At 44.9% G+C, this 72089-nt stretch overlaps 1 protein-coding gene across 1 annotated transcript; it reads right to left on the bottom strand.

The window, feature by feature from the left end:
* Positions 1–17376: 17376 nt before the first annotated feature.
* On the bottom strand, positions 17377–63656 carry LOC119186276 (uncharacterized). The gene is made up of 3 exons (XM_075881916.1): positions 63048–63656; positions 39205–39275; positions 17377–17627 (listed from the first exon to the last, which is right to left on the bottom strand). The coding sequence occupies exons 1-2, from the start codon at positions 63618–63620 to the stop codon at positions 39246–39248; spliced, it is 603 nt and encodes a 200-aa protein (XP_075738031.1). The 5' UTR covers positions 63621–63656; the 3' UTR covers positions 17377–17627; positions 39205–39245.
* Positions 63657–72089: the final 8433 nt, after the last annotated feature.

The following is a 72089-nucleotide window of genomic DNA, read 5'->3' as shown; positions in this document are numbered from 1 at the left end:
TCCATCATACAAACAAACACATAATTGTACGCACGCAAGTGCGCCAGGCGATGTCGACAGCGAGGTATATGAAAACAAGAAGTGGCTGGTCCATGTCTGGCTCGTTGACCGAAGCTCTCCGGTAGCATCGTTAAAGCATACGCCATTTCACCGTGGCCCGTCAATGGGCCGGTTCGCTGTTATTGCCCCCGCTTCACTGATGATGTTCGAGCCGATACACCTTGGTGCTCTAGGTGAAGAAGAACCGGCCTTGAACGGAGTACATCAGCTGGGCATCGATGGTAGGCGCAGAAGCCAAACGTTACTGGCATACACTTTGTTGCGAGTAGGATTACAGTGCAGTGCGGCCACTGTATTTGACGCAGAATTCATGGCAGGAAGTCTCGACTGGTGCTACGGGGACGGGTTGGACAAACTTATGGGCCGTTATGGAAACTCATACTTTCTTAAAACTTACTGTTTGAAGGTTAGGCAAAATTTATTCGGCACTTTTTTACGTTTTTTTGTTTCGTATAATGTGGTAAGACTGTACTGCCTTTAAAATTTTGAACTGTGGAGCTGCCCACGAGACTGACTGCAGGAAAACGAACACAAGAACTCCTTGTATAGCCTCAATCACCCGCTTGCGGGAGTCCTTTATCTATTTTGTAGCCCTTGTTTCTTGTTCCCCTTGACATTTCGAATCGCCAGGCTCCGACTTAACTTGTCATTTAAATTGAGCTTTTTTTTGCATCAGCCATTTCCACGATAACGCAAGATGCTGCTTCAATGCTTTAGGATATCGATAACCAAGCCGTTCTTTACCAAATCTACAACGTACACAATACCTCATTCAAAAGGGAAATTCATAACAATATAAACACCTGCTAGTATCGTTCTGCTGCAGTGGACAATATTAGTGCCTGAAAATCCGCAGTGTAAACAGTGAAGTCAGAACATCCAAGAAACACTGGATAGCAGACAAGAAAAAAAGCGACTTGCGACGAAAAAGTTCATAATGTTAGCACCACACTTCAACCACAAGTAAACATTGCCCGGTTGACTTCGCTCGTTCTGTATATCCGGCTGCGAGTATGAGAGGCATGACGGGCTTGAAATATAATAAAAACATGAAGGGCTTAAAATATCAGTGATTGCATTGTGTGCGTTATGGGAAGTGACAAACTTTCATAAGTATTCGAAGTTTACTTCGCAGTAACTTTATTTCGAAAGAGTGTATTATGCATAGGTGTGTTATACTTAAAACAAATGACAGAAAATCGGTTAGATCTAACCCAAATGTTGGAATCCGAGAAGTCATCACTTTCGTGCAGCGGTTAATGAGAGCGATTTGTGCTGTGACATTTGGCACAGCACTTCTTATCATTATGATAAAATATATAGCCGTCAGCCAGAGAATTAAAGCGCACAAACTTGAAATACGTGACCCGTAGTCTTCACTCACATTTTACTGAGGTACTATAGAGTTTTGCAATGGGGTTCGTGGCTTTTCAATTGCTTGGGTCCGTGTACCATTTTACTCATTACAGTTCAATGGCACCATATAACAGTTTAGAGGCTTCCTAGCCACTGCAGAATTACCGGCAATGAACGAGGTGATAACGCTGCCCATTCAGTCTGTATACGGAGAACCGCGACTGGTCGACACCTCTTTGCAGAACAGGCGCTGCTCGGAGCTCCGCATGCTCGCTTGCCAATTCGCTGCGTCAAATTAGAATGACCTACATTTCATGCATTCAGAAATAAACATTTTTGATCGCACGTTAAGCCATATAACTCCATCAAGACTTCCCCGAGGTGACGTTATACCGTTCTGCGTACATTAAGGCTGGGTGTCGCGTTTACCCATGGATATGCGTTCCGTATAGGGGTGGCTGACATCACCGCTTACGAACACTGCGGGTACGATAAAACGATTCGACATGTTCTGTGAGACTGTCCTTAATATACAACATAGAGACAATCTCTTTGTCAGGCATTAAGACTATTATATACGCCATCGTCCAGACCTATAACGTTACAGATGGCCTTATAAGCGCTATTAGGCTTTCTGCGACTTACTGACCTATCAAAACTAGTTAAGGTAGAACGCTGACATGTGTGTGTGTGTGGCTGCGACTGATTGTTCTTTTCCACGCATTACTTTTTACTCTTTTTTTATTTATCCCCTATTCTCAGACTCCAGGGCAGGGTAGCACACCAGGTACTACCCTTTAGATTAACTTCCTTGCCTTTCTATCTTCTTTATTTCTCTCTGTATCTCTGTTACTTTATTCCGTACACAACTAAGAAAGTTTTATTTTTCTGTTCTCAAGACGAATCAACCGCGTTGGCAAAGGAGTTACGGTGCTCAGCTGCTTTCACGAAGGTCACGAGTTCGATGAAGGCGAAATGGTAGAGCCGCCCTTGCACTGTGCGATGTGTGTATACGTTAAGAAACACGAGATGGCCGAAATTCACGCTCCTCTCAGTTATGATATGCTTCATAATCATATTGCGCTTTTAGGACTTCAAACCCCTTAAACAATCATGACTCCCACCATGCAGTTACAGGCCCCGCCGCAGTGGTCTAGTGGCTAAGGTACTCGGCTGCTGACCCGCACGTCGCGGGTTCAAATCCCGGCTGTGGCGGCTGCATTTCCGATGGAGGCGGAAATGTTGTAGGCCCGTGTGCTCAGATTTGGGTGCACGTTAAAGAACCCCAGGTGGTCGAAATTTCCGGAGCCCTCCACTACGGCGTCTCTCATAATCGTATGGTGGCTTTTGGACGTTAAACCCCACATATCTATCTATCTACCATGCAGTTACAGACGTATGCATTGCTGCCTTTCGTCTACGCAGTATAACTCCCTCAGTCCGAGTCGCATGCGGTTACACTCATTACTGTAGTGTCACCTTTTCTTCTGATTTCTGCTAAAGACATTAAGAGTGCCAAACATTTGAAGAAACTTCAGTGTGCTTTGCTGTATCAGCTCAGCCTTTACAACTTCCAAGTGTTCTTTTTAAAAGTCTGCATATCCAACTTCTATTGACAGAAACATTTCCTTCACTGTCAGAGGCATCGGTAGCAATATCAGTATGAAGAATAAAAAGGTCACGTGCGTAGATTGTCGCGTTTATGCTGCCGTAAACCATCCTGCAACACAACACGAAACCGAAGTACAGAGTACAAGGAGGCAGCCATTTTCTAGGCATCGCAAAAGCAAACGTGACCGCTATACGCGAGTGCCGGATGTGAACCCTCGGCCCGCATTCTAATGGCACCGGCATGAAATAATTCTCTCTCGGGTCGTTACTTTGCTTGGCAGTGAACGGCACAGCGATCTGTCGCGTAGACGAAAGTTGTTTGCTCCCGTTCACTTTTAAGGTGTGGAGGAGACAAGCGTGAACAAAAAACAAGCACTCTCTCTCTCTTCTCAATTTGTTTTTTTTTTGTCCTAGCTAGCTTTACGACATCGCCTATTTTGAATGCACCACAAATCGCGTCCTTGCTTTCCAGTTTCGAACTTTCGCAGGCAAACACAAATACAGAGCAAGTTGAGCTAGCGTGATCCCTGGGGGAATGGAAGTTTATCACTTTATTTCCTTTTTTTTCTATTATACGCGCCGCATATGCGGCGCAATTTTTCGTCAGTGCTGTTGTTAGTGCTTTCTGCTTCGGTTAGTTCGTTTACCACGCTTTCCCTTTCACCCTCATTGTCGTCGAGGTATATGCGTTGTCTTCGTATCAGTGAAGGCATCGGAATAAACTTTGACTGGGACGAGTTCCAAGCTGTCTCAGGAGTTGTAAGACTGCTTATAAGTTATCACAGTGGTTTGCCCGACAAATTCAACTGTTGCGTGCGTGCCATTCTTCCGTACAGAGCACCTATATTTTCTTTGTTTGTGTTTTCTGTCATAAGTTCACATTTTGCGGTTTCAAGCTCACTCAGATTTTGTTGGTAAACCACCACATTGGCTTGAATGGCTGAATGACTAAAAGATGGAAGAATAGGCGACGAAGAAGTAGCCTATATTGATTTGAGTACAATGACAATATTCTATAGAGACTTGTTCTAACTATAAAGACAATAAGTACGCACGCGCGTGTTCGCAAGCGCACAAACACAGACAAACACGCGTGCACTCACTCCCTCGACAATCAGCGCTGCAAAGCGATGAAAGCAATATTCTTGCGTAGCTGCTTGGTTCAAAAAGGCATACTTGTGTGCAAAATCAGCCACTCAACTCGAACACTTGCATCTTATGGTGTAGTATTGGACAACTCAGAATTTCAAAAAATCGCCTTTGATTGATCTGATGTTGGTTGTCCCTGAGCTAAATCATTCCAAGCAGCCAACATTTTTTCCATAAAAATGAAAATACATAGTGGATTAATGAAAGAAATTTCACTAATAGACTTGCAAGCTATTTGCTTATAGGAACAAAGCCTGTGGGAATTATTGCATAAACTTTAGTAATATCAAGTAAACTGCCTCACAACAAACATCCCAACTGACGAGTTGTAATCGCTGAGTTTTTAAAATAGGCGCATCCCCGTACCTTTAAATGAGGTGTTTTGGGTCAGATATCAAAAAAAAAAAAACGCCAGCTTGCGCGGAACACGCAATACAGTCACAGGGAAAGCTAGAGAAGCGACCTTTCAGAGCTTTTTGTAAACTCTTTCAGACTAACTGCAACAAACACACTTGCTTGGTACCCACTGCGCCATAAATAATCATAATTTTTGTGCAGTAGACCGGCATTCCAGATGGTACCCTCCGTCATTCTTCGGAGAAGCAGCGTATTCGCTACACACTTGCTAAGAATTTTGTGCAATTTTTTTATGCATTGGATGATGAAGATGAAGAATTAGCCTGAAGGCGGTATGCGCCATAGTTAATAGGCGATCATAAACAAGCTTTTGTAATAGCTTGGAGCATTGGACGATTCACTCCTTACTCAAATCGCATTGTGTGACGCCACGTGGTTCCTTTGCTGTTCTGAAACGTTTTAGTACTCATATTAACGCGATTATTTTCCACACATCAAGCCTGCCTATAAGGCAAGTTTGCTGATTTTGATTGATTTGTGGGGTTTAACGTCCCAAAACCACCATATGATTATGAGAGACGCCGTAGTGGAGGGCTCCGGAAATTTCGACCACCTGGGGTTCTTTAACGTGCACCCAAATCTGAGCACACGGGCCTACAACATTTCCGCCTCCATCGGAAATGCAGCCGCCCCAGCCGGGATTCGAACCCGCAACCTGCGGGTCAGCAGCCGAGAAGGCAAGTTTGCACGCAAGCTCAAAGCATCTGCGTGGCTCAATGCAAGAATACTAGTCTAGCGTGCAGCCAACCCGAGTTTGAATCCTATTGTGTCATAGGTGTTTATTTTTTTTACTTGCGACACTGGTTACGGACACCAGCGGCGGCGGACAACCACCCACTTGACCCGTGTTTTGATCTCATAAAAGCTTTCACTGTAAAATGGGTCATGTTAACTATTGAACTTTTATGAGCCAGAACCGCCATATGAATATCAGGCAAGCCGCAATGAAGGGTCTTAGAAATGTCGACCACATGTGGTTCTCTAGCGTGCTTCTGAATAGAAGTACACGAAGCTGTAGCCTTTCGCTCAAAGACAATCACCCTGCAATCCAGACTACGTATGGGAATATTGCAATACAACAGAAGGCAGCAAAAAGGGGGGTGGAATGGATGCATTTGTACATAAGAGAATGGGTTGGAAAAGAGTCAAGCAGTAGTGCAAGGAACATTTATGGTTAAAAGGGAAAGGGGCCAGGTAAATGACACTCCTTGGTTTGGTGTACTCGTGGACAGGAGCAAAGGTCAGAGAGGAAAGTGAACAAATGGTGTAGTGCATAAAAAATGACATTGACGAACTAGGAGAAGAGCGCGAAATAATTACATTAGGAGATATGATCGCGTACATAGAAAATATGGATCGATATACTGACCCAACAGGCAGAATGCTAATTCATATGTGTTAAAGGCATGATTTAATCCTTTTAAACAGCACCGAGAAGTGTGAAGGGCAGATAACATGGGAGGTGGGAAGGCTGCAGTCAATGATAGAATCGGCTATTTCATTTAGAAACAAACCTTTATGTCCAGGCACCCAAACTAATCGTACTTTTCTCAAATGCGCAGGTACTAGTGCACTGGCCAGCCAACTCCCGTGATCGAAAGGACGGTAACACCCACTACCGGCTTTTTTTTGGAGGCATCTGTGATGCCAGCGCTGACACCATGGCACAGCGCATCAGCACCATGACAATGTCTTGTTCTTCGCTTGAATCAAACTTGGCGCTGTTGGGAACGCTGTGCGAGAACGGCCGAAAACAATAAATGCGACGCGACCGGTTTGCTCCGCTCACTCAGCTGGCGGTGATCAGCTGATCGGCACCGGCCTCTAGAGTTCTCGCTAATAAAGAGATCCGGACGTGACTCTCCGCTTTTGTGACTTCCGGTCGCTCGCGTGCAGCCCCTGCCGGTGTGAACGCTTTTTGGTCGCCAGTCGCAAATGGGTGGGAACCACACCGTGGTGGGAACATTGGTACTCTAAACAGAGGGGTGAAGGTGGGAACATTGGTACTCTAAACAGAGGGGTGAACTGGAAGATGGTGTCAAAAGAAAATGGGATAACGTTTTGACCTGCAGAAGGGGAGCGTTCAGTTTTATCAGTGAACAGATTAGAAGAAAGATTAGAAGTAGATTAGAAGATTAGAAGTAATTAGACATACATGAAACAGAGCTTTATAATTACAGTTCAAGGGGTGAGACTAGAAGGGGTTGAAGCAATGAGATCTATAAAAACAACGATCACAGAAAAATTTCAACACCAAAAAAGCGCTGCGTGCACCGTACCAGATAGGGATGTGCCAATTAGCTCAGTGGCTTCATTGGGACAAAGAGAGTGGGAAAGGTCAGAAAAAAATGTTCCTAATAGCACATCGACAGGCCCTGATGGCATCCCTATCATATTAATAAAGAAACTGGGACCAAAATCTAAGCAAACATTAAGAAAGGCAGCGAGCAAAGCAATAATAAATGGTGAAGCTCCCAATAGGTGGAAACTAAGCAGAATGGGCATGATCTATGAAAAAAAGGGGGACAATGTTGATATGAACAACTACCGTCCTATAACTGTGACATCAGTAGTTTACAGGCTTGTGATGCAGATAGTAAAGACTACAGACATGGATGTAGAATGAGGGAGTGCTGCGATAACTACAAAATGCTTGGAGGACGAACTATTTTCATTGATGCAGTGTATTGAAATAGCGGAAAAAGAACAGAGGCCCCTGTGGCTGGCATTTCCAGATATCAAGGGAGCTTACGATAGCGTGATTAGAGAAGACTTTTGGGGAACACTTGACACACTAGATGTGGAATAACTAATATTCTAAAGAATATCTATAAAAGTAACAAGGTAGTTATCAAATGGGAAGATCAGGTATCTGAACCTATAGAGATACGACGCGGGCTTCGACAGGGATGTCCCTTGTCACCTTTGTTATTTATGCTGTATCTACAGGGACCAGAAAGCAAATTAGAGGGCAGTCGACTCGGATACAGCTTCTCTTTTGCCAAGCAAGGAAAACACATTGAACAGTCATTACCAGCAATGATGTATGACGATGATATAGTATTAATAGCCGACAACAAGGAAGATCTGCAGGGATTGATAGACATCTGTGGCAATGAGGGAGATAGCTTAAATTTGAAGTTTAGCAGATAAAAATTGGCAATCACAATGTTTCATGATAACAAAGGCAGTGAGCATAAGATACAGGAAGTCACGCTAGAAATATTGGATAAATACAAACATTATGGCGTATGGATAAATAACTGCGCTGAGTGTCTAAGGGAGCACGAAAGATACGTAATGACTAAGGGCATTAGCAATGCAGCTGTAATAAAAAATAGTGCAATGTGGAACTACAATAGGTATGACGTTCTGAGAGGAATATGGAAGGTGTCATGGTCGCGGGTTTTACGTTCGGCATGAGGTCTTGTGCATGAAATGAGAGATTCGAACAAAATTAGAAATCAAACAACGTCGCATAGGTAAACTTCCTTTGGGAGCACACGAGAATACCCAAAATCAGGGGGTACAGGGTGACATGTAATGGACATCGTTTGAGTGCAGGGAAGCTAGCAGCAAGAGAGAATTTGAGGAGCGTTTGAGAAAAATTGGAGAGGAGCGTTGGGCTATTAAAATTTTCAGTTACTTGTACAAGAAGAATGTCGATAATACATTGAAGAAACTAACTCGAAAATTGTCACGCAAGTATTTAGCCAACAGCAGAATACCAAGCCGAAAGGAAACATCGGTTAAGAAGGAGGTGAAGGAAACAGAGAGGGACATGTGGAAGATGGCATGCTTGCGAAACCATAACTTGAGACCTACCAAACTTTTAAGGAGATAATTGCAAGGGAAAAGATCTACGATTATTCTTGGAGTAGTTCTCTTCTCTTCGAGGCTAGAACGGAAGTATTGTGGACCAAGACGTACCGAGCGAAATACGAAGGCACAGACACGGTATGTAGTGCGTGTGGAAAGAAGGAGGAAACGGCTGGACATTTTATAATGTTCTGTAAAGGACTCCACCCTATTGTCGAAGATAATGGCACCGAATTTTTCAAAGCATTGGGCTTTAAGGACAGTGAAAGAAAATAGACTTTAAACGGGTAGAAATAACCAGGAAGAGGCTAACTGATGGGTGGTTACGATCGAGCCGCGAGTGAAATTCAATCCTTAAACACTGAGTGATAGTACTTACTTTATGGCTAGGTGGCGTGAGCCCCTGCCCGATCTAAAGGGCACAGCTGGTTCTATCTATCTATCTAATCTATCTATCTATCTATCTATCTATCTATCTATCTATCTATCTATCTATCTATCTATCTATCTATCTATCTATCTATTCAATAATTCTAACAGTGCTCGTTAGATGACGCGCGGCCGTTGAAGGCACCAGCTTTCCGACAATTTCAAGAATGCTCACTGGATGGCGCGACACCTCTCAAGGCAGTGCACACAAATGTTGGCACGTACGCTTCGTTTCTCTTCGGCGGAAGCTCACTCACTGAGCACTGTTTGGTAATGCTCGGCCCCATGAATACCTCAGAAGCCAAGTCATGCAGCAGAGTTGCGGGCTCGCTGCCATGATTCCGCAGTGACAGCCCGGGATATATAACAATGTTGTCACGTCTATATATGGTGATAGCAGATGTGTACGGAGTATTTGTGGTTACCCGGTCGTCTCCGAGCAAGCTTTTCCCAGTGAAAACAATGACATATTAAGGACGTTCACAGGACACCCCTGTCTGGATATAGGATATTTACGGCATTTTCGAAACAACACCAGCGAACTTCAGGCCGATTTGCAGGCCGATTTGGCCGCACTTTCCAGAGCCCAGGGTTATCGCTTGCAAGTCCCAAACAAGTCCCGAAGGACACACTGCGTACATGACAGGGAGAATAATGGATGCGTTTCATTCAGGGTGTTTTCTGAAAGTAGTCTTCTATACTCTTTTTTTACTCTTTGAAGCTGCAATTTCAGAAGTTGTTAGCAGTAATAAGTTTTCCTGTGCTTTCAGCTGCTAATTTAATCAGCTTTGAACATGTACTGAAATTACTGAAATTAGGCTAAAGCACACGTTTTTTACTGAAATTCATTTTTTAAAAGAGCACATCAATGTAGCACCTGAAAGCATAAAAATAACTCATGCATGATTTGAAGTTTTGAAATTGCAACTCTATGAATAAACGAGATTGGACAAATGGCAATATATAATGCTAAACGCTCGCTTGCTCTAGAAAAACACCGAGCCAAGTGTATTTCATACACTTTTTCTTTAATAACAGAGCTCAAAACACGTACAATGTGCTCTGTGACTAGATGCTGCCTACATACATGGGCATTTCTATGTTTACGTGTAAATAGGAATTCAATATTGAAAAAAAATATTTGTATCAATAATTAAGGCAGATACTACAAATGAGAGAAAAAGAAGCTGTGATATAACAAAACAGTACATGACACACCAATAGGGAGTGACATATTCAGCATGGTCGTGTCCATCCATGCCTTCAACTGATACCTTGACGTATTTGTTTTGCTTTGGAGACTACCTGTTAAATTATGAAGTCTTCTTTTATCAAATTCAAAGGAAGAAAATGCCTCTGTACAATGCTATTTTTCAGCTACATGCATGCCATTAACAGGAAAGGTGTCAGAGAAAGCAAAAATTATTTTAATTAGCTTAGGAAAACAAAACGCATGCTGTTACGCCTGGGATTCCACACCGAACGTCAATGCGTCTGCAAAGGCAATTGTGTCAAGGCGAGTGGTCGAGCCCGTCTGACGGGATAAACTCAACGACGTCATCAAGCGGCAGTGCCGGTCTGTCACGCAACGCACAGCGAGCTCCCTCAGTCCACGAGCTCGTTGAAGCAATCGGCGCCTTCCAGTCTGGCGAGTCTTATGCAGTGCGTGGTGGCGTCACTTGTCCTTGGGTGCAACCACGCGCAGCGGGTCCGGACTTGATGAGCATGACGCGGCCAAGAGGCGGGCCCCATTGGAGGATTCTGACATCACGGCGAGCGGCGCTTCTGGTTGGACGTTTGGTGACTCAAAGGATCCACCTGGTGCCTATAAAAAAAGCCCTGCGGCGCGTCGCCAGCAGTAGACATATGTGTCAGAGAAGCCTGTCGTCGCTTCGAGCACCTTTCGCAGTCAGCGCACCCGGTGTCCTTGTAAGCGGCGAGTTTCGTGGTGCCCTTCGTAACCTCGTCGGCGGTGCGCCTCGTAACAGCAGTTGACTCTTGCGGCAGAGAGAAGCCGACAGATGCGTGCGAGAGACGACATCTCGGCTCTTCGAGTCCTGTCGGCCCCAGTGCCTAATTTGTAACGCCTTTATTTCTATGCTGTACATAAATCTTGCCTTAACTCACCGTCATCTCGTCCGCTCGTCTATCAGCTCTGCGCAGAAGCAGTCGCGAGCTGAGTAACACACGCTACCAAACGGCTGGTGACCTTCTCGGCGAAGTTCGGAGCAGTGGCGCCTTTGGGACTGTGTTGGCGTCTCGCCTTCGCAACAATGCTTATTGTCATTGTGACACATTCAGAAAGTGAAGTTCTCTGCACAACAACATATTCCCTCATGGCGCATTGGCTCATATAGCTCTGACACTGAGCATGAGATGGCAAGATTAATTAAGGCTCATAGAGCAACAATTTTATGCAGGAATAACTATAATAATAATAATAATAATAATAATATAATAATAATAATATGCTATGATATATTTATGAGGTGTGCCATAGTGGAAGGCTCAGGCAATTTTTACCATTTGGTGGTGTCTGACGCGCACACCCATCGCACAAGGACCTTTAACATTTTACCTCTATCCGCATGGGAGTGCAGCTGTGAGGATCACACCCAAGACCTTAAGGTTAGCAGCTTAGTGCTGTAACCACTACACCATCGCAGCGAACAGGCATAGTGCCACTGTGCCCACGTGCTTTTGTTGTAAAACATACCATACTACTCCGGCACTCCGAGTGTTTGAAAGTGAAACTCCAGAATATAATGTGCATGAATATGTTCTTTGACGAAATGTGAACAGCAGTAAGTAGTCTGGCTCTGGACAGGGGGGGGGGGGGGGGTCTGGCAGCAGTAGTTTCTGCACAAAATTTTAGAAGCCTAATAAGAATGGCAAGAAATCGCGATATTTGCGCCATTAACCAAAAAATACGCACACACACAAGGATGACCCTCCTTTTTTAGTGGTAGTACACGATATTGGCCATATGAGCACGTTTTGCACACTGAAAGCTTGTCCCCAAAGAAACGCATTGCCAATATTATAAGTTTTTAAAGCAACAGATCTGGTTTTGTACAATTGTAACAGCAAACCAATGGAAACATGCCAAACAATTAACAATGGCATAGACAATTGCAAAGGTGAGATATAGAAAAGTTTGCACTACATATCTTTCTGTGCATGCAAAGCTCAAGTACACCATAGCAACTATATATACTTCTTTACACATGATCCAGTAGAAGCAATACCACGAGGTAGAAACCTTACTTTTCCAACTTTTCAGCCAGAAGCTGGCTTTTATCAGGGAAAAAACAAATTTTCCCTAACGATAAAGCGTTTTCTCTGGGGACAAATAAGCTTTCTCCCTGAGAAAGACCGATACCGGTATGAAAGTTCAAAAAAAAAACATTTTCGTTCTGCGCATCCTCTAGGTGCAGCAGTGCTCTTTGACATGCGCTCTCGTGGTCCGCAAAATTTATACCGCCTCTGTACATGCATGTACAGTAGTGGTCTAAATTTTGCGGACCACGGGAGCGCGTGTCAAAGAGCACCGCTGCGCCTTCTGACAACTGCCTGCGAAGCTCAAAAGCGCGGCGGAATTTGCACGCGAACCCTTTTTGACCTACCAGCCTGCTCGTTCGCTCTCTTCAATAGCTTGCGCACCGGAACGCTAGAAGAAGCGCAAGGTGTCACTCCGGCTGTCAGCGCACGAACCCTGTCACAAAGGTCGCGATTTTCAAAAAACTGACACCGTACGCACGTTTTCGAGAGAGCGGAACGTCCGGGACTGAGGTGCATGCAGCGCGCACCGAGCACTGCCCATACAAATTACGTGTTTTCGTCACGATATGATCGCTCAGTGTTTCCACGGTGGCCGTAGGAGTGACACCTTGCGCTTCTTTTGCGTTCCGGGGCGTGCGCGACTTACAATGAGATCCCAACATTCAGGTGCTGAGCAAATGTATATGCTGTCCAAATATGCCAGAAACAATGTAAGTGACACGTCAAAGCCACTGAGTTGAAAACTACTCTTGTTTGTATGCTTCATTACAGCGCACATAAGCCTCTACAATCAGATCTCAACATACTGGTACTGAGCAGGTGAATATGCTGTCCAAATACGCCAGAAACAATTTAATAGGTTATTGAGAGATTTGCTTGAAGAAATAAAGTAATGCAGAAAATATCATACCAAGCTGAATTCGGTAGCTTAATGTCTGCTAACGTGCAACTTCTTTTTGGCACCTAGCCAAGTGTAGTTTGAAGCCCACCTTATTCAAAAGCATGTATATTTTCATTTTCTTGGCCATGTCCGGCAAGCTAAAGCACAATATGTTTTTCCAGTGTGTTTTCTACAACACTTGCATAGAGAGCTGACATGCTACTACATAAATCGATTCAGCCAAAAAATTACAAAAATGCATTTCAGAGCTAAACATTTTGAATGACATAGATTTGCACGTCTGTTAGTTACTGTGGGATTGGGTCCTGAAATCCTCAGCAGTCTGAGACATGTGCAACTTTATTCACTATTTGACAGAAACAGTCCGCTCCCCCAACTCCTCAAAAGCTGGCAAGAAGTGATAATAAGCTTTCTTTTTTTTTACCTGAAAGTCTTCGGCTCCCCTTCATTAGCGGCAGTCACGAAAAGCATTAAAGTAAACGCTTGTCAACATCACTGTCACAGTACCAGCAAAATTTTCTGAATTAAAAGAAATGTTGAATTACTGAAAGTACCAGGAACACAATAAAGAACTCTAATACAGCATTGTGTTTTCATTTACTCGATGAACACGTAAATCTAGTGCTTACTTTGCATAGGAGCAGTGTAAATGCTGCCACTTCCGTCATTCGCAACATTCCTCACGTGAGTGCGGTTGTCTTCAGCCAAAACGTGGTCTAACCACTACCACCATCAATAGCATGACACCTTTTTTTACCGCGAAAATGGCTGGACACTGATTGTTCATCGAGATAAAATCCTTACAACATCACATAACAACTACTACCCGACAGCAATCTAAGAGGTGCCTGTGGAGAGTGACAATATCGCGAGGCTGGCTGCGACACCTTCTCCAATCTGGGACTGAAACAAACGGACCCGCTAAACACCGGCAGGTATCCCGTTTTGGATCATTGTAAACACTGTACCACAAGTTCGAAGACTATATGAACTTACCTCTGTATCCGCTCTCAGACCTTTCAGGGTTCTCGACGTCCATAGTGTCACTGTACAAAAGCTGAACCGCGGAGCTCTTGCCATGAAATGGGTGGAATCATGGGCGTCACTAGTGCCATTACTCGCGCGCACACAGGTGCTTAGAATAGAAGACGAAACACCAAAACTACGGCAAATTATTGAGCTCAAATTGAATAAATGGGAAGTTCATATGTTATGTTTAGCAACAAACATTGCATGATTTTATTGCAAAAATCAATTATCATTTTTTGCATTGTTTCAGGTTTGCAAAGACTTATGAAATGGCGCCGTGTTCGAAAGAACAAAGTTGATCAGAATTTTCCATTCACTAACGCACACAGCTCTTTACTGTCTCGAAGACGTGAAATTTCAATTGAATACGTAGTCTGTATGCTGAAAGTATACTTCGTCGTTATTGTTTATCTGTTACGATATGTACATTATTATTTGTTTTACTTTCCTCGATGATTATTTATGAGTGAAGTGAAATGTAGCTACTTTCATTCTGTGTGCGATGGGCGCGAAGTCGCACTCAGCATTTCGAAAGAAGGTTGAGAACACAAAATGTGTACGGAACTACGTTTTCGACGGACGTCCGAGGCAGAATATCCTTAGTATATTCTTTGTAGGATATATTTACCTCAAATTGTAATAGATCGATGTCTATTTGCTACCCTTCAGAGGCCCATTTATTTCCGTGGGTATGACAGCATTCAATTTGTGGATATGATGGTGATTTTTAATGCCTTCTTGAACGGCTGTATTTTATTTGTCTTATTAAGGGTAGACACTACATGAAAATATCGCTGTGGCAAACTATACTTTAAAAAAATCACTGCTTGTAACGGTGAGTGTGGAGCAGTTTTTCATTTTTTTTCAAAAACAAAAGCAGGAGTATTCGGCAAAAGAAAAAAAATAAATGTGTTCCAACTCACCGTCACGGCTAAGAGTAACGCCGACTAACACTCTCAGTGTTTGCTTGAGGATATAGAGCCGGTAAGTATACAAGGAGTGACGGCTGTTGTGGCGCAGTTGATAAGAGCATCGGGTGCGTCATCCGAATGTGCCAAGAATTTTTTTTACAGGGATGGGGCAACCACCGCAAATGAGTTCTTTCAGATGAAATGGAGGCTAGGAACACATGAGTTGTGTTTTAACTATGCATGCACTTGGGGGAGGTTAGCAAATAGGGGCATGCGGAAATTTTGGGGGTAGGGCTCTATCTTTTCCCGCATATTCGCTACGGGTGCTGCCCTTAGTACTTAGTGATTTCTTCAAGGGTGGCTGAGACATACAGCCTGTTTTCCGTGGCCTCGACTTGGCGAGTATCTGCACGGTATGAACGTTAGTCATCAGAGTGGAGAAATGACAGTACGTTTCGACGTGATTGCATTCTTATCAAATGGCCACGGAATTGTACAAGCTTCTTTAGATCAATGTAAAGCAAACATTCAGTTACATGAAAAGCGAGGCACTTTACTTTCGCGTTATACCGATTCCTTTGATGAGGGAATCAACTTTTTACAGCGAAAGCTGCGTATGGCTAGGGGGAAGTGAACAGTCATCCGGCATCAATATCAAGAGCGGTCTCCGTTGGTTGTGTTATCAGTTACGTCGTTCACAACGCCCCATTGGCTGCGTTGTGGGTGACGCCATCCATCCCGTCGCAGTTGTGGCGCCAATCACGGGCGAATCAGTTTCTTCTGAAACCTTTCACATGGGTATACCACGGACAACTATAGAAGAACACCGACAGTGGAAATGTGAGAGAGCTAGCCATCGCCGGGACGATGATGAAGTCCGGACACGAAAACACTCCCGAGAGGCCAACTCTCGGCAGCATCTGAGTACCGACGATCCATCAGCTTTCAAAGGTGCGCTAAATCACGAACGGGTATGCAAGCGCCGGTGGTGGGTGCTGCTACTGGTGGTGGTGGTGGTGGTGGTAGCGAAAAACATTCATTGATTCTATTTACAAGTAAAAGAGATAGGAATGGCCTTAAGGCCCGACCCTGCAAAAACTCTAGGAGCAGTCTCTAGTCCGGGACCTCTGTGGCTTCCGCGGCGGCACGCCTCCTGGCCACGAGGACTCTTTGACCCTCTAAGGCCAAGCGCGGCAGCCTCCCTGCTTTCTCGGGTACGGGAAGTGTTGGTACGGGGCGAAGGAGAAGTGACCACTGGGTTAGATGGGCATGCCAACACCATGAGGAAAGTATCCGCAGGCGGATGATCATGGTGTGGGCATTCCTCGAAGAAAGCCTGATTGAAATGCATAAGTATTGCCGAGGCACAATACTGCGTTAATGTAAAAGGTGGCATGCGGCTCCTGAGAACCACGCAGTTCAGTCAGCTCGCGATTTCAAACGCTTGCAACAACGCGTAGTGGTGACGGCTGCCGGCAGGAAGACGCGCCTTGAGTGTTTCGTGAGGCGTGGCGCTGCGACTGAAGAGGGGTGATGATGATGAAGGATAAAGATGAAGGCGCTAAAAGTTCCATCTCCTGACGTCTTAGCAGGCGTACCTCCAAGAGTGACCCCGTAGCCAGCAGAGGGAGGGTGGATTCAAAGTGACTCGAAAACTTGCAATTTTATATTTATACATATGCATGCGCACACAGAAACCTATGAAAAATTAACGGTCGGTTGTACCCGCCCTCCACCCTGGCCTTTCCCGGTAATCAGTTCTGAGTTTTCCCCATTGTAAAGAGCCCTCATAACCAACCACTGTATATTTCAGCGAATCTGGCTGTTCTATTGTGCCATCTGAGCAGTGCTCTATTGAAATGATTTTTATGATCGGCTAAATATTAGTCATTATGTTAGAAGAAACATGGTTATTTTCTTGTAATGTTTCAAAGAGGTGAATGAGGCTCTTCCAGCTGTGTAGCTACCCAGATTTACCCAGACTACAACACAAAACGCAGCCCGTCTTGTTTTCATGACGAGCTCCTCTTGTTCTTGCATCTCTGACTTGCTTCTCGGCGAAAATCACTGTGTGCTCCGGATTGCACGAAGAACCGACGCCAGTATACATAGTATTACTCGCGACCAGTTTAGTCTCCGGACCAGCTGTAGGCACTCCAAGGCACGCCTGTGACTCGGCCATAAGTGGAGTAACATCACAAAATGCAAATTTTGTGTATTGAAGGGTGTGGAGCCTTTCGCTTTAAGTGCTGGCTGTTTTGGCACCTTGCAGGGGTTTTCCAATTCACATAAAAGATACCTACTGGATAATGCACATGATTACAATGCCCATACCATGCAGGCAAAACGCCCTTTATACCAGACAGAAGGAATAATGCCTTGTAAGCAAAACATGTTACGCACGAGCCAACATACATGCAGCTGAAATCGCTGCACATGCGGTTTATTCTCTACAATCTTGCGTCCAGTAGATTGTGCAAGCGAGAGCTCATTCATCTTCATTTCCGAAAGCTCGTTCACGCTTTGTTGTCGGTGAGGAAGCTGGAATCTGAGATTTGGTACTTCGGCGATGTGCCACAAAGCGTGCCGTAGAGGAACTTGCAGTGCTGTGGTACGCCATGGCGGAGGCCTGATTCTCACACAGACATCAGACATTTTGAAGCCTGTAATGTATAGTGGGATACTTTAGAAAGATGACTCATCTTCCCTAAAGTTTAGCCCATATAAAAAGCCAGCACTATAGGTCCCACAAGGAAGGAAAGCACAGGCTGCTAGGGGAATATCGTAAATTTTGTCGAAACAGTTCAGAATAAAGTACTTCAGAAAATTAGGTTTGACATGAATAGGTAGAAATTTTACCCGTTTGAAAATAGACCGCAAATGCGCTAATAAAACCCTACAGTACGATGATGAAATAATGTTATCGTGCAATTAACGCACTTTTCTAACATGGGGCAGTGAATAAGTTGCATCCACACACCTGATCAGTTTGCATGCCTCGAAACTAAGTCCACAGATCTACGAAAACTATTCGCATGCCTTACCTCTCACTCAGAAATGGTATTTGGTTTGATCGACAGCACTGCGACTTGCGACATTCTCCAAGAACCAGTTGTCCGACATACATTCGCGCACCTGACTTATGAAGTAAAAAAAAAAACCAAGGACACGCACACTGTGCCCACATAAACCAGAGTGTTATTTTTCAAACAGAAGAAAACTGACACGGCAAAAAAAGCTACCTCGGCGAACACTGCCACACCGAGAATTTCGTATTGTGACAACTGGATAGGCACTACTAGGCAGACTACGCACCAGATGGCGCATAATGAGAACAGCGCCACTGTCACTATATGAAAAGTGGCACTACATATAGTCTCCATTTTGCAAACTAGGTCACGCCTAAATCATTAAATTGTTGCCATAAGGCATCAAATTATAGCTGCGGCAACGCTAAAGTCGTTGACGTACCCTAATTACTCGATCTGCGACAAGTAATGTTGTCGCAGTCGCACTTACTTATCACATGAATTGCTTAAGTGCCTCTGCAATTCTTTCCATCCAGAGCTGATCAAGGATATCGTGAAAATCACTAGTCCAGCCTTATGTGGGGAGGGTGCTGGAAACCCTCTAGGTTTTCAATTTTCCTTGTCTTTATATACACGAATACCTATCATGACCTCCGCGTTGCAGGAGCCAATGATGGAAGCAACGCACTTGAAAACTGACTCCTGAACGTACATAAAGTAGGATTGAACAAGCCACTCCCTCTAAGAAAAAATATTTTCGGCTACACTACTGCCGCAATTGTATTTGGGTACGATGCAATTACCGCGAGAATAACTATATAAGCTAGAGATAAAATGTGCAAGCACAATAAGTGTATGTTATCGATACCTGCCCTATGCATATTAAGGAACTTCAATATATTAGGCCAATCAGTAATGTCAAGTTTACGGCTAGAAAAAGCAGCGCGAAACCTTCAAACAGAACCCTTAGTGAACTATACTTCATTAGTTAAAATATATTTTAGTTGTATTGCTGAAATTGCTGCAAGCTAGCAGACTACTTTGAAGGATTTTTAGCGGCTCATAGTTTAGTTTTGTTCTAAAGATATTAACGTCGATAAAAGGGAGACTATAGCAACAGATTCAATTCAATTTGTTCGTTTATCTCTTCTATTTACTTTTCTTTGTCTTTAGCCCTACATGGAGGTATGAACGTCAAGCAAGTACACTCATGCATCTTTCTTCAGAACATCTCTTCCACATTAGACCCACTGATCTTCAATGTCTTTTCTTAACATGTGACAGCATTTTGCTGGCGTTCGAATAGCATATCATTTCGTCGTTTAGCAACAGCCTACAATGCCATGGAAGTTACATGGTATTAACGCTGGCGCGAAGAGCAATTAGGCAACTTTTCAATTATTTTCTTAACATGAGAGTAAATTTTGATGGCGTTGAAACAGCATAAAATTTTGTCATCGAGCAACATCCTCAGAAGCAACGGAGGTTCCATAAGGTCAACGTAGGTGAGAAGTGCAATTAGGCTATTCTTTGTTGCCATGTTTATGAACTATGCAATGCACGCTTAGATTCCCGGTAAAAGTTTACCAATACTTTACAAAAAGTTTTTTTTGGCTTGTTTTCTGTGTAACCTAATATATGTTTTACGTTTTTCATACGATAAAAATGTAGGCAGATGAATTAAAAACTACTATGATTCGTTTTATTAATTTTTAGGCAATATTAAACGCTAAACACAGCTCAAGCTACGTAGTACACTTGGTACACGTATTATGCAAATAGTGTGCGACACCTATACTACCCTCCTGCCTTTAGAGCGGCTAGAGTCTCCACCATGCAAACTCAAGTAGGTCGCGTCCACATCACCAGGGTATTACCATAAGGCAACACCCTGATGATGACGTCATCTTATCATCCTCATAACATCATGCCCATTGCAATGGTAAATTGCGTTAACACACACGTAATTTTACGGAGTAAATGTTTACCAAAAGAGTGAATTTAAGTTAGTTGTTATTCATAGCACGTAAATCACAATGCCATTGCGCCAATGAACGAACAAGGAAACAGTGTAAAAAAAACATACTGTCCATCAATAATTTGCCTTAGCACCCGCCCCCTCCGAGAGCTTTTTGCACCTATGATGGTTTCGCAAAACCTGCCGAATCGGAGAAATTTCGGCCTTTCTGCTACTCCGTCGGTTTTGCACTACGAATGTGATAGACCTACCTTTTACCAGGTGAATGCCATAAGGTAACGTCTTCAGGTGATGTCCTGCTGACGTGACAGTTTTTTTGGTGATCTGTCGCCTCTTCATAACAGTATATGGTGACTACGTCACCTGATGATGCCTTCTTGCATGACTTATGTTCACGCACGAAGTAGTCGACAGCGCATTTATCGCGTTTGATGAGGCTTATCAGGCTCTAGCCCTAATAACGTAAGCGGCGTACAAGGTGATACACAGCAAAGTTCCATTCATTCTGCATGTTCAGAGACCACTACTGAATCACGAAAGACAAGACGGAGGTGATCAGCGTATTCCCTTGTTGGGCACTTCATGATCTTGCAGTGGTCACAGTCCACGTACAGCAGATTGTACTTGACGGTGTTCTTGGCTGAACACAAAGCAGAACACAAGCATCAAGGCGAAAGCCAAGTCTCGTCTTTTTTGCTTACGATGAAAACGGTTTTCGACACCGTAACGTAGCAATTGAATGCCTTTAATGACTTTTATCCTTAGCGCTTCCAATTCGGTAAAGTTCAGCATAAAATAATACTGCTCTGCAGTGGGTAGGTTCCAGTTTCTATAGATCATCTATAGATATATCATCTATCTATCTATCTATCTATCTATCTATCTATCTATTTATCTATCTATCTTAGATAGATAGATAGATAGATAGATAGATAGATAGATAGATAGATAGATAGATACCGAAAGTGCTTGTAGTACGCAAAACATTGCATCGTATTTAAAAACAACTTTTCTTCAGTTCTTGACATCATTTTGCCTCATGTGCAGATATCGTCATGCCACCAATTTCAATTGATCTTTGTGGTATCGCAAAACTTATAAGTGGCTTGCCCATTCACACTTTTCCTGGACCCGACAATATGGGTTCCAAATTTCTGAAAAGCACCGTTACTTACACTTCATTGATACTAACAAAGATCTTTCAACAATCCTTAGATACATCAACCATTCGTACACAATAGAAAAGTGGGAGGATATATAGTGCCAATTTTTAAGTCGGGTAATAAACACTCTCCGAAAAATTATTACCCTATTTTTCTAACAGTCACATCTTGTAAGCCATTGGAGCATGTAATTTTCACCAACCGCATTATTGTTCTCGAATCCAACTCTTTTTTTTTTACACCGGTGCAATAAGGCTTTCTCAAACATTTTTCCTAGGAGTCACAACTCGTATCATTCACTCACAAAATGCATCACATTTCGGACCGTTCATTATGCCCCGATGGTATATTTTTAGACTTTAGTAGACTTTCGACAAAGTATGTCACCAACAACTACTAATCCAAATGAGCCTACGAAACCTTAACAATAATTTGCTATAGAAGATAAAATGTTTTTTATGCAACAGATTTCAATACCTTACTGCTAACAATCAGAAATTGTTATCTGCTCAGGCGTACCGGAAGAGTTGGTCCTTGGTGCACTTCTGTTTTTTTTATATTATTGGCCTCACGTCTTCTATTTCTTCTAGCATTAATCTTTTTGGCAGATTATCGTCTGACGTTTCATGAAATGACCATTAATAATGGCAGTTCATTCCTTCAAACTCATCTTAACACCGTAGCAGCTCGGTGAAGCTCATCTCGAATGAATTTAAACATTGGCAACTATAGGGTAGTGCGCGTAATGAGATCACCCAACACCCCGCTAACATACTTTTTAAACAACGCCCCGATCGATCCGGTCTGCTCGTATAAATACTTGGGTGTTCTTATCACGACGAACCTATCTTGGGCACCTCACATCGAATACATTACTAATAATGCCAATCGCCCGTTAGGCTACACACGACGTAACTTTTCAAAAGCGCCATCAGCACTAAAACTGTTTTTATATAAGACTTTGTAAGATCTAAAAGGGAATATTCCTCTTCAGTGTAGAATCTTTACTAGGATAATGCAATTGTAAAACTAGATCATGTACAGAATACCTCCGTTCATGTCATACTTTCTAACTATAATCGCATTGTATGTGTAAAATCAATGAATTCCAGCCTATGCCTTTTTTCACTTGAATCCCATCGCAAATTATCCCTTTTGGCCACATTTCACACATTAGTCTATCATCCCCCTGTTCATGACCAACTAATCCTAAATCCTCAGTGCATATCCCATCTGATCGGCCACCGTCATAAGGTTGGCGTCGCATTATGCAACTCCCGGTGTTTTTATATATCATTCATACATCTTACATCAGCGGATTGGAGCCACCTACCGGAGCACATAATAACTATAGCTAATAACCACCTGTTTCGACAAGCATCACCTAATTTTGTATATTTAGAAAACATACAATGTAATGGGTTATGTATTCAGATTTGGGTGCACGTTAAAGAACCCCAGGTGGTCGAAATTTCTGGAGCCCTCCACTACGTTGTCTATCATAATCATGTGGTGGTTTTGGGACGTTAAACTCCACATATCAATCAATCTATCAATTACGTTATGTATTATCATGTATTTGATTCATATTGTATTGAGGTCGTTGTTCCTACGTAGGTAACTTATTTTCATGCTGTACTTTATTTCTTGTTTACTTATAACACTTCCCTCTATAATTCTATATGGCTTTGAGGGTAACTAAAATAAAATGAAATAAAATATTCTCAAAGGGCAGTTTGTTCTTTTATATTAGCGCAAGTTTTAACTGCTCATACGCAAGGCTAATATGATGAACGGAAGAATTTACCTTTGGTCAACTGCACATGTATTGTGATAAGATTATTGAGTGAAACTTTCGAGAATGTCGTGTATTGTCGATGTACCCTCTAATTGCCAGAATTATTTCAGTGTGGGGTCCGCTTTCCGCTTCAAGCACATTGTAAAGTGCACTCGTCATTGTCCCCAAACATGAGGAATCTTATATAGTGTGCGAATGCAGGCTTTTGAAGACTTGGTAAGCAAAAACGTAGCTAGACCAAGTGCCTTTTCGTACTTACGTGCGTAAGTACAGAACTACAGTTCTTCAATTTTGTGGTGAACTTTAGTTCCGCTTATTTGGTCATGGTCTCACTTAAGAGGAGCATTATTATGCAGTATATAATTTCTGCCACTTCGGTAAACTTCACTTAAAACGGAATAGCGTGCGCGATTTACTCGGGGCGAAATTGACAGAAAACTCCCGTCTGTTTAAATTTAAGCCCTTTTTAAGCAACTAATATGTCCAAAATTACTCCAGATGGCATGCATTATATATAGTTTTATAACTTCATGCAAAATAAAGAAATGTCATGCAAAATTTCACACGCTCCCGCGAAATGTTGAAATAATTTCACGCAAAGTGTTGATCACTAGATTTACTGACTCCCTTACATTTCATGGCGAACAGAAAAGAAAAAATGTGCATGCGTATTCGGGCGGAGGACCACCAGGGGGCGCTGACTAGTGCGGACTCGCTTATGCTGGCTTCTGGTTTTTCGATGCTTTCGGTTGGTTTCTTTCCTTGAAACTTTGTACGGTATGTGTTAATCGATGCAGCTCGTTGTGAAGGCCTTGCCGACACCGAACTTTCCACGGTGGGTAACTTTTTACACGTTGTACGAGTGTGTGTGAAGTTTCGACCAGGCCAAGGCGCAGTTAACCTATCGCGGTAAGCCTAACCTCGGCGAGGCAGCGCGGGTAGGCCTAGGCCTAGCCCTGCGTTTGCAGGCGCTTTAGCCCGAGATGAAGATCGTGGAGGTAAAGGAAATCTCTCAAGAGGAAGCAAGCAGCCCCGGCTGGATGACGGCTTATGGCCGAAAGAACAGAAACGGGGTGAGAGCGTCGACTACTACGCACGAATGCAACCCAACGAGCGACGGACGAAAGTACGGTGTCCGCACCGCCCCCCACAACACGCCTCGCCTCGCTTGCTGGATTCCGTGCCGACCGGCTGTGCCCTCGGGATCTCCGACGACAGTGCAGCTCTGACCGACTGGGTTGGTTCTACGGCACCCCCTGAAGCCGGTCCCTGACGACGACGACAGCGTAGCTCTGGCCGACTTGATTAGCTCTACCCCATCTCCTGTCGCCGACAAGAGCTCTCGCCAGTGGTGCACTGTCCTCGGACTCCTGCGGCCGTCTCCATCTTTCTTATCTTCTCCTTCAATCGTTTGCTGTCCCTGCGCCTCGCTCTCTCCTTCCTCTCTCTCTATCTCTTTAACTTTTAATCCTATCATTTTAATCACTTCTCTACCCCCATTTCTAGTGAGTTACTGTTGAGGTGTCCCCCCCCCTGAGAGACAGTTATGGGGCTCACTTGTCTCTTCTCGTCACTTAAAATCACTTCGCCCCGCACCAGCGCATTGTCGCCACCTCAAGGCTCCCTCAGCTACCGAGGAACACGTACCGCATCATTCGGCCTGAATGTGACCGAGGTGAGTCAAATATGATTCCAGCAAGTCCTGGCTACGGTGGCAGCGCTGCCTCCAGCCGACATTGAAGAGGAGGGCGAACGCACGTACCGCATTTCCGTGTACCCGGCTCCACCCGATGACACATGCAAAGGCGTCATAACGGGTGTCGATGAGGATATCAGAGAGGTTCAGCTCCGAGCAAGAATCGTTGATTGATATGTGGGGTTTAACGGCCCAAAACCACTCTACGATTATGACAGACGCCGTAGTGGAGGGCTCCGGAAATTTAGACCACCTGGGGTTCTTTAACGTGCACCCAAATCTGAGCACACGGGCCTACAACATTTCCGCCTCCATCGAAAATGCAGCCGCCGCAGCCGGGATTCGAACCCGCGCTCTGCGGGTCAGCAGCCGAGTACTTTAGCCACTAGACCACCGCGGCGGGGCGAGCAAGAATCGTCAACCACCGCAACACAGGAGCTATCGAGGCTAAAATAATCAAAACAGCACGACTGCGGTAGTACTGTTCAAGGGTATGAAGGTGCCCAGTTATGCCTCTTGTGGCACGAGCGTGTTTTGCTGCATGCTATACCGGAGGTATACGGAGGTTTGCTATGGCTGTGGAGGTTTAGAACATCGTGGTGATGTTAGCCCTAACCTAGACAGCAAGTGGTGCCGTACGTGTCGACAGAAATCGCCAACGGAGGAACATCAGTGAAGTCTAAAATATTCCCTATGCGGAGGTCCACATCCCTTTGCAGACAGAGCACGCAGAGAGAGATTTTAAATCTCTTACATCGTCCGACAGAGACGACGTGAACGCCATCAGCACTCCGAGAAAACGAAGGCGGCCCGAGGAATGCAGTCCCGAGACTCCAGTGTCCCTTCTAGCGTCTTTGGCCCCTATAGTAGACACCGCTCTGGCACACCAGCTGGGCCGCAGCGGAACACCATGAGGAGCCGCTCGCGTTCCAGCGGGCATTCGGTGTCTCGTACGAGATTCCAAGAGGAGCTCACATGGGCTCATTGGGTATCGGGCCAAGAAGAAGACGTCTAAACCGAAAAAGGTAATGCGGTCGGCATCGACAGAGCATGAAGAAAAAAGTGAAATTGAGCAACTACGTCAGAATTTTGCTAGTCTCAAAAATGAACTACGCAAGCAGAAAGCCGCGCAGGCAATTTCCAGCAGGGTCGAGGGTACTAATGCGGTAGATAACGTCGTGCATAAAAGCATGCAGGAAACCAAAGTCGACGTTAGCAAGCCCAAACGTAGGGCCCCCCTCCAATGTAGGATGAGAGTGACTCGTGTTATGCCAGGGAGTCCACACCGAAAGTCATTGCCTCTGCAAAGGCAATCTGTGTCAAAACCAGCGATCCCACCTGACGCCATGCTGCCGCGGTGGTCTAGTGGCTAAGGTACTCAGCAGTTGATCCGCAGGTGACGGGATCAAATCCCGGATGCGGCGGCCGCAATTCCGACGGAGGCGGAAATTTTGTAGGCCCGTGTTGTCAGATATGTGTGCACGTTAAAAAAAACCAGGTGGTCAAAATTATGCTAGCCCTTCACTACGGCGTCTCTCATATGCATATGGTGGATTTCGAACGTTAAACTCCACATGTCGATCAATCGCCTGACGCCATAATCTCAATGACGTCACTGACATCGTTGAGATGATGGCGTAAGACAGACCAGCGGCGCCGGGCTATACAATATAGCCCGGTGCCACCTGTCTCTCTTATGCAACGCACAGCGAGCTCCCTCAAACCGTGGGTCCGACAGTAGCCCGATGATGAGATCGCACCATCCAGTCAGGCGAGTCTTATGCAATGCGTGGCAACATCAGTCGCCCTTGTGTGCAACCGAGCGCAGCGGCTCTAGATTTGGGGATCATGACGCAACCCAGCGGTGAGTCCACATTGGAGGATTCTTACGCGACCCGGCGGCAGTTCTGATTGGACGCTGATGACGTGAAGGATCACCTGGGGCTTATAAAGAACCACGCAGCTCTTCGCCAAGGAGCCGACGTATGCGTCAGAGAGAAGACATCTCGGCTCTTCGAGTCCCAATAGGCTGTCAACCCCAGTGCCGAATATGTAACACCTCTATTTCTACGCTGTACATAAACCTTGCCTTAATTACCTGTCGTCTCACTATTAACATTGGTTTCATAGCCAAGTCAGAGCGCTTTGAAACCAAAGTTAACACGGAGGGTCTAAACAGTGCACTTAGAAATTGCTCTCGTGTCTTGCTAGTCGACGTATAGTGGGTACGGAAAGTATATACTTAACAGGGGCAAACAACAAGAGGCTAGTGTGAGCGATGAAGAACCCTAAAGTGAAGGAACTCATCGAAATTTGTTGGAATTTTGGCCTTAAACCAGGCCGTGCGAAACGAAAGCAAGCGATCCTTGAGATCATGAAGAATGCAAGAGTAAGGGCTGAGGAAGTTGATGAGGCCTGGGCGGATAACAAAGCATGCCGCGAGAGGCTGAAAGGCGAGAAGTTCGCAAACGCGAAGAAGCTGAAATGCGAGAATGCCGTGAGGAGGCCGAAAAACAGGAGCGCCTCGAGTTGAAACAAATAGAATTGGCAACTCTACAGTGTTCACAGGCGCCTAGCGTGGGTTCTGCGACAATTCAGGTCAGCAGTCATAGAATTGGGACCAGCTGCCACCGTTCATAGTCGGCGAGGACATGGCAAAGTATCTCGTCAAGTATGAACACGTCTGTGACAAAATACCTTGGAGCGGTCTCTTGGGGCGCAGAACCTGTTAGCTCTTCTTTCCGGCGAAGTGTCCGACGTGATAACGTGCTTGCTGAGGGAAGCGTTTGAGAGCCATGGCGAAGTTAAGGAAGTACACTTGAGACGTTACCAGTTGTCACCCGAGGCTTTCTGGCAAAAGTTCCAGTACGCAAGAAAGGGCAATGAGTCACACGTTGACTTCACGTTTCGTTTTAAAACGTATTTTATTGAATGCTGAAGCTCGAAAGTGTTTATGACGATCGCGATAAAGTGGTAGAACGGATTGCATTTGAGCAATTCTACCACTGCATCGAGGATGATGTCAAACATTGGCTGCAGGACAAACTTGGCGAAGTGCAGCTTAACAAGGCAGCAGAGTTTGCTGAGGAGTATCATACTCGCTGAAAGTTACATAGCAGGTTAGTGTGCGTTAAAAAGGATGAAAGAAAAAAGAGCTTTTCAAAGAAACCTGATCAACAAAACCCACTCGACACCGTAATTTCAGGAAGGACCCGTCTTTTACGAAGGACACTGTAGGGGAAGGGCAAACGGAAGCGGACAAAGCGAGTGAGGTTCCTAAACAACGCACTGATACCACGCGGGCTTTTGAATCACGGCAGCCGCTACTTTGCTACAACTGCAAAAAAGAAGGGCACATTGCTCTAAACAGTACATAAAAGTTCCCTTTCGCAGCACTCTGACAATCGGAAGAGAACATGCGGTTGTTAGAGCCGTATCTCCAGGAAATTAGTGTGAATGGGAAAACGTGTCGAGCACTTCGCGACTTAGCGGCAACCATGGACGTTGCCCATTCTTCTTTGGTGTCTCCGGATGACTCCGGATACAGGAGATTGCGCGTGGACCAGGCAAGTCGCCCAGGAGCAGAGTGCTTGCTTACCAATCGCTACTGTTGTCATTGAAGGCCCATTCGGTAAGCTTCGCACCGAAGCGGCTGTGTCTGCCGCGCTTCCCGATCATTTTCCTTCACTTTTTTCTAATAACTCAGATCGGCTTCTCAAGGAGCAGGGTAAATTGTTCTTCTCCAACTTAGCGTACATGGCCCTAAGACGATCGCAAGCGGGGAGCTTTCGCAAGAACTTGATCTCGTTCAGTGTAATATAACGCCACCTGCTAAAGACGCTGATCTGCGTCACCTTGGCGGCGAGGCGATGGTGCCTCGGACAGGAAATTCTCCGGATGAGTCACTCGAGCCGCCCTTCACGAAAGCCGCCTCTGTCGGTGGAGGAGACGACATGATGTCATGATGTCATTGAATGAGAGCGAGAGGGGTGCAACACTCTCGCCTGTAGCGGAAGGTCGGATCGAGCTGTCAAAGAATGATCGAGAAACGCTCATTCGAGAGCAGCGTGAGGACCTCTCGATAAAAGCGCTAATGGAAAGCGTAAAGTTGGGAACAAAGAAAAAGAATTTTTTTAGAAGACAGGGCTCCTGTATCGGAGCTACACAAATGTGCAAAGTCGCAAGTATGAGGAGCTCTTAGTGTCACAAAAGTATCGTCGCCAGCTATTGGAACTGGTGCATGAAAACGCGTAAGCAGGACATCTTGGCATAAAGAAGACCAAGGCTAGAATTTCCCTTGAGTTTTATTGACTGAATCGCTGAAAGGATATTGAAGACTTTGTACGCTCATGCGACACTTGTCAAAGAGCGCGGAAATTCACGGACAAGTGGAAGGCACCCATAAAGCTTGTGCCAATTATCACAGAACCTTTCCGGTACCTCGTAAATGATATCGTTGGGCCATTGCCAGAGTCAAGGCAAGGTTGTCGTTACATCCTGACGGCCCTCTGTGTAGCCACAGTATTTCCGGAAGCGATACCACTTAAGGAGCTCAAATTTCCTCATGTAGTGGATGCACTGCTTTCTATATTCTAATGCTACAATGGTAGTATTTTCACCAGCTGCCTTACCTTTACCTTTTTAAATAAATGTAGAATAAATGTAGTGCACAGCTTAACCCATCACCCGCAATTTAATCTTATAGAGCGTATGCATTCCATTCAAAAAGGGATACTGAGAGCTTTTTGCTACGAGCACATGCGACTGGGAAGCGTCTATTCCTCCCGCTATGTTCGCTTTGAGCTCCTCATGAGAGCACTGGTTTTAGCCCTGCCGAGCTTGTGTATATGGCAGGAGTTTGAGAAGACCATTGCGAATGCAACGTGAGTCTTGTGAGGGATTCGATGAGGACCATATTGTAGTTGCGTATGTTCTACATTTCCTTCAGAGGCTTGGAAAAACGAAAGATCTTGTGGAAGGCCACATGATGGCTGCACAAGTGTTGTCGAAGGGTAACTATGACAATTCGGCAAAGAAACGCACCTTCGAAGTAGGTGGTCAGATAATGGTGCTGTGGTCGTTCAAAAGGAACAAGCTTGGGGTTCATTGGGAAGGGCCTGCCAAAGTAATATCGAAGCTTTCTGATACCAATTATGAAGGGAAATTAGGAAGGCAGCTGAGCAAAATTTACCACAGTAACTTGATGAAACCAAGCGTTGAACGTCAAGTGGTCGTAAATTTGCTTTTTAATGCTTCAGAGAAAAAGGGAGCAGAAATTTTGACCTCTAGTGATGTAATAGAAAAGGGATCAGAGTAATATTGGAACAGTTCAACCTAGAACTTAAGTTAAGTGAATTCCAGAAAGAAGACCTTTGAAGGATAGTTTCCGAGTTTAAAAAGGTGTTCTCGGACCATCACGGAAGCACGTTGGTAAATGAACACGATATTGAGCTAACATGTGAGGAGCTAATCTGTAGCAAGCCGTATCGATGTTCCCCTGTGCAAAAGCAGATCATGAAAGAGGAGATTGATAAAATGCTGGAGCTAGGAAGATAGTACCGGGCGAGAGTGACTCCACATCCTTTATAATATTGGTTCAAGTGCCGGGAAAAGGCCATGCATCGATTATCGGCGTCTTAACGCCATAACGCGAGACCAAACTTACCCGATACTTCATCTAGAGCAGAGGGTGGAAAGTGTGTCACAGTCCAGTTATATTTCCACGTTAGACCTCGTGCGAGGGTATTGGCATGTCCGCCTTACAGAACGCGCTAGCCGCTATGCCGCGTTCGTTTCTCCATTCGGAACGTATCGTCCCCTTAAGCTGAGCTTTGGATTGAAAAATGCGCCCTTTTGTTTTTCAGGCTTAATGGACCGCGCTCTTAATGGCCTCTGTGAGTTCGCTCTGCCGTATCTTGACGACGCGGCCATCTTATCAAACAGCTGGAAAGAACATTTCGAGCATTTAAGAGTCATGCTGAACAGGTTGAAAGAAGCTGGTCTTACAACGAAGCCTGCTAAATGTCACCTAGGGTGCGGCGAGCTGTTTTACCTGGGAGACGTTGTGGGGCGTGGCCAGCGTAGACCTTCAGAAATTAAGGTAGCCGCCGTCGTTAACTATGTACGACGAACCACAAAATCGGAGATAAAGACATTCTTGGGCTTAGCTGGATACTATCAGCATTACGTGCAAAACTACTCTAGCATTGTCAGCCCTCTAACTGACGCATTTCGGACGTCCGAGCCGGTTAAAGTAGTATGGGACTCAGAAAAATACAACGCGTTTTGCAAGCTGAAACAGGCCCTAAGCGAAAAGACCGTTCTTATGGCACTCGATTTCTCTAAGGGAAGTAAAGTGTGGGATTGGGCTAGTTGGTGATCCATATGAAACTTCTAGGCGCGTAAAACTTCAGACAACTAACATAAGAGACAAGGACGAGCGCTCGTCCTTGTCTCTTATGTTAGTTGTCTGAAGTTTTACGCGCCTAGAAGTTTCATATTTCTCTAAGGGATCTGTCATTCAATGCTACGCGAGTGATCGCGGCATGGGAGCTATACTGTGCCAGGAAGACAGTGCTAGTAACGAAAGGCCACTTTTGTATTTAAGTGGAAAACTGAGCTGCAGGGAAGAGGCACACTGTACCTCCGAAAAGGAATGCGCTTGCCTCGTGTGGGCCGTTCAAAAGCTAGCCTGTCATGCGTCCGCTTCGAGGTTTGTGGTAGAAACGGACCACTGTCGTCTAAGCTGGTTGTGTAACATGTCGCCTAAAGGTGGCCGGTTACTGAGGTGGAGCATGATACTCCAACTGCACAACTTAGACGTTCGCTACAAGAAAGGAAAGCTAAACGCTAATGCAGACGCATTGAGCCGTGCATTTTAGTTAGTACCTTCTCCACCTTTCGGTCTCTCGCAGGCGAGTCGGGGCAAAATTTTGTCCTCATCACGGCCTTAGCTGAGCGCTCTCGTCCGGGCTGATCTCTAAAGGCCAACTTTATGTTTGTTTTATTTCATCCCATTGTTGTTTGCGTAAAATTTTGAGTTCTCATTTTAAGAGTATTGTGCCCAACATGTGCCGCTTGATGTAGAGGGAACGAAATTGCGATAGGCACGTAGCGAGGTATATGTTGTACTATACTTTGTCTGGTGTTCTGTCTGGTAACCAAGGGTACTTGCTTGTGTCGTGTGTTGTCTGTTGTCAAATTGTTCTTGTCAGGTTGCAGAACCATTGAAAAGTACTCAGACCAAAAATTGTCAGAAGTGGCGAGCAAGGCTAGCCGACAAGTTTTGCGACAAGCCAGTGGAGCTGGGATCCGCCCTCAAGAATGGCATGTGTTCACGAAACTGAGCCTGGAGCCACATCCTTCCCCTGGCCCTGGATGTGAACCTGGAGGGACCGGGTGAACGAGCGCACCCGAAATGCGAGCCACGTGGAAGCAGCTCGCCTTTTCGGCGCATTGTCTGGCGGCGGGGGTGCTGTTATCCCTGGGAGTCCACACCGAACGCCATTGCCTCTGCAAAGGCAATCTGGGTCAAGGCTCGCAAGCGAGCCCGCCTGACGCCATCATCTCAACGACGTCACTTAACCCAACGCACCGGTGTGTCTTACGCAACGCACGACAAGCTCTTTCAACCCGCGGGCGCGATAGCAGCCCGATGATGCAAGCGGCGCCATCCAGTCTGGCGAGTCTTAACGTCCGATGATGCAAGCGGCGCCATCCAGTCTGGCGAGTCTTACGTGATGCATGGCAACATCACTCGTCCTTGGGTGCAACTCAGCGCAGCGGCTCCGGATTTGAGGCTCATGACGCAACCCAGCGGCGGGTCCCCTTTGGAGGATTCTGACGGACCCGGTGGCAGTTTTTATTGGACATCGATGACGTAAAGAATCACCTGGGGCCTATAAAAACCACGTGGCGCTCTGCCAATGAGCCTAAGTATGCATAAGAGAGAAGACATCTCGGCTCTTAGAGTCCCTAAGCTGTCGGCCCCAATGCCGATTATGTAACGCCTCTATTTCTATGCTGTGCATAAACCTTGCTTTAACTCACTATCGTCTTGTCCACTCGTCTATCAGCTCTGCGCAGAAGCAGTCGCGAGCTGGGAAACACACACTACCAAATGGCTGGTGAACTTGGCGGCCCGTGATCTCGGTGCACTACACAACAGTGTCGGCGGCTGTGTGAGTCGTAACACTCGCATATGTGTGCAGAGGAAAGCTCGCGGAAAAAAATTCTAGAAGAGTTACTTAGGATTTCTAAAGACAATTGGTCAAGCATTAATAAAGTAGCGTTACGTATGGGGGCAGTTGAGAGCAAAGTAGAAGCTATAAAGAATAAGGTGGTTGCGCTTGAGCATAAGATGACTATTAAAGCCAAGCCAAAGGCTTGTACACAAGCTGCAGCTAACGATGATACGGGAGAGATCCCACAGGGTCAATAAAACGTAAAATAGCAAAATGGCGGGCATGAGAAGGTTGTAGTAATTTGGCAGTGAAATTCTGCCAGCTTCGATTGGCGCAAGACCTCACTGCGACAGTACATTACGGCTCTGGCGGAAAAGCCACGGGTAATTTCGTTGCAGAAAACGCTATGAAACACTCTCACCCTCACTGGTTACCAATCGGTGGCGGCAAAGGGGGAGTCCAAGAGAGGTATAGCTATGCTAGCGAGCAAAAAGCTCGCTTACGTAGTACAGGACATTCAGCCAGAACGCAGCAGAATGAAGGTGCTTCTGATGGAGGTTATCCCTAACAGGTGGCTTCACCAGAGCGTGTTCATTTTTAATGTTTACAGCCCATCATCTGATCACAGGCATTCTTTTCACTCCCCGCTAATAAAGGCCGCTACAATCGCTAGACAGTCACCCTTATAACTTATAATCGCGGAAGACTTCAACGCCCCACACAATGCATGGGGGTACATGAGGCAGACGGCTAAGGGTTCAAATCTAGCGCGGGCAGTCAATGATTTAACGCTAACAGTCATCACCGATCCTCGTTTCCCTACGAGACTGGGTACATCGGTAACCGGAGACCCTACGCCCGAAGTAGCCTTTATAAAAGAATGTACGGCATACAACCTGGGTGAACACGCAAAAAAACCTGGGCAGTGATCACTTCATCATTGCCATCACCCTTCAGGTTAGAGTACCCCAGGCCAGGAAATTCAGAGTGACCGATTGGGATGCTTTCCGAAATCTTAGAAAAGAAGACAAGGGTGAATACGCCAGCTTCAGTGAACTTGTTAAGCCAATCAGAGCAGATGCTGAAAAGGCCACCAAAACTATTGAAACCGAGCTCGACGTTCCCATAATAGACCTACACCTTGCAAATCTCTTGGAAGCCAAAGCCTCTATCTTAAGGCAATGGAAAACGCGAAGGCTTAACCGGAGGTTGTGAAAGAGGGTTGTGAAACTTAAAAAGGACATAGAACAGTACTGCACCGAGTTAGCTAGACTACAATGAGATGAGGTGTGTGCAGTAGTCGATAGGCGCATGCGCACAGATGGAAAATGGAATCTTCTCAAGCATATGCTTGATGACGCGCAGACGAAAGACAATCAAAGACAGGCACTGAGCAGTCTCACGCACAAGCACAAACAAGAGGGCTGAACAGAAGATACGCTTCTAGAAGAGGTAGCGAATAGATAGTTCTGCTAGGCGGAGGCACTTCAGAAGAGTATCTTGAAATAGAATGTGACGCGGTAAAGGAGCTCGATGACCCTTCACAGAGTCTGAAATTAGGGCCGTCCTATACAACTTGAATAGCAGGTCAGCTTCAGGTCTGGATGGCATCTCAAAGAAACTGCTAAGGAACCTGGATGACAGATCCAATGAGCTGCTTATGAAATAATTCGAAAAGAGTTGGGAGAGCAGAAGCATCCCGGAGGAGCGGAAAGCGGCCTCGATTGTGCTTATTCCTAAACCGGGCAAGCCATTACATATTGACGATCTAAGGCCAATATCGCTAAACTATTCTGTAGGCAAGATAGCTGAGCATGCGATCTTCAATTGGATTTCGAACTGCATAGAACACAAGGATGTGTTCCCACGCAACATGATCGGCTTCAGGCACGGCCTCTCTACACTAAATCTGATGTTACTCCTGAAGAAGCATATTTTTGATGACGGAACTAAAGGTGTAAGGGGTATCTTAGCCCTTGACCTGACCAAAGCCTTTGGCACCGTATGTCATCGCTTTCTGCTGCAGGCCACAGCCAGACAGCGTCTGGGAGCAAAGTTTCAGGCCTTCGTACGATCATTCCTGATGAATATAACGGCTATCATCAGGATTGGTCAACATAAATCAGCTAAATTCACCCTTGGGGCCAGAAACACCCCACAAGGAGCAGTCATCTCGCCCTTGTTTTTTAACAGAGTTATGAAAGGATTATCCGAGAGACTCAGCTCCCTGCACAATATATGCCACTCACTTTACGTGGACGACATTACAATTTGGTGCCCGCGATGATTGCTCGCAGTAGTAGAAAACGCACTGAAATAAGCCCTAGACAAAACGGAGTCCTACTTAGAAGGCACAGGCCTTCAACTGTCTCCAAACAAATCTGAACTATTGCTGTATAAGCCGGCCAGGCAAGGTGTTAAGAAAATTCCACATCTTGACCACATTCCCAACGCCCTTTTTTGCAAAAAATGGACGGCGCATTCCACGAGTAGATTAAATTAGAATTCTGAGATTACTTAGCGAGGCTACGGGATGTAATGCCAAAACTCTCACGCACATCACGGCCAAAACTGAAGACATGCTGAGACTCGTCACCAGAGTATCATTCTGCAGAAAAGGACTATGTGAAGACAACCTACTCCGGATTCATCACACCTTCCTAATGAGTCAGCATAACTATGTAGCTTCGGCCCTTAATTGAACCAAAACGGGAAAAAATAAGCTAAATACACTCATGCAGAAGAGCATCAAAATAGTACTGGGATTTCCGATAACTATATCTAGTTCTTCTCTCAATTACAGACCAATTTCCGATAACTATATCTAGTTCTCCTCTCAATTACAGACCAATTTCCCTAACCAGTGTTCCTTGTAAGATGTTAGAACATATAATTTACTCCAACCTAGTCTCAATCCTAGAATCAAATTCTTTTTTTACTCCCTACCAGCACAGATTCCGAAAAAGTTAATCATGTGAAACCCAACTTCTTTATTTTACTAATGGCATAGCATCGGCTTTAGATCGCGGCTCACTTGTGCATTGCATTTTTCTTTACTTTAAAAAAGCTTTCGATAAAGTACCTCACCAATTACTCCTCCTGAAAATTAGTGCCTTAAACATTGACCCGAACATTCTTAAATGGATTGAATGCTTTCTGACTAATTGCACTCAGTTTGTAACAACTAATGGCTATAACTCACCTCTTTCTAAAGTAACATCCGGCGTACCCCAAGGTTCCGTATTAGGCCCTTTACTTTTTCTTATATATATTAATGATCTCCCAGACAGCATTAACTCCGCTATAATGTTATTTGCAGATGATTGTGTAATTTACCGCGAAATAAACAATGAATATGATAACCAATTTCTACAGTCAGACCTTGACACTGTCTCAACCTGGTGCAATAAATGGCTTATGACTCTCAACTCTAACAAATCTAAATGCATGTCAATAACCCGGCGATCTATTTCTCCCCCCTGTACCTACAGAATTAACGCCGTTCCCCTCCAGCATGTCTCTTCATATAAGTACCTCGGCGTTTACATTACCAACAATCTATCTTGGCACGCGCATGTTACCTACATCTGTAATAACGCTAACCGAACGCTAGGATACTTACGCCGCAACTTTTCTCGTGCTCCGCTGTCCCTCAAAATTCTATTATACTGATCACTAATTCGCCCAAAGCTTGAGTACGCGTCCGCTATATGGGATCCCGTGCAGCAAAATTTAATTAACGCGTTAGAATCTGTTCAGAACCGCTTAGTTCGGTTCATTTGTTCTAATTATTCCCGTACTGCTAGCATATCAGAAATGAAATATAACCTTAACCTACCCAATTTAACTGTCCGGAGGAAACTGGCGCGACTGCATTTTTTTCATAAGATATTTTTTCACAATCCATCAATGAAGCGAGACCTCATTTCACAACCGTCATACCACTCATCGCGCATTGATCACCAGCATAAGGTTGCCATTCCGTTTTGCCGCACCAAATTCTTTTCAGCAGCCTTCTTACCGAAAACAGCCGCCGATTGGAACCACCTTCCCTCTTCCGTTGTAACAATAACAGACCCTTTGTTATTCAAGACTGCAATTTCTCAGCAATGCTTGTAACTATACGCAGTTTCCATTATCTATCTTTGTCTTGTATGTGCTTGAATTCTTATACATTTTTAGTTGACTTATGTTGCCTTCCTGATTTGCGCATCTGACACTTGTTTCTTTATTTTGTCTTTTTTTTCTTGTGTGTTATAAATGTTGTACCCACCCCCTCTGTAATGCCCTACGGGCCCTGAGGGTATTCTAATAAATAAATAAATAAACTATACCTAATTTGACAGATAAAGCAAACTCGGTATGCACAACGACATTGATGAAAGAATTGAAGCGCAGGTCACCACAAAGTAGGTCAGGCTCTCGTCTACTAGGGCTGGAAAACGCATCCTAGACTCGACTGGCATGGCTCCTATAATAATGAATGAACGCGAGATCGCCTTATCCAGGGATGTTCAGGAGACCTTTGTGGTCAGACTATTCCCTCAAAATATGCACGCCCACTACAATGTACGGAGGCGAAAAGCCCGTGCACGAGCAATATTACAAAAGGTTGGTGAGAATCGTGAATTGACTATCTTTGTCGACACCACTCAGTATGACCAGTCTGGCACATCCATACTGGCAGTCACTGACGGCAACGGAGAATTACGCTCCTCGGCCTCGGCTAGGTTAACTACTAGCGCCATCGTAGAGCAGGTCGCCATAGCCCTCACCATGACCGACCCCTTCCACACCAACATATTTACAGACACACGAGTGGCCATTAAAGGCTTCGAATCAGGTAACCTGGCGTGAGAGGCTGCCTCTGTTCTGGAAAAAAGAAGAAACCCCGGCACTCACTTCACCTTTTGGTTTCCCGCCCATATGGGTAGCAGACGTTCATCGGACCATACCTAACCTCAACGAGCTTGCCCGTGACTGTGCGCGAGATCTCAAACACTGCGGTGGCATGGAGGCCTTATTGGTACAGGATTAAATCCAGTTTAACGATCCACTTCTTACTTTAAACGAAATAACCTCTCACCATCGGCTTAGTAGAAGAACACATCTTCCTCCCCCGAAGTTAGGTAGATATCCGTCAGTCACACTTAGAATGCTCCAGACGGGAATTTTCTCTGTCTTATGTCAACAGAAACTGATTCAAGTTGTCCGGACTGCAATAAAACTTACCGTTCTTTAGCGCACATGCTTAGGCAATGCCCTGCGTTACCTTATGGCCCTCTATCCAGTGAAGCTGACTGGGAAGAAACCTTCCGGTGCTCATTACTCCATGCGCAATTTCCGGCTATCCAGAGGGCCCAAAAATGGGCGGAAAATCACGGTGTCCCAGCGCTGACTTGGACGCGGCCAGCGGTTTCCGCGGGTCCCCGATAAGGGTGTGAGAAACGAAGAAGGGGACCTCTACCCGATCGTCTGGCTGCGTTGAAGGTCAAGGGATCAACTGAGTGAGCCAGCGCTCCAGGCTCGTGCTCGTGCCCGCCGCCCCTTCTTCCTCATTTATTTGCATGAAAGGGTACACGCGAAAACTCCTCAGGATCTGATGAAGTTCTTTGTATGTATGTATGTATGTATGTATGCATGTGTGTATGTATGTATGTATGTATGTATGTATGTATGTATGTATGTATGTATGTATGTATGTATGTATGTATGTATGTATGTATGTATGTATGTATGTACGTACGTATGTATGTATGTATGCATGTATGTATGTTTACGTATTTGGGCGAACAGTGGTACTGAACTCGTCACTCAAGTGTACGAGCTTTATACTACCTTATTTTTGTTTTTTGTGTGCCACAAGAGCAATAAGAAAATACTTAAGTAGTTCAGCCACAACGCAGCAGTACGCGGTAGGTCAGCACAGGTTAAACACGTACAAAGAAAACAACAAAAGTGCCATTTAGAGCGAAAGAGCGCAGACACTCACCAAGGGTGAGCATCCTTTTAATAGGCAGGGGGCACTCCTCTGATTAGTAATAGTAAAATTGGATGAGCTTCGTCGATCGAATCAGCAGCGAGGAGCTTATATATTAACAGTAACCTGTAGTCAACGCATTTTATTTATCAAAAATTGGCTGAACCCACTCGGAACTAAGTGCCGCTGCTTGTATTTGTATACGCACCGCCGATTGCCCATCCACACTAATCGAGACTGGTGCTTACACTTATAGCCCAATCTGGCTGCAAATATCTTCCTTGGCCTGACTGCCTCTTGGTCGAAAGACCTGTCTAATAAATCAACGCTCCATTCCTTTTCTTGCTTTCAAACCTCGTGGTGAGGATTGCACAATGCTCACCCTAAAGCACTACGCTATCTGCTGTACTCACCGCCATCTACAAGCGCCTCGAACTTGTTCCAGTTCGTACTGTCACTGGTCTTGAAGTCGAACGTAGCGTTCCTGGAAAAGTAAAAACGAAGAACGTAAAAGTGGCTGCACCGAAACACGCGAAGTGCTTTGTAGGGGGGAAATCATGAGACCCATCGTTTCAGTACGTCTCATAAACTAATCTTGAACCCTTTTGGTAACCAGGCCTTCCTCAATAGCCTTCTGTAAGTGTGGATGGTCATCCATGAATGAATCAGCAAGCGCCACTTCATAACAACTTAAAAAACTACAAACACAGATATGGCATTGCGTCTGTTTTAACGACGGAGCTGTAGACGACAGCAGTAGTCTGTCTAACGGGGACGAACATCATCCGGCGTGGAAGTGCCATATGAACAGGGAAAGCTCCAAAGTTCTGTAGCTGCAAACGTCCAACGAAAATTAACAAGTGAAAGACAGTGAGAGAGAGAGAGCGAGAGACGTCAAGGAGTTGATATGAAAAACGATGTAGAATATAAAGGCAATTAAGACATAAAAAGAGAGAAAGATTTTTAGAAAGACATAAAAAGAGAGAGCAAGACAAAGAAACTGGCGCAAAAAAGAAATAGACAGAGAGTAACACAGAATAAGAAAGAGAGAGATTGTACGAAAGAAAGCGCAAAGAAAGGGAGATATGCAGAATGAAAGGCGATGTCATAAACAGAGAGATGAAGACAGAAGAAGCAAGAAAGAGAAAGAAATAGAAGAAAGTTACAGCTTTACTGCAAATGCGAAGCAATCAATGTGATAGCAACAAAATGCAATATCACGCCAAGAATGGTAGGCTGATCGAAACTTGTCCCGCGTTGCCCACGCACAAATGACGCGCAAAACGTACTCAAGGGTACAGATGAACGCAAATAGGTCTCTCAGTCGTTACTTCGCTGCGTCTGAAAAACGCGCTCTTTCCGCAAACAGAAACTGCACAAAGGTCACTGCGCAGCGAGTGCAGTGACCTTTGTGCACCCGGTAACTACAACAGAATTGTTCTGCTGAAAGCTCAAGGCGTACGATTTTCCCTATCGCAAGATAAGCGCACGCACGTGTGAGCATCTACCCCCCCCCCCTTCGCGGGGCAAAGTAGGCGCGGGAGTTGAAGGCATGAGCGCGTGTCGCTACGTCGTGACGATCTAGCGATGCGCTTTCTTGTGTCATCTCACTGGTACTGCTAAAACACGATAGTTCCTCCATCATCAGCCCCACCAGCCGTAAGGGGCAGACATGAATTTCTTGCCACTTCAATATTGAAGGAGGTGCTCTTTTGTGGTTGTTCGGTTCATTTATTTTATTGTTCGTTATTCACTGTTCCATTCATTATTCAAAATTTTTGAATATTCACACACCCGTGATGTTGACAGAGCTCTGATGCTTTCCCAGCTCCCCTTTGAGGGGCGCGAGAGCCTTTACGCTAAGCTAAACAACGCCTGCCCTATAATATTGGAATTAAAGCAGGAACAATTTTTTCTTCATTCATGCATGTTCTGCGTAGTTGTCTAAAAATGTTTGAAAAAATCATTTAGATACTTCAATAGATCCTTGGTAAATTTTTTTTAGCTATCTCTGGGTAATTTTTCGCTGAAATCTAGCTAGTTCTGCTCTCCGACGTTTGCCAACACTAGTCGTGACGATCTGGTGACGCGCGCTCATTACGCCATCTCGCAAGTAAGACTGAAAAACATGATAGTTTTCGCGAGATCGCCATCACCGGGGTAGGATGTAGATATAAATAACTTGCAGTTTCAACGATAAAGGAGGTGATTCTTCGTGAATTGTGGCTAACGCCGCGCGCTCAGAAGCAAGAGGTCGGACGTTAAATTCCGCGGCATGATTATATTTAATTATTTATTATTTATTTATGCTATGCCCACAGTGCCACATGGCATTACAGTTGGGGGGATGCAAAAAAATTTGAAGCATACAGTTGGTAACAATCGCTAGCAGCATCAGGAAAACAAATACATATACAAGAAGATCACGAGTGTACGCTAATGTGCACCCTAGTGATTATATATAATTTTTCTTCTTTGCATTTTTATATATAGGTACATAACAGTGAATGACGGTGGTCGCCGACATTGACGTCAACGCCAACGACAAAATTCAGCCGATGTTGTCCTTACAATCGCTATCACAATAAAAACTAGCCGCGTATCTTCGTGCATCGCTGCAAAGAACGTCAAAATAAGGTAGCCTTCTGTCTGGAAGCGCTGATGAGTAGTATAAGTCTGTAGCCACTTCTAGTTTATGAGTTGCTCAATATATGGCGTTGTGTATATATGTCGTTGGGAATAATATAACTAGATGGCGTTTGGGGTTTTCGCAGCATATCTTAGGAGTAAATGATAATGGGTGGGGCGAAGCGTCCATCTGCCCGTCCGTGTGTCCATCCACCGAGGAAGGCTGCCCGCGACCTTTCTATTTTTGATGCTACTTTTCGGAAGCCAATACCGCTTTTAATCCCAGTGTTTACATTATATTTCTGGTGGTCTTGTTGGGTATCGATCCCAATACCCCTCGCTGGACGGTTGCGGGCAGCGTTGCAGCAGCAAACAGGCCAGACAGCTCCAGCTCGTGCCTCGCTCAAGTTTGTCGATTAGGCAGACTTGCTCTGCCTAATAAAACCTCGTCTACACATTAGTCAGTACCGCACCTAATGAAAATCGTGCTCTTTTTATATGTGTACCTACACGCTAAAAACAAACTAAGAGTGTGCTGGGTACTCTCTTTGATGAGTACTTTCTTGTCCCATATTTCACTCTCTTTTCCAGAGTAAATCACCTCTTGGTGAGGCAGAGTACAGTGATTTTCCCGACCTGGTCAAGGCACTCCCCCTCAACAGAGTAACATAACGTTACCCGTGACATGAGCCCACCGAAGAAACAGTACACTTCACGAAAAAGAATCGCAGAACTTGGGCCAATATTGGGCTTTTCATTTGTTTTTGACGGATTCCCTCGCGCGCCGATCGTAAGATGGCTAAATACTAGCACTAAGGGAAAAAAAGATAGAAACCTTCGACGTTGAGACGCACTGCTCATGGCGAGCCCGACCCAGTAGCCACCACACCACACTGAAAGACGGTACATTAGTGTTTAATTCCTCAAGTCTTAAGTAATGTTTGTGATCTGTCTGCATTTTCTTTTTTAAAGTGCACATTTCAGTGTCTCCACGCTTCTCAAAACCAGCCGTACTGTAGCTGCCGTGTTTAATGTGTTTGCTTTGTGCTTCGTGAAATCAGAACGTTGATCCGACGCGTTCTTTACAGAAGGAAAAAATGCGTAACCGAGTATAAGAACGGCATTTGCACTGACTTCATAAGCGGTTAGTCATTTCTGCGTACGAAACATCGAGCTTCTGAAGTGTATATTAGGTATAATTTAGATTTGTTATTATCCCTATGACATATTCTCAGTCATTCTTGTTCACGGTCTTCTTCAAGTACTACGACTGAAGCCACAATACTATACTGTAGCCATACCACACGCTAGGCTTACTGCAGCATACCTAGTGTGCGATGGTCGTAGCGAAACATGAATAATACAAGGAGAATGTCGTGGCCATTTGCGTTGAGTTTCGATTTTAACCGATTGAAAAAGATAATATTCGCTTATTTCACTACACAGATCCGAAGCTAAATGGCGTCATATAACCACGGGGTGAATGATGGAGAGTGGGGCGAAGCATCCGTCCGTCCATTTGTTCTTGCTTCCGTGCGTGCATGCGTTCGTCTGTGTGACTGTTCATGCGTCCATCCACCCGTCCGTGCGTGTGTCTGTTTGTGCGTCCGCACGTCCATCCGTGCGTCCGTCCCTGCGTTCGTCCATGCATCTGCCCCTGCATCTGTTCATGCGTCCATCCGTCCGTGCAGCCATCCGTGCGTCCGTCCATGCATCTGTCTATGTGTCCTCCGTTCCTCCACCTATTGAACAGTCGAAGTACCACCATATCGCATCTTTTCATCACATATTCTGCATTTAGAAGCACCGCCATCCATCGAACATTTCAAGGAATAAATGAGAGGTGGCACACGCACACTTCCTTGCGGCCTGTACTTTTTGTCTACTTCCCACCTTTAACCACCTCGAGTTCATGGTATATACTAGTTCACTGTATTCATGGCGCTGCGGCCCAACGCTCGCTAAACCTTTCTAAAACCAAGGAGGTTACGCCCAGCGAGTATCACGTAGCAAGCCTTTCTTGTCAGATAGTAATCAATGTACATGTCAATGGCTGCTAATTGGGAATGAGAGACAGGTGAATTCGACATCTGGTTAATGCACATGCTGCGAGTTTTTTATTGTTCAACAACGCACAGGCGAAATCTCCCACCGGCACCACCTTGCAGGTACGATGGAGGCAAAAATGTCGTAGGCCCGTGTTCTCAGATTTAGGTGCACGTTAAAGAACCCCAGGTGGTCGAATTTTCTGGAGCCCTCCACTACGGCGTCTCTCATAATTATATGGTGGTTTTGGGACGTTAAACGCCACAAATTAATCAATCAACCACCTTGCATGTCAAAGCGGGAGACTGGTTACGCACTACAACTACGGCGAGGTCTGGACGAGTGCCACTTCAAAGAGCTTTGCGCCTAAAACGCGGATATTAAGAGCTCTAAGTGCCGCTCCGTGCACTGAAATTCACTGACGCGCGCTGCCAACACTGTTCTTTTTGTAATCGTCTCTATAACGCCTCAACAAGCAAAGCAACACGTTTCACTTCATCGCTCGCGGGGTGCCGATGCATCTAAACGTAATCAAGAGCAGGAGCATAACCGCGCTTTGATCACTCATGGCTGAAGAGTATATGGGCTTCTCAGTCTCTCAAAAAGAGGTGGAGTAGAAAGCAGTTTCACTCTCTCATTTCATACAAAAGGAAAATGAATCACACTCTATCGGATACTTCGCCAGAGTCAAAGAACACTGAAGAGTAACTCGGCCGTTTTACTCCTGCAATATCCTCCGTAGTTTTTACAGTGTATACGCGTCGAACCGCCGGCTCATTTCAATGTGTTGGATTTCTTCATTTCTACTTTCTTAACCTAGCAGTGAACGTTTGTGTGGTTTAGTCGTCGACACAATGCCCATTCTTTCCTTCTGTTCTTTTGAACTTGCATTGTCCTAATATACATAATTTTTTGTTTATGAAAATGGAACAATGAAACGATGTCAAAATGCGTTGTGCATGGAATTCATTTTTTATGCAGCGGCACAGCTTTCCGCGTGCATTCAAACGCACTGCACAGCAGAATATAGCACAGCACGCGCATGCGCGCGCACGCAAAAAAAAAGAACCACAACACGCGCACGGCACAAGAACAGAAAAAAATGAACGGCGCGGTGCATGAGCTCAGGAATAGTAAGGGTTCATTGATTTATATATATGTAGAATTTAACGTCCGAAAAGCACATGATTAGGACAGATGCCGCAGTGGAGGGCTCCGGAAATTTTGACCACCTGGGGTTCTTTAACGTGCACCCAAATCTGAGCACATGGGCCTACAACGTTTCCGCCTCCATCGGCTAGAGGATGAAAGCAGTCTTGTTCTCAATCGAGGTATTGTTTCTGCCCCACCAGCCTCGTGAATATTTCTGCACCTAACGTGGCTTTCCAGTGCACTCAGGATGGCAGGCAACTCCACTGGTTTCGCACCGCCTTCGCGATCGGCTCACTGTTGAACACGTCATGATGTCACGTGATGACGCCATCATGTGACGACACTGTGACGTCTTCATAATGCCGTAAAAGACATGAGTGCGTGATGTCATAACGTGATAGTGACTTTTCCATCACTCGTCTTAAGGCCGCCGACACAGAACACTGGCCAATATTTCAAGTTCGATGAGTTACCGAGGGCTTCTGCATTAAAGAGACCGTTTTACCAACATAATCTTTCAAATGGCTTCATTATGGGCAGAAAAAACCTATATCTCGAAGTGGCATCAAAACACGATGCGAAGAAGCGAGCTTCAAACCTTTGTCACTTGCCCCATCTAGCCTTCACAAGGCAAGTTATTTCACCGCCCTTCCCCATGCCGGAGGGTCACGTGACGTAGACATCACAGCATTTCGTCAGCACGTCACGTCACGTGTGCATGGCATGCACTTGAACACGAGTGGTGTTGCGTTGTTCCGTCATTCCCTGCATTGTATAAAGTATAAAGGTGAATTTCGCTACTAAACATTTACAAAGCTTTAGTCAATTTCATTTGGTAAATCTTCCTTTGCAAAGAATTTTATGAATGCAAGGTACTCAATCTTCTCGATACTTTGTGGTGCTTCACTCTGCATCTACTTTGTTCGACTGTCAAAACCAAACTACAGATCGGCACTAGAGGGCATTTCATCTGACACTTGCAGAGACTTTTGTGAACATGCACATGAGTGCGGCATGTTCTATGTAGTTACATGTATGCTTTTAGGGTTGAAGATGTCAGCTTTTTTTTGCTGCGGCTGGTTGCTGTGGTATGGGTGGCACGACCTAGTCATACAATGTCGCCTTCGGCCGGGTTCCTTTAGTGTGTTGAAGTTGATTCCAGTTTGCTATAAATTTCAGGAAAAGCTATTCTTTAATGCCCTAGTTTCTCTGAAAATTGGTTTCAATTTATAAGGTTATGTGTGTCTAGTTTATTGAAATGTAAAGGGATAAAGTTATGGCAAATAATTTATGATCAAGCTACCAGCCAATGTGTTTTAAAGGTATTTTATACAATGAAACTACCATTCTCCGTGCCTAACGAGCTTTTCGGGTTTCATTGCTTATTCACCTATTTATGTAGTGCAATCACTTCAGTGTCATCGAGGCTTTCACTGTCTTGCTGCAATGTTGTAAAGGGGAGTAATGCTCAGTTGTAGCTGCATCAATTTTGAATGCATTTAATGCAACACTGGTCCTGTCGGTTATTTCTTCGTCATCAGTTGTAGTTCATGCTGTTTTTATCTTTTACCATGTTTTACCAACTAGTCCGACAAAACACTTCTGGAATGCAACGAGTGTTCGGAGTGAAAAAATTGGCTTGCAGCATAATTATGAACAATTATTTTATAAAAGTTATTCTCCACATACCTTGTTAAATGGGCACTTTCTTTTAGGTAATTCATAGTTTGCGTTTCTGATTGGTATATTGTTAAAAAATTTTTGATTTTTATTCTTGAATGCTACGGAACAAAGCTTCCAAAGTTGTGACCTCTACTAGTCAACAACATTATCTTTCGTAATCCAGTCTTCAGAAGTGCCACTGTTATTACCATTTTCGTTATATTTATTTTCAATGTGCAATAGGTGTGCGCAATAAATATTAAGTAAATTTCATTTCTCAAAGTATTACAATACTTGTTTTCGTTTGCATTTTATATGGCAAACTTTTTGTGCGCTGCCAAGCATAAAAAACAATTAAAGATTCTGAAAGCTGCTTATAACTCATGTACGCTAACGAATGCTCATAGATCATTCTTCATAACTTCTGTTATCCATGAAAAAAAGTTTTATGGTTCCCTGCAAATCCTCTCTGATGGATATAAACATATACCCTCATAGATAAATGCCTGCAGAACCTCCCCGATAGATGCAAAAATATACTCCCATAACTGCCTGCGAAACCTCCCCTATGGAAGTAAACATTAACTCCCATAGCTGCCCGAGAAACCTCCTCGATGGAAGTAAATATAAACTCCCATAGCTGCCTGAGAAACCTCTCTCATGGACGTAAATGTAAACTCCCATACCTGCCTGAGAAACCTCTCTGATGGAAGTAAATATAAACTCCCATAGCTGCCCGAGAAACCTCCTCGATGGAAGTAAATATATAAATTCCCATAGCTGCCCGAGAAACCTCCTCGATGGAAGTAAATATAAACTCCTATAGCTGCCCGCGAAACCTCCTCGAAGGAAGTAAATATAAACTCTCATAGCTGCCTGAGAATCCTCTCTGATGGATGTATATATAAACTCTCATAGCTGCCTGAAAAACTTCCCAATGGAAGTAAACAATTACTCCCATAGCTGCCTAAGAATCCTCATTGATGGATGTAATTATATACTCCCATAGCTGCCCAAAAAACTCCCCGATGGATGTAAACGAAACTTCCCCTCAATTCATTGGAAAAACCTTCCTACAGGGGAGTAAAGGTTTTACTCCCTATGAACGGTGTTTTTAAACTCCCTATCTGGGCATACGCTAGAGGACAATTCATTTACTTCCATCTTGGCTTATTTTCGTTTATAGTGTAGTGCACGCACGTTTGGAGAGACAGTAACTGTGCGAGACCACGTTGGCCCGCTAAAGCTACTGTCAGCGACAGCGCACCTAACCCTGACAGTCCTGTTAGTTTTCACCAGGGCCAGCTGTTTTAAAGCAAAGCTGGTACAACGATGCCGAAGATCACGTCATGCAACACCAGAATGGTGAGCATCTCGGTTCGGTGTTGCAGTGCCAGCGTGAATTACCAGCGTGAAGCTTTGTATACGGAACAAACGCGTTGATGTCTATGAGGTTCAACGCATTCTTTTCACTGACCAAAGCCGTCTTTTTGACGCCTACGGTTATAAGGATAGGAATGAATGAGTAGAGAGAGAGAAAGAGGCGTGAGGTGGTAAGCCAGAAAGCGAGGACATATGAGGGGATAGGAGAGATAGGAAAGATGGAAACACGGTCACAGGAGTCCTAGGACGGGGCACCACTTGCGAGGGCTCTTGTCGGCGTCAGGAGATGGCGTAGAGCAAGTCCAGTACGTCAGAGCTACACTGACACTAGCACCAGAGTTCCCTCTAGCGTATGTTTAGGGAATTTTATGACTACGCAATACTGCAGGCTAAAGGCATGTTCCATGATCCGCTAATCAACCCGGTCTTGTGCTTTCTACTGCCACGTTTTACCTGCAAACTTTTTAATCTCATCGTCTCGCCTAACTTTCTGTCTCTCCTTCGTGCGCTTGTTTTGTCTGGAAATTCAGTCAGTTACCCTTATCGACCAGTTACCCTTCAAGTCAGTTACCCTTCAAGTCGTCAGTCAGGAAGCAGAGGAAGACGAAGGCTTCCTGTGCGCCGTTAGAACATCAGACTTGAGCAAACGGCAGCGAGATGACGTAGAGATTTGTCCAATCATCGATCATTTAGAGGGCCAGGGCGCTATCCTACCACGTCATTTATCCTGCTCGTTGACGTCGTTCTGCCTGCGAGACGGTGTGCTGTACAAGAAGAACGCTCGTTCGAACAAGCGTGCTTACCTCCTGGTGGTTCCTCGAGACTTGCGAGACGACGTCCTCTTCGCTTGCCATGACGAACCCACATCCGGTCATCGGGGCTACTGAAGGACACTTGCAAGAGTGAGCGAGAGGTACTATTGGCCAGGACTTTCAGCAAGTGTCAAAAAGTACGTCAAGAGCTATCGGGAATGTTAGCGCCGAAAGCAACCATCTGTTAAGCCAGCTGGTTTTCTTCAGCCCATCGGAGCACCCTGCACGCCGTTCGGACATGTCCGAACGGAATGTCCATGCCGTGCACGCCCTGCACGGCATGGACATTCTCGCGCCATTTCCCCTGTCTGCGGACAGCAACAAATGGGTGATCGCCGCGACCGACTATTTGACACGCTACGCTGAGACGCAGACGATCCCACGAGCCACGGCTTCTGAGGTAGTACAATTTTACATGCGCCACATCGTGTTACGACACGGTACTCCTTCCAGTGTAATAACGGACAGAGGGACGGCATTCACGGCGCAGCTTACGGACGAAGTTTTCAAACTGAGCAACACCAGACACCGAAGGACAACTGCGTACCACTCGCAAACCAACGACGGACTTACCGAGCGACTGAATATGACCCTCGCAGACATGATCTCAATGTACATCGACGTACAGCACAAAACATGGGACCGAATCTTACCTTACGTGACCTTCGCGTATAATACTGCCGTGCAAGAGACCACGCAATTCACGCCATTTCGGCTTCTCTACGGCCGCGAAGTGCAGACCATGCTAGACTCCTTGCTATCGTGTCAAGACGAAGACGAGTTGGCAACTGACGCCGAAGAATTCGCAGAGCGTGCTGAGGAAGCCGGGCAGGTCGCACGACTGCACATCGGCCAGCAACAGCAGGCAGACGCACGACGCTATAACACCCGCCACAGAGAAGTCTTTTACAACCCCGGAGATCAAGCTTGGGTGTCGCCGCCATGGCCTTAGTGAAAAGTTACCGAGCCGGTACTTTGGCCCATATAAAGTGTTACACCGCGTCAGTGACGTGAACTACGAAGTGGTTCCGGACTCAACACCCCATGCACGGAGCAGGACCCGACTGAGGCCGGACGTCGTTCATGTGTTGCGCATGAAACCATTTATTGCGCGTTGCTCGTAACTTTACCATACAACGTTCTTTGTGTTTTTTGTTTCTTTTTGTGAACTTGCTTTCTCCTTTATTGCCGTTTCTTATATTGGCACGCTCCTCACTTTCTACTTTCACTTATTTCTTTTTCACGTGTTTATGTGGTAGCATCGTGGTGCTGCTATGTACTTTTCTTTCCTCTTTTTGGGATTTTTTTTCTTTTCGAAAGGGGGGATAATGCCACCAGCACATAGTGTGTCGACAGCAAGAGCGGCTCTCACTCTGGAGGAAAACGAAGATCGCGTGCTTCTTCTGTACTCCGGAGCTAGCCATGACTGACGCATCGTCCTAGAGATAGCTACCCGGTGGTTTAATAAATCCCCCAGCACTTCTGACTCATCGTGACAATATCTATCTGTATATAGATGTGTTAATTTTTCTTTACAAGGATAGGAGACGTAGTAGTCTCACCTTCCCCATGTCCTGGTAGGGAGCTACTCGGGCTTTCCTTCCACTACGGACCCCCTGGGGACCGCAACGGCCCAGCATCAGGTGATTGATGCGCACAAGATGGTTGCAAGCAGCCACGCGGAACCCATTGAAAATACGCGGACGTACTGAAGAACGGAGATTTCCAAGGTAGTTGCAGCCCCTGCCAATACTGCGTAGGCACTGGAATACGGCTTTATTTGCAGCCAGACGAGCATGATATATAATATACACATTTCAATTAGCCTCTCTTTTTTCTTTTTTAGCTCATTCCCCGTCGTGGTGACAAAGGTTCGCTAAACTCACGGTCCAGCCGGCGCGCAGCAGCCACACATGTGGTGCACCGCCAAAGTGAACATTGGGACACGCGGGCTCCGTCATTTTACGCACCATCTGCATTTGTAGGGCGTCCATTGCGAGCACGAGCACGTTGAACTTAGCGGACTCGCTTCCTACCGAAATTCGCTGTACCCACCCATAGAAATCGCCAGCCGTTCACGAAATGTGTATGGTGACATCCGGGGAAAAGAAACTATATACGTGCATTTGCCTTTTTTTGTAACAAAGAAAGGTGGAAGAAACGTAATAAACTGCCTTCGATGTCAAAATCATTACTAACCTCATGATAGCGCTTGTCCTGTACCCTTATTTTGTGTTATTAATTTGTGCGCTGCCCCACTATGAATAAGTTCGAACTCATTCACCGCTCACTTCTACTACCCCTTACGGTACTTTACCTGAACACTGCGCACGTATGTCAAGTTTCGCGCGTCGGAAAATGTGTTAGCTGTTAAACTGTAGCGTCGCGTCAAGAGATGTGCGCAGCTTACACTAAAGGCAGAAAGTTGGAACTAAGAAAGCAGCAATGCTTTGATCCAGCTTCTAAGTTTTTGATAGCAATTCCGAGCTTTTGCTAGATATGTGCATGCTGGTCATGTGACCGGTCACATGCCTAGGTAGTCACACATCTATATAGTTGTTACATTGTTTTGGGGGAACATGCTACGTGAATATAGTCACGTGATTCTGGCGCGAACATGTCGCATTCAGAGTTCTTGTCTGGTTAGAATGTCAGCACGTCAATTAACTAGTTACGTGGTTGGTTATAGCTTTGGGGAGGAGCATGTACTTCGGCTATATTTGTTTTGGTGGGACCGTGTCACGTGAGTAGTTAAGGCGTGGTTCCGCCGGGAACATGTCATATGACTAGTGGTTACGGTATGTCACAAGATTTTATCAACAGGACTGGTAGCTACGTGACGTTTGGTTCCATGACTAGTTCTTACGTGGTCATATAGGTGGTTTCCAAGCTGAGCAAGGAAAGTACAGCTCGCCGGGCGGTTTCTACGCAACTCGAGGTGAAGTCATAGCTATGTGCAGTTTCTTATCGAGGCGACATCTGGATTTGCCAAGCCACAATAGCTCTGTTCTTAAACAGAGACAAAGAGACGTAAATAGTACACTCGCTTGTCCTGTCTACGCCTATTTTTCATTTTGCCATATTATTTTACGCACTTCTCTTCATAATACTGCATGTTCGCATATATATAACATCCCGAATCTAGCATGCAATACCAGCTTCAGCAATTCAAGCATTCAAACCTTACGCGGAAGAATGGTCACCGAGTCACATTATGATGAATTTCTGGACATATCTGGAGTTGCAGGCGACGCCCTTCCTGAGGCTGAAGCCAGAAGATCTATGAAAAACGCCCTCGAGGACGTGAAAGGACCATGCCTACGAAGTGACATGAAATCTTAGTAGAGATCGCTCTCGCAACTTAGTGCAATGTTCACTGGTATAAACCCGATATCTATACAGGCATCCAAGGCAAACAAATCGTGAAATAGCTTTTACAGCAGCATCTCTATGCTGGGGGTATACAGTGCGTTGTCGTCATCAAGAATGGGCATGCACTCTCTTCACCTTCTTTTCTATCTTCTTCCTCTTCTTCTTTGCTGCCAGAACATGTGTGACAGTGTTGTCATGCGTGCTGCAATAACTCCATTCACGAGAGAACGAGTTTAGAGAAACAAAAATAAAGCGAAAGAAGGACAGAGAGAAATCTCTGGCGAAGGGACAACGCGGCAGTCTCCATGCTCCATGGGAATCGATGTAACGCGAAGCAGCCAGCAAGAAACAAATCTTGTACATACCATGTACGCCATGATGTGCTTGTTAGGGCCCGTCATTTGCGTTTGTGATACAATCACGTCGCGCAGTACTGATTTTTTGTGTATATATTAGGTTAGCGAACTGGCCGCGAGCGCACCATGAGCGTGCCGTGTATTACAAGCCGTACATGACACGCATATCTTGCTTTTCATCTTACCGCTTCTCACTTATGTTTGTCATAGTCACGTCACCCAGTACCACTGTGGCGTATATCGAGCTAGAGAAACGGCTGCGAGAGCATGATGAGCGTGACATGTAATACAGGTCGTATATCACGTGCATGTGATGATTTCAATCTTAGAACCTGTCATGCATAGCTGCCCAAGTCGCGTCGAGCGAAGCTTTTCGCAACTTTCACAGATGGTGGCGCCGCCATGCGGCAGCCGTCATAGCTGCCGTTTGGTGGATGCCCGCGCATCCAGCCAATGCGAGCGTTCAGTCGGCCTCACTTTGGTGGTTCGCTGGTGCTTCATATTTAGTCGCTGGCAATCTTTACTACGTTTATTCTTAATTCGGTAGTGAACTACCGAAATCGTACAGGTGCTGCGAGTTGTGGTAGTGATGATTTACTATTTATTGTTAACTCAATGTGAGCTACAGGTAGAAGAATCACGAAATGTGTTGGGTGCCACCGTGCACACAGCATACAGTCAAGGGCAAGGTTTCCTGTTTGGCACGAGCAATAAATTAACCCTGCAAGAGAGGTAGAGAGAAAAATATTTGTACTCGCGGCGTTTCAGTAGCAGCATAAGCGCGCGCAGGGTGCTCCTTCAAGTGGGTGCCAAAGCTCGTCGAAATGCCCCACATCTTTATTATCTCATTTTATGTGGAACACATTCTGAGGTTACTGTCTGCCCCCATTCATGCGCACGCGTGTGAGTAGAAATGTATAATCACTTCTCAACAAATGTTTTTTTACTGTTGGATTTTAAGTTTATTTTGCACTCATCACACATTTTTATTTGCTTATCACCGGATCTCGCTGTCATGGTTTTACGCAACAATTTAAAGATGGGATTAGGACTGCAGGTGGCTCGGTCGTGCCGTCAGGCATTGGCAAGGCGAGGGGTTGACGTAGAGACCAGGAACGGAGTTCCAGTTTGAGACGACCAGCACTCTCCACCGAATGTGAGAATACTTTTAGAGGCCCAGGTAAGGCAACCCTATCGGAAAAAACGAATGGTGGCATGGTGTAAACCACCACCCACCATTATAGTGGATTAATGTAGTGGGTGAATGGTGGGAAACGCCCACCATGGCGCATGGTGGGTATGGTGGGTGCTACAGTGCCAGCAACACTTGAGCGCGAAAGGACGTTAGAATCACCGTGACGAGCTGCCACAAAAAATAAAAAAGAATCCAATAAGAACGGTATAAAAAACACCCGTCCCGTAAAAAAATACAAGGCGCCATGGAGGATCGAACGTGAAACCTGCGGATTCCCATTCAAAGACGCTAACCACTGCGCCGCACCATTTTTTTGCTTTACTGCCTGTTTATAGGCGCATACATCAAACCACAAGCAGAACAAAAACAAGCAGTAACAGTCCAACAGAAATTTAAAATTCCCTAAGTGCTGCCAAGGGCTCCACCCTCGACAACCACTCAGGTAAAATCTCCTGAGTTTTCTGCAGTTCAACATACTTGGCCATACATTCACGGAAATACATTCGTGCAGGCCGTGCATCCTGATCGCGATAGATCCTGAGAAATACATCCTGACCGCCATACGGGCCCACCATAAACAGTGAAGTCCACATAGCATAATCAAATCAGAAGGGATTCCCTCTTCGTCCACCATGGGCAGAAATCTTATACCACATGAATTTAAAGGTAATTCTTTCTGTAACGTCCTTTGAAGTACATCCCAAAAATATACTCCCTCCCAACAATGTAAGAAAACATGGTCAATATTTTCCGGTTTTTTACAGATCAAGAAATTTGTCCCCCAAGGTAAGTAAAAACCACGTTCTGCTTGAAATGTCCTGACTGATAATAAACCTGTGTGCAGCTTGAAAAAGAAAGACTTCGCGCCAGGAGCCACTTGCATTCTCTTCACTCGTTTAAGCACATCTTTCCCTTCACCTCCAGCGTACATGGCACGCTACAGCGGTTCAGGTAAAACAAAATCGCATACATCTTTGTAGAACTTCTTGCGAGTCACTGAAAACAAATATTCATTGGAAAATCTAAGAGATAAAAACCGTACACTTAGAATAACCTCTTTAAGATACCCACGCACAGCACCGGTCATGTCATTCGTGCTAACCACATATCCAGGTAAAGCCCGCATCAGTCTCATTTGGTACACTGCACGTAAAAAAGGGTCCCTTGTGTAGCAAAAAAAAGAACCTATTTACGACTTGGCGTATGAAAAGATGTGTTAAACCAAGCCCTCCGTGTTTCACTTTTCGAAACAGATTAGTTCGACTGCATCTCTCCCAGTTCGAAGCCCACACGAACACTGCGAAGATGGGATGGAACTTCTGTATGTTTGCCCTTGAACAATGCAGTACTTGCATCATATAACAATGTATTGAGGCAAAGAAAAGATTACAGACAGTCGCCCTAGCAAACACTGACAGATGATTACCGTTGCATCTATAAGCTTTCGTCCGGATTTCTTTCGCTTGTTCTTGCCAGTAGTTCTCATTATTTTTATAAAATTCCAGTGGCACTCCTAGGTACTTGACAGGTGTGGTCACCCATTTAACCTTGGCAACATAGTCTGGTTTTGACGACCCCTCTCCATGCCAAAAACCCAGACACTTTCCCCAGTTTACTAGACTGCCAGTTGCCTTGCCGACCCTTTTAACCACACTGATGGTAGTGGTAACACTATCTTGATCGGTACAACAAACAGCCACATCGTCGGCATATGCCAAAATTTTAACTTCGAATTCTTGTAATCTAAAGCCACGAATGCAACTGTTTTGATCTATTACGAAGCACAACGATTCTATATATAAACTGAAAAGTAGGGGACTCAGCAGACAGGCCTGTCCGACAGAACGCTTTATGTTAATTGTATCTCCTAGCGTCTTATTCATTACCAGTCGGGTTGTGCAGTTCCGGTATGCAATAGATACTCCATCTCTTATTACAAAACCAACGTTGGCATGATCAAGAATGGCAAGCAGAAGGTTGTGGGAAACACAATCAAAAGCTTTCACGAGATCAATCTGTAGAATGGCTACCCCTACTTGATTGGCATCGCTACACTCGAGCACGCAGCGTATCTTGTGTATATTAGTCACAATGGAGCGTCCCATAATCCCGCATGTTTGGTGAGGCCCTACCAATTCTTTGATTACTCCTTGAAGTCGCCATGCTAGTACTTTCATTAAAATTTTGTAATCACAATTAGTTAGTGATCTTGGTCTATACGAAGAAACTAATTTTAACTTCTCCGAGTGTTCTGTCTTAGGTATCAAAACTGTATGTGCTTCACTAAAGGACCTAGGCAGGCCATTAAGTTTATAAGCTGGATTGAAGACATCTGCAAGTACTTGGGATAATTCATTTTTTAACTCCTTATAAAACGAAGCACTAAGCCCGTCCGGCCCTGGAGATTTGCCAGGATTCATTTTATCTATAGCCCTTTCAACTTCCGTTGGCGTTAGAGATAGCTCTAAAGCTGATTTTGTGTTATCTGACAACTTCGCCATTCTGCTAAGGAACTCCTGCCTAAATGCCTCTGAATCAATGAGCGTGGTAGCGAAGAGTCCTTCGTAGTGTTTGCCAAAGGCTCGTCCTATGCTCTCATTGTCTGAACCTTTGATACCGTTGACTTCATTGGCATCTATATGATTTCGTCTGGCATGACTCTTCTCTAATCCATTCGCTCGCTTCGTCGGGCGATCATCCACAGTCATTGGTGTTCCTCTGGCTCGCACTAGCGCTCCGTGATAGCGTTCCTCCTCATATACCTCTATCCTCTGTTTGATACTCCGCAAATCATCACCATATACTCCAGGTTTTTCACATTCAAGAGCTGTTAGTCTATCAAGTGTTCGTCTAAGCTCTTTCTCATTCTTCTTAGATTCAAAAGATAGAACGCTAGATCTCTCTATTGCTTTTATTTTGATTCGCTGCTTGAATAGTTCCCATTCTTCTCCTATTTTGTCATTACACTCTAAGTTAATATTACTTATTTCTTTATTAACTGATGCGCTAAACGACTCATCCCTTAAGAGTTTACAGTTCATTTTCCACTGTTCCCAAGAAAAGGCGTTAATTTCTTTTTTTGACCCGATATTGCATTTTACAAGACAGTGATCGGAAAGGAAACTGGAACAACATTATAACTGCTACACTGGGATATCGCATCTGCAGTAAGGTAAAGTCGATCCAATCGGGCATTACATGTACCTTGAAAGTGGGTATACTTCACATCTCGGGAGCTATGCAAACACTCCGCTACATCTACTATTTTGTGTTCAATAATCACCTGTGCCAGGACATCACTGCTTCTATCTTTAACGTTGCGCCTGCTTGAGCTGTCACTTTCATTCAAGACACAGTTGAAATCACCCACAAATAAGAGTTTCCTACCGGTACCCATATGTTGTCGTAAATTGGAAAAAAAAGTCGATCTTTTCTGGCCAATAGTTGGAGCATAAACACATATAATGGCCATTCAGTGTCACAATAAACAATATCACACCATACTACTTAGCCTGAAGAGCAAGAAAAGATATTTTCTATGACTAATCCTGGCAGTTTTCTAACAAAAAGAACACATCCCTCTGATGTGCCTATGGCCCCGCCGTGGTGGTCTAGTGGCTAAGGTACTCGGCTGCTGGCCCGCAGGTCGCGGGATCAAATCCCGGCTGCGGCGGCTGCATTTCCGATGGAGGCGGAAATGTTGTAGGCCCGTGTGCTCAGATTTGGGCGCACGTTAAAGAACCCCAGGTGGTCAAAATTTCCGGAGCCCTCCACTACGGCGTCTCGCATAATCATATGGTGGTTTTGGGACGTTAAACCCCACAAATCAATCAATCAATCTGATGTGCCTATGACCTGGCTCACAGTGGCAAAATACCGTGATGTAAACTTAAGCACCATGCTCCCAGTCTCCTCCTCGTCTTCAACTTTCGTCTCCTGCACTGCAAGCACATCCAGACTTTCTTCCAATAACAACCGGTAGACTTGGCTTAATTTTGCTTCTTCTTAGAAACGAAGCCTCTATTATTCAGCGTGGCGAAGCTAAATGATACTTGAGGCGCCATTACAACCATGTGGAGGAGTTAGGCCCGGAGCATGGCGCTTACCTTGCACGTCTAGCGCTACGCTAGACGCCTCCAGGACCGGCCGACCGCCCGGTTTCATGGCAAGGTAGAATTGAATTGTTCTCAGCTTTCTTGTCCGTGGTGCCACCAGCTCTTGCTCTCATGCTGGTGCGTCTTCCAGTCTACGTCTTTGCCGGTGGTTCTTCCACGCTACTTGCACTGTTCTTGTCTCCCGTCTTCACAGGTTCTTCCAATGGTCTTTTATTGGATGGAACGTTACCGCTGGGCCAAGAGACGCGGCTGGCGTTGCACGTATTTCCGTCTATCTTCATGTCGAAACCAACGCTGCAGGAGGCACCATCGACAACTTGGCCTTGTTCCGACGCATGGGCAGACGCTCCGGCTACTTCACAGCCTGCGTCTGTCACTGCTTTGTCAGTTGTCTCGGTCGATACAGCTGCAGCACCTGGTCGAGTGTCCACAGGTGCCGGTGTAGATTCGTCTACTGATGTTGCAGATGTGCAGTTCAAATTTTCTGCGACTTGATCTCCGCAACCTTCAGCCGCGTCCTCTGCTTCTCTCACGTCCATAATGTGTTCTGACGCATCTTCGGCCTCCGCTGACGCGGTCACTGCGGCGTACAAACGGACGCATTCCGCGTCCCCAAGCCCGAAACGCCGGCAGCGAGAGCACCAAGACACCTTACACTCGTGACGCACATGTCCTGTTCCGCTGCAACGCAGGCATTGCATAGGCCGACCGGGGGCTACCACTAAGGCTAATTCACCGGCGACTCGTATCTGATAAGGCAGGTCCTCGACTTTCATACCGCTTTTCAGCTTAATGAAAACAGTGCGGGTCGTCGAATTCTTCTCATTTACTCCTTCCACACGTGAGCGTTCCCGGGTCACTTCTGTAACTTTCCCGAACGCTGCCAACGCCGTGCGGACATCTTCGTCCGAAACGCCGTGTAACAGCCAGTGAAGCCGCAGCCTCACCTTCTGCTCCTGAGGGTCGATAACGAGGCAGCGGCGTCCCTTGACCTGGAGTTCTTTCAGTTCAGTCAACCTCTTCGTCACCTCCTGGCTGTTAAAGGTGATGGCCCACACATGGTTGATCTGGTAGGCGCCCAATGCAATTACGTCGAGAAGCAGTCGTTCCTAGTTCAGGGCGTCTCGGAAATCTTCGACCTTGAAAGGCCTCACTCGAATATCACCGTGCAAAAACAGTGTGTTCATAACAATACATCCTGTTGGCAGATTCGGCAAGATGATCTCAAAATCCTTGTCACTTTCGTCTGTAATCCTGTTTCCGTGGCCACCAAGGACCGCCTTTGCCGCTCCGAGGGAGGCCATGATTCCTGCGTCCGACGCGTGCGAGGGCCGGCGAAAGAATGCACTGCGCCACACCAACATGACGTTGATTGTGTGTTAAATACTTAGTTGGCATACAAACTTACGGTTCAAATTAAGTTATGTTTGTCGTGTACACAACATAGACAAGCTCAATACCTGCTACTAAAAATTGCACATTTATTATTTATTTATTTATTTATTCATTTATTTAACATACCTTACAGGCTCTCGTTAGAGCATAGGGTAAGTGGGGCTTACAGAAAAAAAGAAAGAAAAATGAGAACGTATACAGTTCAAATATACAAATAAATGCAACATAACAGCGACACTAATCACAGTAATACTTAAGGCCCACACATGGGCCTTAAGTCTCCAAGTGTATGCACCTCCATACAAATGTCTATGAAATGATGCTAGATGTAATGAGAGAGTAGTTTCTCGCGGAACGCGTTGTTGTTAGTGAATGAAACTATCTCGTCGGGAAGATCATTTCACAGTGAGATTGCCTGTGGCAAAGCAGATAAGTTGAACGCGTGTGTTCTGCCAAAAATACGCTTAAAGCTGCGCTGATTTCGCATGCGTACAGACATGCGATCCGGTGTGTGTAGAGAGAAAGCGAATTGATTTCTGCTAATAATGTACTTGTGAAACAATACAAGGAGGGCTATCTTGCGGCGGATATCCAATGGTTGTAAACCGATCTCGTGTTTAATTTGAGATACACTGCTGTGACATTGGTAGTACTGAGTGATGAAGCGGGCTGCCCCGTTTTGAATGGCTTCGATCATCTGTATTGAATAGTTTTGATAAGGTGACCAAACTGGTGAGGCATATTCTAACTGTGGGCGTACGAATGGTAAATAGGCTAATTTGCGAACGCTCGATGTGGAGCAATGGAGATTTAGACGTAAATAACCTAGTGTTTTGGATGCCTTGGAACAAATGGAAGTTATGTAGGAAGACCATGAAAGTTTAGAGTCAATAATTACCCCTAGATATTTGTATGATGTGGTTCGAGATAGTTCACTATTTTTAATTTTGTATGAAAAAGTGGAAATCGAGGTTTTTCGGGAAACCGACATAATTTTACATTTTGAAGTGTTCAAGCTCATTAACCGCTTATTACACCAACTGCAAACGAGGTCTAGGTCACCTTGAAGGGCCTGATGATCAGAGGGAGATGTTATGGTTCGATAAATGACACAGTCGTCTGCAAACAGGCGTATACGGGATGAAATGTTAATCGGCAGATCGTTGATGAAGATTAAAAAGAGTAGAGGACCAAGGACGCTACCCTGCGGCACTCCTGAAGTGACTTCTGCGATATCTGAATGAGAATCATTTGCAAATGTGAGCTGTTCACGAAATGAAAGAAAATTTTGAAGCCATGATAGCGTTAAGCAGTCCAATTTAAGAGAGGACAGTTTGGAAATCAGACGGCAATGGGCGACACGGTCAAAGGCATTCGAAAAATCGAGGAAAGCGCAATCTCTCTGTGTGTTCATGTCTAAGTTAGTCTGTAGATCTGTCGTGAATTCAAGTAGTTGTGTATCGCAAGAGAAACCTTTCCTAAAGCCATGTTGGGTGGAACTAAAAAAATTGTTTCATTTAAGATGACTGTAAATGTGAGAAGCAATGATATGTTCAAGTAATTTACAGCTGATAGAGGTTAACAAGATGGGACGATAATTTTCAACCTGATCTTTACATCCTGCTTTAAATATGGGAATAACTTCTGCGACTTTCCAGTCCCTAGGAAGCTGACCGGTACACAAAGACTGTCTGAAAATGTGAAATAATATTTGAGAGGACATGGGAATTGTATTTTTTAGTATCTTTGAATTGATATTATCTAGACCACTAGAAGTAGAAACTTTGAGGTTGCTGATTAGTTTAGTGATGCCCTCAATGTTAATATCTATGGGTGCCATGAAAGGGTAATCAACTTCCGGAAACTCAGGAATGCTAGAATGATCTTCCCGTGTGAAAACAGAAGAAAAAAATGTGTTAAATGCAATCGCACACTGGTCTCTTGGGAGAGGTAATTGATTTTTGCCTTTCAAAGTAATATCTGTCACAGCAGAAGCAGGTGATAATTGTTGCCAAAATTTTCTGGGATTGCATTTTAATAATGATGGTAGGTCATGTATAAAATACTTGAGTTAAGCAGTGAATAACGCCAAAGTATAACTTTTAAGACATTCCTTATATGAATTCCAAGCAGAGGCACTGCAAGCGTGCATCGCGGTCCTATACAGCCTTTTTTTTCGATTTCTCAAAGTTCGCAAATATTTCTTAAACCATGGGTTTTTTTTATCATTAAATATGGCAATTTCAGGGACGTATTTGTCGACTAATAAGGTAATCTCCTCTCTAAACAATGACCAATTATCGTCGACGGTACGACTTGACAATGAGGGCAAGAATGTGCTGTGATAGAATTCTTCCAAGTCAGAATTCATACAACTATAATTGGCCTTACTGTAGTCTCTAATCACTTTTGTAGTTTTACCCACAACTTTGAGAGGAATGTTAATTGATAATTGAATGAGCTTATGGTCACTAAACCCTTCAAAGCAAGAGATTTCACCTACATTATCAGGATCTGAGGTAAGTAATAAATCCAAAATATTATTGCCCCGTGTTGGCTGGTTGATTATTTGAGCGAAACTAAAATCAAGGGCAAAATTCACAAAGTCGAGAGACATTTTTGAAGTGGATGAACAATTGATCCAATCAATTTGTGGTAAATTGAAGTCACCAAACAGATAGACATTATTAGTGCGGCATTTCGCAATAGCTGATGTGGTGCTGCTGCGAAGTTGATCTATAAATGATGGTTCAGAATCGGGAGGACGGTAACCTACGCCTACTAGTATTTTAGTGGCACAAATCGTGCACGTGACCCAGACAATTTCTAAGTTTGAGTTTGTATCGATGACAAAAGTAGGTATAGATTTTTTTATAACAATAAGGACACCTCCCCCACGTTTGCTTTGACGATCACGTCGGAAGACGTTATAATCGGCATTCCCGTGAAGAATTTCACTGTCATCAACATCCTGAGTAAGCCACGTTTCAGTGAGCAGGAGGACATCAGTTAGGCTATCTTCTAAGAATGAACAAATGAGATCACGCTTGTGCAGTAAACTGCGAATGTCAGTAAAGGAAACACATACAGCCGGTGCAGATTTACTCGGAATTTCTCTAGAGACATGCGCACGCCTATGTCTCAGCTATCTAGCAGACAGCTTGACAGCGTGAGTAGCACTATCATATATGTACGTTTTAGCGCCCATGCGCAGACGATCAACGACGAGCTTGTAGGGCTTGTTTTCACTTTTGGCAAATTCGATTAGCTTTCTTCTGGCTTGTAGCGTGGGTAAAAAGAAACCTTCGCGTACTGAAAATGTCGATCCCTTTAGTTTATGAGCTGAAGCAAGAACGCTCTGCTTATCTTTGAAAAAAGCAAATTTTGCTATTATTGGCCGGCATCTGCCAACAGTAAAGCGACCAAGTCTGTGAACTCGTTCAATTGCGCGGCACTTGTATTCTTCTGTAGTTTCTCCGAGCAAAATTTAATCACCTTCTGCTCAGATGCATTCCAGTCCTCGTTTTCATCATCTTCTATTCCAAAAAATAGCAAGTTACAGCGCCTGAGTTTGTTTTCCGTGTCATCACATCGGGATGTGATTTCCACGAGTTTCTTAGAGATGGAGGACATAGCGGAACTCGAAGTGGCATCTGTGGTATATGAGGAGTGTAGACTACCTTCCAGCTTCGACACCCTCTCTGAAAGAAGCTTTACCTCAACGTTCGTGTTTATATGGCCTTGTTTTATGCCCCTGACCTCCTCAAGTAAGGCAGTTTGAGTAGCTTCAATTCGACGCACTGTTTCGAGTACTGCACCATCCGATTTGGGCTCAAATGTAGGAGAACTGGTATTACCTTCGAGTACTGACACTCTCTCCGATATGCCTTTCAAATCAGCTTCTATGCGCTGTACAGTCGACAAAACACTACACAACCTATTTTCCATTTTGGCTCCAGGCCCGGGATTTAACTCGACGTCACCCGACAACACAAGCAACAACCCTAAGTACGCTGAGTGCACATTTGACAGGCAAGATAACACTCGTTTCATAGCACTGCAAAGTTCAGGTGGGCACGACAACGCAACGAGAAAGTAGTCATTGCTTTTGCAACATGAAGCATATGCGAAATAGCTAACCTGGAAAAGCAGCATATTTGAGTGCGCCGTTTTCGCTGCGGTGCCGTGCCCAAGGAAGGTTGGTCTCGGTGGGCGTATATATGTGTTCGCCGCGGTGCACATCCCAATGGACGCGTCACTGTACGACCAGGGTTGCTTGGCGAGGCTCGCGTTGTCGAATGAACTTGGCTGCACGGGTAGATCCAATGCTGCAGGCGCCAGTAGATCCATTCCGCTATTAATCCAAGCATTTGAAGTCGAAGCCAAGTTGAAGCAGGGCAGGACACAGGAGAGCATCGCCTGGAATAGCAGCATAGTTGAGTGCACCGTTTTCGCTGCGGTGCCGTGCCCAAGGAAGGTTGGTCTCGGTGGGCGTATATATGTGTTCGCTGCGGTGCACATCCCAATGGACGCGTCACTGTACGACCAGGGTTGCTTGGCGAGGCTCGCGTTGTCGAATGAACTTGGCTGCACGGGTAGATCCAATGCTGCAGGCGCCAGTAGATCCATTCGGCTATTAATCCAAGCATTTGAAGTCGAAGCCAAGTTGAAGCAGGGCAGGACACAGGAGAGCATCGCCTGGAAAAGCAGCATATTTGAGTGCGCCGTTTTCGCTGCGGTGCCGTGCCCCAAGCAACTGCGGCCTGTAATAAACACACGCAACGGCGGCCTGTAACGATTGCCACTATGTTAATGGCACTAGTGCTATTTTTTTTACAATTCACAACTTCAAGAAAAAAAAAACCAAGTGGACTGGGGAGCAGCAACAGTTTACCTGCGGGGTCTGCCAAGTTTATTATCCGTTTCGCGCTCGTTCTAAAGGGCAACATCTGCTCACGCTTTATGACGCTTCTAGACTCATTCCATAAATACGCCCACCTAATTTATTTGATTGAGTATTGGGATGCTTTTCGCGCAATGTAGAGGGCGGTCGCGCCAGCGCAATGCTGTAGCTCTTTCGCTAAAGCAACAATTACATAACGGCTTGGCTAAAACGAATGCAGTGTGCCGGAAACATTACGCTATCATATTGGTTCACCAAGCATACGAATTGCCACGTCTGAGGTCTCGTACAAAAGCTAGAGAAGTGCCGGCGAGTGCGACTGGCGGCTGTCGGTGAGAAGACACTTAATTACGTTCTCTGGGAGTGCTTTAATCGCGTCGCATCGACGTTTGTTGCTTCTTGAGCGGACACCATACACAATGAAAAATGCTTCATATAGGTTATTTGATGCCATGGCTGTGCTGTATTGTTATACCTAATTGTCGAAATCGTGTATTCTGAAACCCGGAAGCACAAATAACACAAGTGTACGGGCTTGGTCGGTAGGCCTAACCTTTGCTGGAAATTATGGTGGTAGAACATGTAGTGTACAGATCCCAGCTTAGTACACTATATAAATGGCCCGCCATTAAAAGCCCACCCATCATCTGCTTACTGCTTCCCAGCATTATCGCGATGGTTGGCAGAGCTTCTCCCCAGGCAGCACAGAAGGTTGGCCCAATATTGGGGATAGATCTGCATTGCCTGGCCCATGAACGGCCCAGTTTTCTCAACGTACCGCCAAGATTGGCTATGCCAGCCAAATAGAACGGCGACGTTGGACCAGCGTTGACAACGTACCCCCAATATTGGTTCTGCCAGCCGAATAGAACGGCTATGTTGGACCAGCATTAACAACGTTCCGCCAATGATGGCTGTGCCAGTCTATTAGATTGGTTATATTGGGCCAGCTTTCAGAACTTCCCGCCCATATAGGCTGTGCCGGCCTATTAGAACGGACACATCGGGCCATGTTGTACAAGTAGCAGCCAATATGGGCGGAGCCATCTAATAAGACCGGCATTATTGGCCCACCGTTTGAACGTTATTGCCGGCGTCAGCTGAAACGTCAACATCACGATGTCATTATAATAGAATTCGAGCCAATTTCTGCGTGTGCTGCTTTTTGGCGCTGTTCTGGCCCCAATTCACGCGCCGATTTTTCAAGTTAGAGAGAGAGATATATATCCCGGGCACAATATTAGAACTATCTTTTCGTCATTAAACCATGCCCCGCCGCGGCGGTCTAGTGGCTAAGGTACTCGGCTGCTGACCCGCTGGTCGCGGGTTCGAATCCCGGCTGCGGCGGCTGCATTTCCGATGGAGGCGGAAATGTTGTAGGCCCGTGTGCTCAGATTTGGGTGCACGTTAAAGAACCCCAGGTGGTCGAAATTTCCGGAGCCCTCCACTACGGCGTCTCTCATAATCATATGGTGATTTTGGGACTTTAAACCCCACATATCAATCAATCAATCAATAAATCATTAAACCATGCACAGCTCGTTGAAATGCATAATCGTTGGTTGAAGTTGTGCAAGGCAGACTTTTTAAGTGAGAAAAAATTACCGATCAAGTTTCTCTGGCAGACGTGACGTCCGATGCGGTGCTATCCGTACGTATGACGAAGCTGCTGCGGATACCCCTGTCTTACGCGTGCATGTAGACGTCGAATATCTGACGCAAATCTTATCGTATCATGCGTCGGGCTAGCTATCTACGCGACCTATTCGAATCTGTTTTGCGTTCACAGCACAGTACGGTTAACGGCACTTGCTGCTGCTTGACGCGTGGGAAGAGCGGGGGTCGTCAGTTGCGTTATGGTGACTGAATCATACAACATATGCAGTTGCCGTGATCTAACACACAGACGCGCGTGCGCACGCACGCACGCGCTTTATTCATACGACGACCACACGAATTCCCAACAACATCGCAGCGAACGGTTGGTAAGGTGTTGCGAAGTGTGTGGGCGTCATAGGGCACCCTGTTGGTGCCCAGCTCGTTGCGAACGCGAATTTCGGCGTGGAACGCATCTTTTTTATGTACTTTTTTTACGTGTGCCAAAACGGTAGGCTGCGCAATACGAGAAGTACGACACACAAAAAAAGAAGAAACGTGAATGCATAGGGCAAATTGTTAATAACAAAAAAAAAACACGCACGCTCACGCCACTGCAGTGGCGTGAGCATGCGTGTTTTTTTGTTATTAACGAAGCACATTTGCTTCCATAAAACATGACAGCCAAGAATGATGAAGTATTCATTCACATACAAATTACTATGAGTTGCTGAAACTCACGTGAAAGAACATAATAACATGCCAACCATCCAAAATAGAACGCCCGAAAAAGGAGCATAAATCAGTATTACAGCAGCTGAAAGCCTGCTAACAGCTGAAGGCAGTTATGCTGCTCTTCCATTCAAGTATAGTGTACATTGAGAAAAGATACTGAAGATACACCATCAGCAAATGACAAAAGCAATAGAGACAGAGCTTTCTCTTATAATACAAAAAGTCTTTAGCTGAGGAGGCAAATAAGTCATTGGCACACAATAAGTGCACAAAAAAAAGCTGTCGCACGAGGGTGTCAGCGCTTAGACAACACAGGCAAAAATACAGTAGACTGCAGAAGGGAAAACCCATAGCAAAAGTTACCATACTCCTGAGTTCTTTCTTTGCGTGCAAATGAAGCTAGCGTGAAGTTGAACACTAGATTAAAGCACCACAATCAAAATCTGGAAGTCAATGCTTTAGGAATAATACAAAGTACTGAAGAAGCATGCAAAGAGCATTCCTGTGAAATCAAATATAAAAAAAGACTGAAAGCTCTGTGGCCCTGAACAAGACAACACCACAACCAATCGAAGAACCGTTCGGACACACCAGCAGTTCTGGCCAACACTAAAAAGTCACAAAAACATACCTTTAATGCCTTTTTTACAAGAGAACTTCAAAAGAAATGTGCATACACCAATGCCAGAAGTATCAATGGAAGCTATTACTTATATTCAGCTCTTCATTGAAACACTGACAGAAGATACTTGTACCTGGATGCTTAATTACTTTGGTACAACTCAAGAGCGTCGACGCCAAGTGGCAAAAAAATTATGATGGAAGACTACAATGTGATCAAATGCACACGTCAACCACCAACCAAGGTCCTATGCTAGAGTGAATATCGCAAAAAGTCTTGAACGTCTAATGTCACTGGCTTATACTCAGCGTTCTCAATCAAAATCTTGACCTCCCACACAGCATACTATTTCAACAACCTGCCACCTCTCACCATGTCATGAAACAAGCTCGAGTATACACAAACCCTCCTCACCGTTAGGCAGTTAGATAGCTCCAATAGTGCTTCACTCTCGAAACACATAGACCAGGGCCGTAACTAGACGGGTAGTGAGGAGGTTCTGAGCCCCTGAAGTATTTTCATGCTCTGACTTTTCGTCAACAACAGCTTAATCTGGGCAAGTTGGTTCATCGTGGTTGGGTTCTAGTAACAGTGAGAGAAGTTCAGGAAGAGACAAAAAGGACAGGAAAGAGCGCTGACTGCCAACTAAATTTTATTAAAGGTACTACGCCCACTTTTTTACAGAGTACAAGAACAGTGCTCAGGGACAACGACACATGTGAGACCATGATAATATAATCTTAACTGAGAAAAGAATACTCTCTCTCCGAATGGATGAGCGAAGGTATACTGATGCACTGATCCATGGCCTTCCTGACAAGAAAATGCTTTCACAGTCTCTCTTTCATTTCATGTTCTTGCTTTTTTCAAAAACAGTGTTTTATGAAACATAGAACTGCACTTACATTCTTTACAGTGTATGGCCATGCGACTACCATAGCCATTCTTAACATTTTAAGCATGCTGTCTTGCTCAAACATTGGGGCATTGCCCAGTTTGTCTTATGTTTACGTTTCCACGTGTCAATAGTATCTCATACACAACATTATATTGGCATTCAGTATACCTATTCTCGTGACGAATGGTGAAATAATGGCTATTCCTGTTGCTTTTTAGTACACACACTTTTAAAAACTTGCAAGGGATGGCAAATAACAAGATAAAATCATATCGGCTCGCTATTTTCTTTATATTGTGAAACACCTTATGTACGTACGGTATAGCATGCAAAGATCTTTGGTCAATCTGTTTTTATTTTGGTCCTGTTTTGTTTAACTTGACTTTCTGCAGGAGGGTTTAGCACACGGGTGTGATGGTGCTGTTGGGATATCCAGCATGCTTTAGTCTTTTAATCTGGTTTTTAAGGCTTACCTCATCCTTGTGCTCACATGACTTCTGAAGGGTGGCCTCAATGCACGTGGTGGCAATTCCTCTGTGTAAATTGTGTAAATGTGTAATTATGTGTTATGATGTACTAAAAAAGATGTCCCAAGAATCAGAATAAGTGACAGTCAAAGTTTTTGTCACTGCCTTTATACAAATACCAGTTTATTTGTTGCCTCCTGCAGTATTTTAGGGCCTCTTATATAGATAGGATGTTTTCTCACTTTTATTACATTTTTGTATTGATGATGCCTTATGCTCAGGAGGTAGAATGTCGTTATGTTCTTTCTGATAACTTCTAGCTTCTGAGCAAAGATAATGTTTCAGAAAAAAGAAAAAAAGGCTAGCATAATATTAAGACATGGGAAGAAAGCAGAGTTTATCAAAAATGAATGCATTAGTTGGAAATCAGAAAAAAAGATGGATGACAGGTCAGTAATGTCAATTAATTTATATTAGGACACATGAAATGTAGCAGAGGGTGGCAGGTGATTAGTTCCAATGAGATCGAGAAATTATCAGCCATAATATGAAATTGGCTCATACAGGACAGGGAACATTGATTGGGCTTCCACCCTGCAGTGGACATAATATAGGCTTAACGCTAAAAATGAGTAAAGCCTGTGAAATTAATGCTCCATGAAATGGGCAGTACTGCACAGATTGCTGTGCTAGACTTCCCATTTTGCATGTTTTTACCAGCTTATCCTGCTCGCTGTTCAGACACAAAGCTTCACCAGAAAAACAATGTTATACTTGGTGAGGATAATGCCAGTGAATCCAGTGTTTTATCTACACCTTTCCTTGCTTAAGTCCTCCTCCAAACAATACGATTTCTCTTGGAAATGTTCTGCTTACAGCACACCAACCGATCAAGTGAAACAACTTTATTGGGGTCCTGCAGGACGCGCCCTAGTGTGCAATCACCATTTCACTTCACGTTACAACATACTGGTGGTAAAAATATTCTCTGGCAGGGTACAGAAGTGCATGCACTGAGCTAGCTTGTGCAGCGCGGTCTATTCCAGAGAGCTGAACCTATATTTGGCACAGAATATTGTAACCACACGATGCTTGCACAGATTAAATGTGGCCACACATAGCAACTTCTGAGCTTTTTTATGAAATGATCTCGCAGTATCTGAAAACATTTGTTTTTTTGTTTACTTCATAGTTCCCAGTGAAATATTTCTCTTGTTCCTCTCATTGAATAATGGCATTTGGTGTGACTAAGGTGTTCCTCATGCCTCACTATGAGATCAGAAAAACGATTCTCCTTGAAATTGCTTCACAAGCATTTTCTAAGGTATTGAATGACACTGCTTGCACATGTACAAACATTTGCTAGTTTTATTGAGGGTTGATGATAAAGGGAATCAGTTGGTGCATCCAAGCCGAACAGAGATTGACTGGCCCTGAAAAGGGCCGTTTAGTTATATATCTTGCAGCTTGTTTCAGGTAGACAGGGCTTCATTCTGTAGAAATGGTAACTCATCACACTGGTTCCCCAGCATGAAGAACATAACTTGATGCTAACACTGACTCAGATGTTCTGAAATGTCTTAGAGGGTACATGAAGGCTGGGTACAAGAAGGTTGCAGTTATACTAACTGTACAGTCAGCATGCTTGTGTGATATGTGCATAGCTGCATCAAAGCTACGTGTGAGAATTGCGTGAACAGCTGAAAATCTCAATGGCAGCATAGCTTAAGAAGTCTGTCAGTCCTTTTTTGCCAGTTTCCAATATCATCCTTCCCTTTTCATGCATCTTCTTTCAATATATCTGGGGTTTTAATTCCCAAAACCACGATATATTAATGAGAAGCAAATTTTGAACATTTGGTGTTCTTTAACATCTTCACTTGTTCGCAGCGCAACACCAGAAACACAGGACAGGGAAGGAGCAAAAGAGAAAGAAAAGATGGCGCCGACTCTGAAAAAGACGGCACTGACATCATGACACGCACATGTCGTGATGTAAGCTGCCCAAAGAGCGGCTTCCCGTGAGAATAGTGAAGAATTGGGAATAGGATCTACCAGTAAGGGCTTTGTGTGCAATTCACAAACAGTGCAAAAGATCCACCAGGGGTGAACCACAGGTACATGGTGCACTCTGGTTGAGAGAGAGCAGAGTAAAACAGATGTGCCAGACAGGAGATTATAAATGGTTTTGTGTGGAGCTGGTGCCAGACCGAGCTCTGATTAAGCGTAAGGGAGTATTGAGCGCCAGGCCAATATTATCCCAATCCTGTGATGGGGTGCAATATGATGACAGGTGCGAATTCTATTTTCTCTTTTTTCCATGGGTTTAGGGAAATAATTTTTCAGGGATCAGATGAAAATACCTCCGACATACATAATAACATGCTTATTCTTGGGCGTACTCATGCCTAGCCACCAGATTGGGGAAAAAAGGAATGTTTCCCGAAATGTGCGATAAAGTGTTTGGTGCTACGCCTTGACGGAAGTATTGATAGGTGCTTTGGAAATCGGTACGCCATTTCTGTAATCGTTAAATATGCAACTGCATGTGCCACTGTTAGGGATAGCGTGACACTCCCAGCCATTTCGGGTAAGCCGTTTTAATCTACATGAAGATGTTAATGAGCCCGTTCTCCATCACAGCAGTAGCTGTGGCCATTCCTTCAACTAGGCCTACTGCAGCGCCAACTAAACGTCTGCATGAATTTAGCGCTAGTACCGTACATATTAATCAGCACGTGCCTTGGGTTCACTTCGATGGTGTTGTGAATTCATCTTGCGTGACAATGGTTTAAGTTGCATGCGTGCCTTAATCATTATTGCAATAGGAGACCATGATTTATCGTCACGCATGGTGTTGCTTAGCTCGGTCCTCAGTGTTCGAAGCAGGTTCCGCCTTGTGAGTGCATGAGAGAGGCACAAGAGTTGATTTCTGCTCTGTGTTTCTATGATTCCCTAGCCTGTATTATACAGGAAGCGGATAGTGCTGGTGTGCGTCAGCTGCCTCGGTGCGCTCTCAACCGCCTGCCTGGTAAGACTGATAGCTCATTCTATCAGCGCCTTGTCGTACTCCCTCCTCACACTGCGACATGTAATCCACTTGGAGGACATGATGACGGAACAAGATGATACGAAGCGCAAAACCGCAATGTTTGCAAGCCAAGACCCGAGCAAACAATTCAACGGTGAGGCCAGAAAATCTACCTGACTAGGCCTGGAGCAACAAGCCAGAGAGCATATTCTTGGCTGGATAGATGGATGGATGTGGCTGTACCCTTTAGATCGGGCGGCGGCTAACGTCACCTAGCCATAATGCTTAGTGAACTAACCACTAGATTTTTTCCCCTTTAATTAGTAAAGTTGGACGGGTACTTTGAAGTGAAGGGTTTAATTTTCAATCGTGCCTTGACTTTAGCCACCAATCAGATAACCTCCTTCTAGTTAAGTCTACCCGTTTAAAGTCTATTTTGCCCTCCCTGTCCCTAAACACCAGTGCTTTGAAAAACTCTGCGCCATCATCTTGAACTATAAGGTGAAGCCCTTTACAAAGCATTGTCAAGTGTTCGGCAGTTTTTTCTTTTTCTTCGCACGCACTGCATATTGTGTCTACCTCTTCATATATTGCCCGATATGACTTGGTTTGCAATACTCCCGTCCTGGCCTCAAACAGTAGAGAACTACCCTGAGTATTATCATAGATTCTTTCTTTGGCAATTTCCTGCTTAAAAGTTCGATAGATCTCTAGTGCGGACTTCTTAATCATGCCAATTCTCCACATGTCAGTCTCCGTTTCCTGCAGTTCCTTTTAACCGATAGTTCTTTCTGGTTTGGCCACCTGCTGTTTTCTAAGTATTTACCAGTCAATTTCCTGGTTCGCTTCCTCCATTTTGTATTGACATTCTTCATGTACAAGTAGCTGAAAACCTTCATAGCCCAACGCTCCTCCCCCATTTCTCTCAAT

Source organism: Rhipicephalus microplus, chromosome X (genome assembly GCF_043290135.1).
Source record: "Rhipicephalus microplus isolate Deutch F79 chromosome X, USDA_Rmic, whole genome shotgun sequence".
NCBI lineage: Eukaryota > Metazoa > Arthropoda > Arachnida > Ixodida > Ixodidae > Rhipicephalus > Rhipicephalus microplus.
This window is presented reverse-complemented; position numbering and strand designations above follow the sequence as displayed.

Bases quoted from the DNA above. Each gene is read 5' to 3' on its own strand.
- LOC119186276 (XM_075881916.1), bottom strand. From the start codon at position 63,620: ATGCTGCTTTTCCAGGCGATGCTCTCCTGTGTCCTGCCCTGCTTCAAC. The intron at 39,276-63,047 runs GTTAGCTATTTC...TTACTTTTCCAG, and splicing joins CAAATATGCTGCTTTTCCAG to GAACGCTACGTTCGACTTCA.